A 71,680-nucleotide genomic window follows, 5' to 3' on the forward strand; every position below is an offset into this window, starting at 1 on the left:
GTGGTGTCCCCCGGGGCTCAGTTTTGGGGCCACTCCTGTTTAACATCTTTATTGATGATCTAGACGAGGGGATCGAGTGCACCCTCAGTAAGTTTGCAGACGACACCATGTTGGGTGGGAGTGTTGATCTGCTCGAGGGTAGGGAGGCTCTGCAGAGAGATCTGGACAGGCTGGAGCGATGGGCTGAGGCCAACTGGAGGAGTTTCAATAAGGCCAAATGCCGGGTGTTGCCCTTGGGCCACAACAACCCTCAACAGCGCTACAGGCTTGGGGAGGAATGGCTCTAGAGCTGCCAGTCAGAGAGGGACCTGGGGGGGTGATTGATAATGAGCCAGCAGTGTGCCCAGGTGGCCAAGAAGGCCAATGGCATCCTGGCTTGTATCAGAAATAGCGTGGCCAGCAGGGACAGGGAAGTGATCTTACCCCTGTACTCATCACTGGTGAGGCCGCACCTCGATGACTGTGTTCAGTTTTGGGCCCCTCACTACAAAAGGGACATTGAATTACTCAAGCGTGTCCAGAGAAGGGCAATGAAGCTGGTGAAGGGTCTGGAGCACATGTCGTACGAGGAGCACCTGAGGGAACTAGGGTTGTTTAGTGTGGAGAAGAGGAGGCTGAGGGGAGACCTCATCACCCTCTACAACTACCTGAAAGGAGGTTGCAGAGAGCTGGGGATGAGTCTCTTTAACGAAGTAACAAGTGATAGGACAAGAGGCAATGGCTTCAAGTTGCGCCAGGGAAGGTTTAGATTAGATATTAGGAAGCATTTCTTTCCAGAAGGGGTTGTTAGGTGTTGGAATGGGCTGCCCAGGGAGGTGGTGGAGTCCCCGTCCCTGGAGGTGTTTAAGGGTAGGGTCGACATAGCGCTTAGGGGTATGGTGTCGTTGGGAACTGTCACTTGTAGGTTAACAGTTGGACTAGATGATCTACAAGGTCCTTTCAACCTAGATGATTCAGTGATTCTGTGAATGGCCCCCAAGATAGGCCAGGGCTGGAACACTTTGCCTGTGAGGAGAGGCTGAGGGAGCTGGGCTTGTTCAGCCCGGAGAAGGGAGGGCTGAGGGGGACCTCACTGCAGCCTGGCAGCACCTACGAGGAGGCCATAAAGAATAGAGAACTAGGCTCTGTACCATAGGACATGTTCGGAGGATGGGAGATGAGTGTTGGGTGAAAGAGGGGATGTTCAACCTGGGGATAAGGAAAAGATTTTTCACCCATCTCAGGACTAGTCTTGAGCACGGTGGCCATGAGACCTGCCAGCTCTTCTGTCTGCCACAGTTGGTCAGGTCACAACAACAGAGGTGTGCCCAGAATCAGAACCCAGGTGGTCTTCTTCCACCTGCCTCACCCCCTCCCCTCCCTGACGATGTTGGAGTAATGTCATAATCATCCCCATTCCATCCAGCTCCCCTTGGCCTGCCTCTCCCCTTCCTCTCTCTCCCTCTCTTGTCTTGCTGTGATGAGCGGTTTGTGACAAACGCCTTGTCCCCAAATTGCTGGGGCCAGCTGCTGGCTAGTCAGGATGTTGTAACAGAAGCAGCCTCACAGTTAACATTACAATTTGTGGTTCCTTTGCCTGTCTATCCCCATCCACTCCCTTGACTCCTCATCGTTGCTTGACCCCATGTTCAATAGCCAAACCCAGCCCCATCACTGGCCTTTCCCTCTCCCCTGCCCCACGGGTTGACAGAGCCAGGGTGGGATGTCTCGTGTTCAGGCTTTGAAATGCTAATGCAGAATTATTTCGACAAAGTCGGTGCTGAGATCAGACTCAGTGCTGTGGAGCAGACCCCAGCAAGAAATAACAGCATTCAACAGTAGATCTGCAGTGGTGGCAACCATGTTGGTTTTGCAAGGGGGGCTTCTGTCCATTTACTCAAAGGATCTGCTACTACCAAGATGCACTTGGTGTTTCAAGCTGTTGCTGACAGAGGTCCCACGACATCAATCTGCTGTTGTGGCCGTGGGTTTCCACTCTGTTGGTGTTGGGCTGGAGCTTTTACTCCAGTGTAATCTACACTGGTCACGGCACAAGACAGACAGCTCCTACCCCAGAGATCTACATCCTTCTTTGTGTTAGGCCAGCACTCACTGTCCTTCACTCTGCTCAGAGTGTTTGCCTCAGCTCATGGATGAGCCTGATGAGATTCTCCTTGAATATTCTGAGGCACAATCCAATGCTTATTGCCTTCTGCATCTACAGAATAATAAACATTCCTTTCCCTTACTATGTGGATTGACCTGATGGGTCTCTTCACATGACTCCCTTGAATTTCCCTCATTGGAAGGTGACATTTTCCCAAATTGGGTCAATGCGATGGGCTCTGTCAGAACCACTTGACTTTGCTTTTCCTGCAGTTATTCAGCCTGAGCTTACCCCAGATGACCCAAGAGTGTTCATGGATGCTCCTGTGCCTGCTAATAACTGGGCCAAGTTTCTTGGATTCGCAATGGCCTCTTCAGCTGTGGGTCATCTCCAAGAATCTTCTGGTAAGGGTACCAGGATCCATGGTGCCAGCCCACAGGAACCTGGGCCTTCCCCGTAGACCCTATGGATCTTGACCAAGACTTACCCTGAATTCCCAGACTGCAGGGAATGCATGACATTTATTGTTACTTGTGTTAGTGACTATATGCTGCTATGTTAGAAACTGAGCTGTGCTTCCTGCTTTCTCATAGCCATTTTCTAAAACTGTTAGTTCCACTTCTAAATCTTGCACTTCTCTGGCATTGAACTCCAAATATTAAAACTTGTAAGCAGAGCCTATGTCTGTGGACCCTACTATCTTCCTCTGTTTTGATTAAGACAGGTCTCTTAATTTGGAAAATTCTTCAGCTTCCTATCCCATGGGATTCCTCAAAGCAGTTCCTCAGCAGGCCAGAACCTGATCTACTGAAGTCTTACTCTTGGCCTTCTTCCCTTCTCTCAGAAGCATCAAGTCTACTTTCCCACCCCTGACTGTTACATCCCTGACCAGCTCTTCCTTGTTTCTAAGTATGATTTCCTGCAGGACACCTCCCTCACAGGCTCCTCAGTCACCCTTGTCAGGATGATGGTTTCAATTAACTCCAAAACCTCCTGGATGGCTTTCACTTTGTGATGATTTCCCTCCACCAAATATTGGGATAGTTTAGGTTTCCCATGAGGACAGGGATTCCTCCAGATAAATGAAGAAGGTTCATCTAGTTTCTCTTCCTCACCAGGGGGTCTGTAGCAGACATCCACTCACCACCGGGTTGCCCATGACCCTTCAGCTCAGCTGACTCATCATCCATCCCCAGGCAGAGCTCCACACATTCCTGCTGCTCTCTCCCATAAAGGGCAACTTCCCCTCTGGGTTCAGCCCCATGGCCTTATCAGTACCAGACCCCCAGGACCCCACAGTTTCTCCAGGAGAGGGCATTTGTAGTGCTCTGCAACTCCTCATGCTGTTCTCTTCTGAGAGACACCACAATCAAGATGACTAGCTGCATGCAAACATTAGAGCTGTCAAAAGTCTGTGGGACCTTGTGAAATTCTGGGATAAGGAAATGGAAGTCATCTGAGGTTTACAAGTAAAATGGGCCAGTCCTAACATCAGTGGGGGGAGGGGAGCAAATAATCTCATACACCAGGAAAGGTTGGAACCTGACTGGCTGGTGTGGCCCCACACACATGGGTGTGTCCCAGGGTGTGGTTCCCCATCTTGGAGAAGTAGGGAGGACCTGGAGAGTGTTGAGTGAAGGTCTGTAGAGGTAGGGTTTGGGACCTAGTGCACAGGACCTGTGTGGTGTGGCTGAGGGACCTGGAGTACTTTGGCCCAGTGGTGTGGATGATCCAGCCATACAGGAGTATCCTGAGAGTGGCTGAGGGGTGATTTCAGAGATGATGGAGCTTATCTTCATAGTAAGATACAGCATGAGACAGAACTAATGCCACAATGTGCAGCTGGGGAGGCCCACACTGGACACAGAGAAATGCCACTTGAAGGGCAGTGCTGTGGTGTAACAAGTCACCCAGAGGGAGACTGGAGCAGCCCCAGGATTTGTGTTTCAAGGAGCAGACAGGGAGGATGGAGAGATATCAGTAAAGGAAGGGAGATGCTCAGGTGAGAGCAAGGTGCGGTAGCTGGGTGGACGTCTACAGCCTGCAGAGAAAGAAGTGCAGGTGTGGGACATGGTAGGACAGCCTGTGGTGGAGACAATAGAGGGATGAGGAAAGTCTGAAAATCCCTCAGTGGAGATGAGCTCTTTCTGCCCTTGGCTCTGGCTGTTGTCTCTGCCACTGATGCCAATGAAGAAGCACCTTCGCCTTACAGCACTGGGTCTCATGGGCTCCTCTTCCCCACTTGAGAGCCTGGAAGGTGTTGGACCCTAGTCCTGCCCTTGGCATTGCCCATCCCCACATCACACTGCCCCAGGAAGAGCCCTGAGCAATGTGTGAGGGACGGGATTCCCCCTCCCAGAGGCTGGGGGTCAGAGCTTGGCCCTTTTGCTTAATGTAACACCTCCAGTTTTACTCAGAATCTGTTCCACTTTGACATGGCTTTTGTTTACCTGTCATCTCTGCCTGGAATTTTCTGATCTAACAAGCCCCTGGGGAGGCTTTGTCACTAATGGTCCTCAGTGGGACCCATTCACACTCCAAGGAACTTTGTAGTTTGCATCTGACTTTGACTTCTTGACAGGCATCTTCACCTTCCTATCACTGTCTGAGATTCATGGACTCATCACCAAACTCACCTGAGGAGTCATTAAAATACCTTGGGCTGGTCCTCTGCTGTGGAGCTGGGCTGGGCTTCTCGGATGGAGGGAGCTCAGGGCAAGTGGGCAGCGCTGCAGAGAGACAGCTCTGCCCAGGAGCAGCTCCTCTGCAAAATGCAGCAGGACTGAGGACACTGCCTGCAGGCACTGAGGGCAGAGGAGCTGGACACAGAGAGGGGAAAGGCAGATGGGAGTGGGAGGATGCTGAGAGCTCACTGGAGGAGAAATCTTCCCAGCCCTTGACACAGTAAGTCTCTGGGTGCAGGGCAATGCAGCTGCAGGTGGTGGAGGGATCTGGTGAAGCCGGCACAGCTGCCAGGAATCTCCCTCCTTTCTGGAGGAGGAGGACATGCTCCAGAGCAGGGCTTCCCTGCTGCACTGTCAGAGGGACAGGCCATAGTGGCTGCCTTCTCCCTGGGATGGCTGCAGGGGTGTGCAGCCACGGGTGCAGCCAGGGGTGCCCAGGGCTGTCCTTCAGAGCAGGGTCCCTGCAGCGCAGGGGCTGTGTGCTGGGGCAGGGACTCTGCCACCTGCCAGGGTCAGCACTCAGCCTGCCCGGGGAGCTCCCCACGATGCTGTGGGGAGAAGCTGTGGTGGGAAGGAGAGACCCCCAGCAGGGCAGGGTCCTTCTGATGTGTTGCTGTGTGAGTCAGGGCTTTTCACAGCTCCAGATCATCCCCAGGACATTGGCAGAGGCAGCTTTTCAAGAGGATGACCAAGACAGGGGCTACCTTAAAGATTTTGACATTTCCAACGTGTGTGATCTCAGCTTGCTTCTAAGGGAAAGGGAAAGATGCTCAGAAGTTTGAATTAATCACTGAGACTCCTTACTCATTTCATTGAGGGATCAACACATCTGCCAGAAGCCTCATATATTGCCTTCACTCATTCCTCTACCTTCAGAAAGCACCAGCACCACCTCTGCTTGCAGCATCAGTGCTTATCTGACCTAGTCCTTAGGACCTGATAATAGGGAGATGCCCCTGATCAGGGCCCTGGTGACTGGAGGGGTCTGCAGGGCAGAGTTTAGCACACAGTGATTAGGATGGGGCTGTGAGCACTGACAGGGAGGAGAGTTTGAGAGAAACAGCTCCTGACAGGAACAACTGCAGGCATCAGAGAGCCAGGCCACCCTTCTGAATCACTCTCTGCTCAGCTGCATGGGGAAATCAAGAGGAGTTTAGAGAAATTGACTTTGAAACTGGACTCTTCCAAGCTCACAAAAGTATTCTTTCTTCAAGTATGTTGTTAGTGAGATCATCCTCCAGCAGAGAGAGGTGTAATAAGCATAGGGCACCTGTGTGGTGACCAGTAGGTCACTTGTGGGCAGACCAGCTCTCCTGACTCTGTACGAGGGCACAGGGAGCAATTTTGTTCCTCAGGGCTACCTATATTTAGGCTGAGAGCAGTGAGAGAGGTTTTGTCTTCTGCCCCTTCAAAGAAATTGCACCACACAGCAGAACAAACTGAACTCATAAAAATGAGTTGAATAAAATTCCCTCAAAGAAAAAGAAGTAATTTTGAGGATATTTTGGGGGAAATAGCATCACACTGACTCAAAGAAATCTGCCCGCACTTTTCAATGTCTTCATCTCTTTCAACAGTTCCTGACGACCAGAGTGAACATATGTCCAACAGCAGCTCCATCACTGAGTTCCACCTTTTGGCATTCGCAGACAGACGGGAGCTGCAGCTCTTGCACTTCTGGCTCTTCCTGGGCATCTACCTGGCTGCCCTCCTGGGCAACGGCCTCATCATCACCGCCATCGCCTGTGACCACCACCTGCACACCCCTATGTACTACTTCCTCCTCAGCCTCTCCCTCCTTGACCTGGGCTCCATCTCCACCACTCTCCCCAAAGCCATGGACAATTCCTTCTGGGACACCAGGGACATCTCCTACTATGGATGTGCTGCCCAGGTCTTTTTTTTCTATTTCTGTGCTTCAGCAGAATTTTATCTCCTCACCATCATGTCCTACGACCGCTATGTTGCCATCTGCAAACCCCTGCACTACAGGACCCTCCTGAGTAGCAGAGATTGTCTCCACATGGCATCAGCTGCCTGGGGCAGCGGGTTGCTCTTTGCTGTGCTGCACACGGCCAACACATTTTCCATATCTCTCTGCCAAGGCAATATTCTGGACCAGTTCTTCTGTGAAATCCCACAGATCTTCAAGCTCTCCTGCTCAGACACAGACTACCTCAGGGAAGTTGGACTTACCGTGGTTGGTGCCTGTTTATTCTTTCTGTGTTTTAGTTTAATTGTGCTTTCCTATGTGCAGATCTTCAGGGCCGTGCTGAGGATCCCCTCTGAGCAGGGACGGCACAAAGCCTTTTCCACATGCCTCCCTCACCTGGCCGTGGTCTCCCTGTTTCTATGTACTGGCACGTTTGCCCACCTGAAGCCTCCCTCTATCTCCTCCCCATCCCTGGACCTGGTGGTGTCATTTCTGTACTCAGTGGTGCCTCCAGCTGTGAACCCCCTCATCTACAGCATGAGGAACCAGGAACTGAAGGATGCTCTGAGGAAACTGCTAACTAAATGTTAGTTTAGAATCAATGAATTGCTCATCTTCTGCATAATAGTTATAATGTCACTCATTACAGGCCCAGCCTTTTGTCTGATTTTTCTGTTGTTTTTGGCAGTGTTTTACTTGTAATGATGTAGTCTTCTCCTTTCTAATTCACTGTGTACTTTTCTTTTCTGAGAGAGTGGCTGTGTAAATGAGGAGCTGTTCTCTCTGTGTGTTTAAACAAAAGAAAGGGCCTGCAGTAACTTTTTTTTCCTGAGTTCCTTCCTCTAAGACCTTTCTGGAGCTGCAGGGACAATTCCTGTGTGGGAAGGAAGAGAGTCCCAGCATGGCAGCCCTGCCAGGGAGCACTTGGTGTTCAAGAGATGTTTTCTTTTCACTTCCACACTCTCCTTCTCACCCCTTCAGTTTGGTGTAAGGCCTGAGTGCTCTGGCAGCTTGGTCACACCTGCTGCATAGCAGTTCTGTGACCGCAGGTGGGGACAGGCAATGGTGAAGTGCTAAGGCTTGGACAATAAGCCCAAGCCAGAGTTGACCTATAGATAAATCCTGTATGTTTTATAACTGACAAGCATTGTATCAATAGGTATTGTACTAAAATTATAACAAACCACCTGTCCGGATGTAAAAGGTGGGAATATTGAAACCTGAACAATAGGTCTTGAACCGAAATTGCTAACTCCGTATGTAGTCATTAGTGAGATATGTCTAGAAAATGTAACTTAAACATCATAAAACGTATCCTTCTTTGTGTGTGTAAACAAGATAACAAGGCCACAATAACAGGGCCACAGAGACAATTGTCTGGCCCTGTGACCTGGTGTGTGACCTTACTCATAAATCACCTGGATAAGCTGGGAAAACTCCCTTAGTTTTTTCCCTGAGCCCTGGCCAGGCTCTGGGAAAATCTAACGTGAGACTGACTTCAGATATTTCCGCTTAAAACAAAAGGTGCCAGCTATTCTGGCTTACTGATTTCAGGTATATAAGGCTGGGCCCGCTCACAGCGACTTTGGAAGCCTCACCTATGGGTGGACGCACCGTGTAGGATTTCCCACTTGCAGGGAAAGGTTCTCCAAATCCTCGCTGTAACTGGGGCTGCCCAGCGACTACGGATCTGGATGATGGTAAAGTATGCAAGTGGTGATGGATCTTTCCTAATCACTATTCTCTCTCTCAGGTAGTAATGATTTGATGCATTACCCTGTATTTTCCTATTTGTTTGAGTGCACTATTCTGTCTTTTCTTACTGTATGTTTTCTGTGTTATTCTGTTATATTATTTAGTTATTTCTAGTAGAATACGCCTGCTCTTTTCACTCTGGTGTCTGAGTTTAATTGATATCCCTGATCAGCAAAACAAATGGGCACTTCTGTGACAGAGCTGACCTCTGTAAGAACAGTTCCATCATGAAAGACGATCTCCTCAGGGCAGTGCCTGAAGGCTGAGGTCTTCTTCCAAACCTGATGTCAAGAAGATGCCCATGAAAGTGGCCTGCAGATGAAAACACCAGTGAACAGCTGAACAGTGTGATTTGCAGGGTGGGAGCATGCAGCAGTGTCCTTGCACAGCGAGGTCTCTTTGGAAAGACTTGAAGGACCAGGGTCTGGTCTGTGCCCGTGTTCACTGGACACAGTGGGAAAGCTACCTGTGCTGGTTTGACTGGGATAGAGTTAATTTTCTTCCTAGTAACTGGTATGGGGCTGTGGTTTGGATTTGTGCTGAAAACAGTGTTGATAACGAAGGGTTGTTTTCAATATTGCTGAGCAGGGCTTACACAGAGTCAAGGCCTGTTCTGCTCCTCACCCCACCCCACCAGTGAGCAGGCTGGGGGTGCACAAAGAGCTGGGAGGGGACACAGCCAGGACAGCTGACCCCAGCTGACCCAAGGGATTTTCCAGCCCATATGACGTCATGCTCATCAGTATAAAGCTGGGGGAAGAAGGATGAACGTGGGGATATTCAGAGTTATGATGTTTGTCTTCCCAAATCACCATTACACTTGATGGAGCCTTGATGTTCTGGAGATGGCTGAAGCCCTGCCTGCCGATGGGAAGTGGGAATGAATTCCTGTATTGTTTGGTTACGTGCGTGGCTTTTACTTTACCTATTAAACTGCTCTATGGAACCCTCCTGGGCAGCAGAGCTGTCCACATGTCCACATGGCAGCAGCTGCCTGTGGCAGTGAGTTTCTCTGGGCTGTGCTGCACTCGGCCAGCTCATTTTCACTATCATCCTGCTAAGAGAACACCCTGGATCAGTTCTTCTGTGAAATCCCCCGGATCCTCAAGCTCTCCTGCTCACACTCCTACCTCAGGGAAGTTGAGCTTCTTGTGGTTAGTGCCTGTTTGGTTTTTGGATGTTCTGCTTTCATTGTGGTGTCCTATGTGCAGATCTTCAGGGAAATTCTGAGGATCCCCTCTGATCAGGGATGGCACAAAGCTTTTTCCACGTGTCTCCCTCACCTGGCTGTGGTCTCCCTGTTTCTAAATAGTGGCATGTTTTCCTACATGAACCCCCGCTCCATCTCCTCCCCACTGCTCGTCCTGGTGCTGTCATTTCTGTACTTGGTGGTGCCTCCACCTCTGAATCCCTCATCTACAGCATGAGGAACAAGGAGATCAAAGATTTCCTGAGGAAACTATATGAATAAACATTATTCCAGCATTAATAAGGTGCCTGCCATTTTCATATACCTCCCAGGAATTCAGTAAAATCCCAGCTTGTCTTGGTACTTCTGTTCCTCTATTTTACATTTGTTTGTTACACTTGTGATAATATGAATTGTAATTATATATTATCCATACAACTTCTTCTTAGTCTTAGCACTTTTTTTTTTTTTTTTTTTTCTGTATGGTAAGCGTTATGTACAGGAGGAACCAGGCTCTTTGCACAGTTAAAGAAGCCAGAATGTAATAATTTGCCTCTACTCTCATCTCTTAGATCTCCTCTGAAGCTGGGGACCAGCCCCAGTAGGCAGAAAGGATTCAGGAGCCAAGGGCCCAGCTGCCCCATGGAGGAGCAGCCCCAGTGCCACTCAGGGCTGCCCCTCGCTGCCTTGGTGGGTATTGCCTCTCTGCTGAGTGTGAGCTGGGGCTGCTGCTTCCCTTCAGCCATGGCCAAGGACAGCAGCAGGATATGGCCTTTTCAGTGTTGGGCTCTCCTCCCTTCCACAGAGTCCTGCTGTGCCCTTGCATTTGTGTCACCCCCAAGCTCTTGTGTAGCTTTTGACAGTCCTGTTCTGTCCATAGTGGCACCCCTGTGGCTGCAGGCAGGAGCAGGCCATGTGAGCCACAGTGTCAGAGCTGGCCTCCATGTCAGCACCACCATAACAATAGGGGCTCAGCAAATGTCACAGTGAAGCCACTTCCATCATCTTTGAAAGGCCATGGAGCTAGGGGGCAGTCCCTGATGACTGGCAGCACCCAAACATTGCATGTACCTTTCAAAAAGTTCCAATGGATGAGCAGGGGAGTGCAGGACTGTGCTCCAGTGCATGTCCACTCATACCATAATTCTCTGATATCTGAAAAAGAAGGTGACTGGATTTACCCAGGAGAGATTGGGCCTGGTCATCTTCTTTGCTTTCCATGAGGAAAGGACAGGACTGCTAGGTAGAAGGAGAACAGGGGTTATATTTTATCTGCAGGTCAGTAAAATTTTCAGTATTGTCCCACAGAATATTCTTGGGCCCAAGATAGGATATTATGGTGTTTATGGATTAGTAAATAGGTAGGTAAAACCAGCTGGGCAGGCAGGCTCAGAAGGACATGGCCAGTGCATGTTACTCTGCCTGGAGACCTGTAGAGAGTAAGGTACTCCAGGGGTCTATCCTGTAACATGATGTGTTTAACATGATTTTAATGAGCCAGAAGAGATGAGAGAGTTCTTTTTCATGAGATTTGTAGATGACACCATATTTAGGAGAACAGACACCACTGGAGCTCAGGGCTTCCACACAAAGGACAGAGATAGACCAGAGGGTTGGGCAAAAAGGAACCTCATGATATACAATCATGACAAATCCAAAATCCTTCCCTTGAGGTGCACTAATCCCATGCAGTGACAGAGGGCAGGGGCTGTGTGGCTGCATAGTAACTCTGCAGGAAAGACTGATGGTCCTTGGACTTCGTTAGGAAAAACATGAGCCATCAGCAATGAAAGCCAAAAGCATTCTGGGCTGTATGAACAGGAGCACAGACAGTGGAAGCAATTATCCCCTTCTGCTCAGCACTTCTTACACCACATCCAGATTATTTCCTTGGTTTATGATCCCCCACAATTACAGAGCTAAATGCTAAACTGCAGAAAGTTCAGCGGAGGCCCATGAAGGTGGTCAGGGCTGGAGCACATGTGTTGCGAGAAGAAGCTTAGAGAGATGGGCTTGTTCATTCTGACGACTGAGTCAGGCTCATGTCTGTCATACAAGAAAAAGGACAAGAGGCAATGGGCTGAAACAAGAGAGGGTCAGACTGGATACAGGGAGAAACTTTTCCAACATGAGAATAGTCAAGTGCTGGAAGCTGTTTCCCAGGGAGTGTGCGTCGGATCTGTGCCAGAAAGTGATCAAGACATGTTTGGATAAAGCCCTGTGTAATCTGGTCTGGCTCTGATTTGAGCAGGAGGTAGGTCAAGACACCTCCCAAGGTCCCTTCCAGCCTGAATGATGCTTTCCTTTGGGTTTTCAAATTAGGGAGAGCTCTCAGGTTCTCCTTGACCACAGAAGTTATTCACATCAGGTGCCCCAAGGCTGCTTCACAGATGCCCCCAGACAGCCCTGACCACATCCTTTACTTCTCTTTTCATTCCTAGAAAACACAATTTCTTCTTTTTTCTTATCTTAATATCCTCCAAAAAAACAGCTTCCCCATTGGCCATTTCTTACACTCTTTTGGCATTTCTGGGACAGTTGCTGTAGTAATTTTCCACCTTGGATAGCAACTCCATTAAGCACATCTTTCTCTTCTGTTACTTGTGGTGTCCTGCAATTCCTCATAGTCTTATCTGGTTTGAGGAACTGTCCAACAAACCTGAAATGCTGATGCGGTGGAGTTTCAGTCCAGAGGGACCTTGACATACTTGGGGGTTTGACCAACAGAAACCTCCTGCAGTTGTACAGGCAAAGGGGGCAAGGTCTGCACTGGGGCAGAATAAACCTGGGGCACTGGGAGAGGCTGTGACCCGACCAGCTGAGGACCACCCTGAGGAGAAGGGCGTGGCAGTTCTGATGGATACCATATGAGCCAGGGGGTTTCCCATTTTGAAAGGAGGATGGGGAAACCAGAGAAAGTCCAGAGGAAGTCTGTCATGATGGGGTTAGGGGCCTAAAGCACATGAGCTATGTGGAGAGGCTGAGGCAACTTGGGCCGCTTTCTGCTGAAGGGGAGGCACGGGTCAGTCTGAAAGCAGGTGACACCTCCCTGGAGAGGTGATGGTGGTGGCCAATGCTCCTGCAGTGGCAGATGGTGCAGCAGAGGCAACAGCCACAAGCATCCTCCAGGGAGCTTCACACTGGGCATTAGGAAATACTGACTAGGTGGGTGCTGCCCTGCAGCAGGTCACCCAGACACTCCCTGTGATCTCCATCTTTGGAGGTTGTCAGGTCCCCAAAATGTCACCCAACCTGACCCTGGGATTGATGACACCCGAACTTTTGGTGGGAGGCTGGACCAGAGGATCCCCCACCAACCCCTTTCCCAACAACCCTTCCATGGGCCTGTGCCTTGCAGTGTGCCCCAGGAGAAGAGATTCAGCTAGAGGTGAGGGTTTCTACAGCAGAGGCTCATGGGACGACTGAGGGTGGCATTGTCCTGTGCTCAGTAGTTCTTTGATTCTTCTTTATTTTTCCTCACCAGTCTCCTTACCCATGTGGTGCTTGAGGTTGTGGAGAACCAAACCCAACTTTTGGACTAGGTTACTTCCATTTTACATGCTGAAATGCAGGGCAGAACGAGGGAGCTCCCAGCTTCCAGGCTCTCTGCTGCCCAGTTAGGACCTCAGAGACTGGAAATGTAGGGAACAGTGTTGTGTCAGTGCACTCCAGGGGTAAGGAGCAGTGGGTACTAGTCACACCACCACATGAAAAATTTACTTTCCTTTGTGCCTTTTTAGAATCCGGGATCCCTACCTAGGTCTCCTTTGGGTAAAAATGAAGCAACTACCGCATTCCACCCCTCCACTTCTTACTGAAACCAGGGAGAAAATACATGGAGCAGACAAGATTTTAGGGCAATTCTGACTAAGAGGTGTAATCTTTAAATGATAACAAAGAGAGAACAGTGAGAGAAAAAACACTGTTCTAAGAACTTCATGCCAGAGGCTAACTTCTGAAAACTGATACCTACTCTGCTGAGTGAGAATAGCTGTTGGAAAGGAAATGAAGGAGCTTTAGTTCATCATCATGAAGAATGAGGAATTCCCTTACAGCACTCTCCTTCTGTTATTAGTAACACTAATTCCAAAAAAACCTTGAGAATATTTTTCCCTCCTCTCCAAAGCTCAGCACGCTCAGACCTTGAAAGGACTACTTCAAATCTCTGCAACCTAATCTCTCCCACTGCTTCTCATCCTTTTTCCCCAAGACATTTCTCCCCATCACTTCAGCTCACTGCCAAGTCTCTTATTTATCTGGGTGAAGTCAGGGGACTCCCCTCCCTCGCACAGTCTTCCATATAAAGATCTTTACATGATGATCCCACTTGTCTCACCTCATGTTATGTGTGGCTCCATTCTCCTTCTGCAGAGCTCCATTGGATGGGCCTGTTTCTACTTTTTAATGCTTATTGACTTTCTGTACTTTTTTTGCATACCAAATATGGTCTGAAGCAACACATTTATCCCCTCACAGCTTCACCCATTTCCAACTTCAGGCACAGATGGTGTTCCTCTTGCAACAGACATTGTACAGATATTATGGAAACCCACCTCAGTGCTGCATGTTCTTTGGGGTTAAAACAAGCAAAAAACCCCAGAAAAACAAGCATACATGCTAGGCTAGTCCTTTGGAGAGAGATCTTCCAAGTGGCAAAGCAGATTGAATACATCAATATTGAGAGCCAAGTTCAGATTTCCAGCAAGGGAAAATGCTCCATTTCAGTAATTAAACTCTTTTGCCCGTTCTGCCTGGACATCCATAACAGTTGTGTCACACCATAGGCATTGTCAGAGGGAAGACAGAAGTGGTGTGAATTGAAATCTTTTTGGCTCAAATGGAAGCTCAAAACCTGAGCTGGCAGGATGACATTGGCTGCAGTCAAATATTGGTTACGTGAGATGACTGTGAGTTCAGACCTACTTGGCAGAGTTTCTCACACAGCTTCCTGAGGAGTGTAGGGTGTCAGGGAGAGGAGGGAAAGCTTCAGTCTCCCAGGTCCCAGGAAAGTGCCCAACTGATCCTCCCCTTGGCCTCTGGCATCCCGTTGCTTGAGATGCAAACTTGGTGGGGTTTTAGTCAAGAATCCTTAAAAAAGACTTCAGGTGTTTGTATGGTTTTCCTAAGATTACCAGTAGTGACAAAAAAGCATTAATGTCCCAAAATAAACATATCTGCAGGGTAGCCATCTGCATCTGTGGTAGCCTCTCTGGGCGATGTCAGCTCAATCAGTATTTGAAATACACGGTGTGCTACCCCATCATCAAGGACAAACCTGAAGAAGTTCAGATGAAGGGTGGCCTTGAAAAAGTCACCCTTTCTGTCCCTATGTGGCGTGGACACTGCTGATTTCCCTCCCCAGATGGTGGCAGAGGCTGGATCCCCTTCTCAGGACAGACTCCTTGCCAGGAAGCCACAGGCATGGGGTTGGCTCACCTGGTTCTTACTGGCACTTCACTCAGCATCCATTGTGATGTAGGTGGTGCTTTCCTGTGACTACTCTCTCCACACAGATGAGCGTAAGAAGTCAAATGTTTTGTAAGAGATGGTCATAAAAGCCCTGTTACGGCCAAGTAGTCTCACCATGAGCTCTGGAGGCAGCAATGAAGATCATAAAAAGCATCAGGAAGATCCAGGAAGATTGAAGCATCTTCTGTACACTTAGTTGCCCTGAGCAGCAGCGATTGGCCATATGTAGGTGTGGGAGAGTGGTTCAGGGGGATGTCAGTGAGAAACAATGAGATGTCTGATGGTTTTAGAAAATCCTTGCAACCATGTCAGATCCCAGGAATGGAAAGCAGTGAATGTCTGCAGGTGAAAGAGGAGGAGGATTGTCCTAGAAATATGGTAGGTAGGAAGGAAGGCCACTCCTGTGCAAATCTGGGATGGTGCAGACGTTTCCACCTTGTGTGCATGCCTCAGCCTGGCAGAGGGGGGATGCCCGCTGCTGGGGTGACTGTGTGTAAGAGTCGGTCAGAAGATCAGTATTGTCTCAACATTGTCATCGGGGACATGGACAGTTTGGTACCCAAAAACGGCCTGTTTGGAGCACAGTTGCCGACCCCTGGAGTGGAATGTGGTGCAAAGGCTCCTGAATGCAGAACTGTGTGGCACAGCCAGTGCAGTGCTGTTCTCCTGAGCACTCACCCGTGTGGTGCAGGCAGTGCAGTGCTGTTCTCCTGAGCACTGACCTGTGTGGTGCAGGCAGTGCAGTGCTGTTCTTTGGTGCCTGAGCCGTGCAGTACAAAGAGTGCTGTGCTATTGTTCGGTACCTGGGCCCAGCCGGAGCTGTTAGAGATAATCGCATAGCCACTGTCAAAAAAGATGGATCGCGACTGTTACCATAATATCGATGAAGAAATCATGAACCTTAGATGCACTTTGCTTCATTATAATACCAAAACACACCTCCTGGTTGAAGGTTACCCGCCTCCAAGACTGACCACACCTCGGACACTCCCCCCTGCGCACGCGCGATGGCCTCGCTTGAGAAGGGCGGAGAGATGATAATTGAATTCTGAGAAGGGCAGAGACCCCTGAGGCAGAGGTGGAGCAAGGTGTGTTACTAAGCATAAAAGATGACTTCTGGACAACGAAAATGGGAAGCTTCCCCACCAAGGACCACGACGATTGACGACGCAGCATCAGCTGGACCCGGGACCGTTAGGACATCGTGAGATCAGCGGTGGTAGCTATAACCTCTCTCCCTCCTCTCTTTAAACTTCACTTTACTTTTCTCCTTCCTTTCACCCATCTCTAACTATCGTGTGCCGCTCCACAGGCAACACAATAAAGTTCCACTGTTTGATTACTGCTATCCCCTTGGGTGTTGGTCACCTTAATTTTGCACTTTCGAGATCGTTGCAAAAAAACCATCACGAGTCCGCTGAGTGGACCGTGACACTGTGCTCAGTCATCTGCATGAGCTGACCTTGCTCTTCTCCTCTCCTTCACTCCCCACCCTTGGACTGACCTCAGGAAACCTCCATAAGCCTGGAGGATGCACAAGCCCATTAAAGTCCCATCACTGCAGGGGAAGAGGAAGGGTTTGTGAGAGACATGGGCATGCAGGAAGAGAGCAGCGTGTGCACAGCAGTGAGTGTGTTAAAGGCAGGGAAAGATCTGAAATAGCAGGGATGTCATGCTGAAATGACATAGGTTTAATTTTTATTCTGAAACAGCAGAAGAAGGAGGATGTGCACTTCAGTGCTGGGATGAAGAGCTGTAAATAGAGGATTGTAACATGTCTGGGGCTTGGAAATCTTGGGTGAGAAATAAGAATTAGCAAGGCTTTGAAAGTCACCAGATGGGTTGGGGGGAACTCATTGGCCTTAACAAATGTGCAGAAATCACCGCTTTGGGTTGGAAGTAAGGAAGTAGGCCCAGGCATAGGACAGGGTAGCTGTGGTGGGGATGGCCATGGGCGTTGGTGGGGCTTTGGTACCCCAACAGAACTGAGACTCTTGTCCTCTGGGCTCTGGCTTCTGTCTCTTCCACTGAGCCCCATGAGAGGACACCAGGTCCTTACAGCTCCAGCACCTCACTGCCTCCTTATCCACCCTCCATAGAGCCTGGGAGGTGTCCTACTGCTGACCTGCACATGACATCATGCACTCCCACATCACGTTGTCCCCAAGAAAAGCTTTGAGCAATCCAAGAAGGAAAGGAGCCCCATCTCATAGGGATGGGCATCAGGGCTTGGCCATCCTGCTTGGTGAAACAAATCAAGGGCTTTCACAGTGGCCTCCACATTTAAACGTCTTTCTGTACCAAGTGCTGCTGACTTCCTGCTTCACCAGCCCCCAGGGACAGGAACCTTGCGTGCTCATTCCCTCCATGGTCTCTTCAGTGACGGACTTCAGCAGGGCCTGAGAACACCCTCAGAAACCTGGACGTTTGCTTCTGACTTACACTTCTCTAACAACTTGTTTGTCTTTGAGGATCTGCAGTTCAGGAACTCTATGGAGCAAACCCTATGGAGCAAAGCCTGACCATAATTTTCTTTTAGTTTTCAATTCTTATGTGGTTTATGTGGTTTGTTAGAGGCTTTCAGGAGTTGAGTCAAAGTGAAAAGGTGTCAAAGCCAAAAGACCAGGTAAATAAAATGCTTGATTTTGAATAGCCAGTTCTGCATAAATCCCAAGGTATTTGGGTTGCAGGAATGTCTTCAAGTAGGGTCTTCACCATCTAGACACATGTGGATGGACCTGTAATACCACCCCTAGCAGGAGACATCCTCATTTCCTAGGCTGAGGCATGCAGTCAAGATGCAAATGTCTGCAGTGCCCACCTGTGACAGACCTCCAGGCAGAGTGTGACTCATTCTGCATGACCCTCTAAGACTGCATCCACTAACCTTCCCTGCAGCTTTCAAGACTATGGGAACTTCCATGTGGTCCCTACATCCATGGGCAAGATTTCTAAATTACCCCTTTGCAGTTTCCCCTGCTTCCATCTCCCACGTGCTGCTTTTCTGTCCTCATCAGTTCAGACAAGCAGCCTCACGAGTTGGTTGTTTCTTTTTCAGGGCATTTGGAGAGATCCTTCTTGTCCTCAGAGGAGTCTTTCCTGTCAGGTCTATCAGATTTCCTGAACTACTTCTCCCTTCAGAGCTGCTTCCCATAGCACCACTCAGATCATCTCCCAGGTACATCACAGACTCCTCTTCTGGAGTCCACTGGCCTGTGCTCTGCTGCTGGCCTTCCTCACTGCCTTTTGGTGCCTGGGACCTCACTATTTCATAGTCACAACAGTCGAGGCCACCCTCGATGTGTGCCACCACAGATTATCATAGTCCTGACTAGCTCTTCTCTGTTGGTCAGGACCAGGTCCAGGTGAGCATCGCGCTTGTTGGCCCACCTGGCAGCTCTGCTAAGAAGTCGTCCCAAGAGCTCCCAGGCTGTGGGCATTGTGTTGATTTGCCTGGCTAGTGAATGCCAGGGCACTTGCAGTCCCCCACAGGAACCTGCTCATTAACCTGGAGACTTCCTTGGGTTGCTGACAGAAGGCTTTTTCTGCCCACTGTCCATGATCAAGTAGTTTATACGTGCCAAGACAATGTCACCCTTACTGATTTCTCCTCTCATCCTCACTCACACAAGCTAACTCAACATCTTGTCCATCTCATAGAGGAGCTCCATATAGCTGAGCTGCTCCTTCACACACGGGACATGCCCAAATCCTCATCCTCCCTGCCACTCCCTCCAGCAGAGCCTGTATCCTTCCACTGCAGGAAGCAATGGAAACTCAGCAAGCTGTCCCACCACATCTCATTTAATACAAAAATGTCACAGTGCAGTGACAAGCCATGGGGCTCCTCCTGCCAGTGCACATTTGGGCTGCAGCATCTCAGTTGTGGCACTGTAGTCACAGACTTCTCCCAGGGAAACCTGTGCACTGATCCTGACCAGAAGACCATTGTCCATCAAGCAGTTAGTGCTGCAGTGTGCTGCATAAATCCCTTGGCCTCAGGACACCCTCAGCAGCGTATGGTCACACAAAAGTCTGCAGGCAGGTCGCACTCTGTACTGGCCAGTACACCTCCTGCATGGCCTTGCCTGTATCTCACAGTGCAGCAACAAGTTCTCATGAGATCATCAGTTCTGTTTGACTGTAGAGGTGATAAATAAAGTTGTTTCCTTGTATGAAAATCCTATAGTAGCTTGAATGGCCAAAACAGGGGAATCTTTACTATGCATGGGATAATTCTGTATTTGGGTTGAAGGACCGTTCCCACCATCTAAGGGGACATAAGATTGCCTCCATGCTACTCCCCTTATAGTGCTAGACCTAATGACAGCATTGTGAAAGATACGTCACAGAGTCTGAGTGCTTTTCTTACTGAGATCATAACAGACCAGCACCTCCTGGGGAAAAACACTCTCTCATCACCCTTGGATGCAGCCCCACTGCTTCCATGGACTGGTAAAGGTGCAGTTTGCTCAAGTAACCCTGCCTTGATCCCCATCCACTGCTGGTTGTTCTCCTCCAGAGTTCTGCCAAAAAACTCTGAGGCCTGGGACACCTTCTTAGTGATAACTGAGGCTGAGAGGACATAGAGTATCTCTGATCTAACTACACCTACTCTTACTAAATTCAGCAGTGGTCCTACATTATCTCTTTTTCCTCTTTAACTGTTCCTGAAGTACCAAAAGCTCATCTTGGTGCCCTTGAATTCCTTTTTGAGGTTCAATTTAGTTTTGATATGGACCATTGCTGGGCCTGGAGGATGCTGTCCTTGAAGACAAGATGTATCCAGGTACACTGTGAAAAGTACTGGTCTTTTCATTGCTTTTATCATCAAGTGAGTGAGTAAACACCATTGTGTGACGTGCTTCATGTCCATGCAATGTCTGCAGCTATTGCATAGGCCAGGGACAGACCTTGATGCTCTGGTGACAGGTGATGACTGATGCCTCAGACTGATGGCATCAGTCAGTGGCATATGAGCACTAAATCGCATTCCCCATGGTGCCGTCTGTGACATCTGACACACCCACCCTGAATTGGAACTGTTTTCCTATAGGTCCTGTGCTGTCCCTGCTAGCCCTGGCACCTCATGTAGTTACTTGGGCCTGGATTTGAACGTTAAGTTGAGAACCTGCCCTGAATTCTGTTGGACAATGTGAGGATGAACACAGTAAAAATGCCATTATTGTCTCGCTATGGTACATTACTGCAATCCTTCATATGAATACCTCTAAAATCTGCCATGATCATAAAGAGTAGGAAAAGGTTCTTTTGGCCTGTATTCGGGCATCAGCTGGCATTTCACTTGGCCAGAGAAATTTCACACCAGGCTCATACATGATCCCAAAGATCTTGCCCTGTCTCTATGAACTTTGGCATTAGAGCTTGCAGTTACCTGCGTGCACCTTGGATCGCCTCTGACAACTCAAATGTGGCCAGGATTTTGCACCTGAACACTTTACTCCTGCCTTCCACCTCCATTAATTTATGTGGGTGTTGAGAAAAGACACTCACATGAAGGTGCCTGTTTTGTGCACACTTGAAGAGATGCAAGAAGATTCCCACCTCCTGCAGGTGTGTGGAAGGCATGGGAGGGAGCTGACCCTCCTTCAAATATTAGGAGGAAGCAAGGGGGCTTGCTCAGAGAAAGGGGCCTGCACTGGAGGGGATGATATGGAGATTTCTGAAATCTCCCTCCCACATTTCTGTTTGAATTTCCTCTCGTACCGTGACTATATCCCTGCTGTCTGGAGTTTTTCCTCCTGGAAGGTGTTTCCCTGTGCCAGGTCTTTCCCTGTCAGCATAGACAGTCCCCATCCCAACTTCTGTGCATTCACCTTGGCCCTATAGAAACTTACCTGTTTGCAGGGCACTGGCTGGGTGCAACGCACAAGGATGATGTTCTATGTCGATTAGGCAAGTGGACCGACATGGAGAAAGGCATTCAAAACCTCAGGGAATTGCCTGTGTTTGACATGGTCTATGGTGATCTGAATGATGAGCGGTCACCAATGGATCTAGATCAGGCCCCTTGCACACAGTCGATGTGGCGGAAGTTCCTGCAAAATGGACCAGAGGCACATTCCAAAACATTAGCAGTAGTGTCCTGGTGGTGAGACACATCCTGGTGGATGAAGTGATTGGCCAGCTCTGGCAATATGAGGGAAATCTCCCTTCCTCCCAACATGGCTGGGTTTCAGCTGTAGAGGAACTGTCTCAGAGGCTCCAGAAAATGGAAGAGGACATGTCCTACATTCCACCTGCATGGGCCAATGTCCAGCAATTAGAAGCAGGCGCTTCCCCACCCAAGAGTCAGGCCACTGATGAACATCAACACAACCAGCAGGCAGACCAGGCTGCTAAGATCGAAGTGGCTCAGGTGGACTTGGACTGGCAATGCAAAGGTGAACTGTTCATAGGCCGGTGGGCCCATGAGACCTCGGGCCACCAAGGCAGAGATGCAACATACAGGTGGGCTCGAGATCGAGGGGTGGACCTCACCATTGACACCATCTCAGAGATCATCCACGGATGTGAGACGTGTGCTGCAATCAAACAAGCCCAGGAGGTGACGCCCCAGTGGAATGGAGAATGATGGATGAAATATAAATATGGAGAAGCCTGGCAGATCGACTACATCACACTGCCACAGAACCGCCAAGGCAAGCGCCACGTGCTCACAATAGTGGAAGCAACCACTGGATGGCTCGAAACTTATCCAGTGTCCCACGCCACCACCCAGAACACCATCCTGGGCCTTGAAGACTGAGTCATGTGATAACACGGCACCCCAGAGGGGATTGAGTCAGACAATGGGACTCACTTCCGAAATAACCTCAGAGATGCCTGGGCAGAAGAACACGGCATCGAGTGGGTCTACCACATCCCCTACCACGCACCAGCCTCTGGGAAGATCGAGCACTACAATGGACTGTTAAAAACTACATTGAGAGCAATGGGGGGTGGAACCTTCAAACACTGGGACACACATCTGACAAAGGCCACTTGGTTAGTCAACACAAGAGGGTTGCCAATCAAACCGGCCCGGCTCAGTCAAAACTTTGATGTGTCGTAGACGGGGATAAAGTCCCTGTGGTGCGCATGAGGGATCTGCTGGGAAAAATGGTCTGGGTTAGTCCTGTGCCAGGCAAAGGCAAACCCATCCATGGGATTGCTTTTGCTCAAGGACCTGGGTGCACCTGGTGGGTGATGCAGAAGGATGGAGAGGTCCGATGTGTACCACAAGGGGACTTGAGTTTGGGTGAAAACACACTGTGAATTATACTGTGCTTTCATTAATTTTTCTTTGTTATTGCTAATTACTAAATGGCAGCTGGATGTGATGCAGATGGTATAGAATAAAGGGGTGGATTATGTCCTGGTTTAGCTAGGATAAGGTTAAGTTTCCCCAGCAGTAGGGGGGAAACCTCTAGCCGGGTTAATCATATACCATGCTGATGTCACGTCCCGGCGCCCCAAGCGTGGGAGAATTGGTGCGTGTATTATGTGATCACTCTGCTCTCACTGCTGTATCGGTATATATCTTGCTCTGTTCACTGTTATTATTGTTATTGTTGTTTGTTTTGTTGCTGTTGCACTGCTGTATTAAACCTCTTCTTATCTCAGCCCCGGGGCTTTGTATTTCACTCCCTTTGTGGGGGAGGGGCAGCGGCTGCATGGTCTCAGACCCCAGCAGGGACTAAACCACCACAACTTGTTTCTCCACTTGTCTGTGTTGCTGTTGTTATTTCGTTCTTGCTGTCAGTCTCTCTGGGGATGGGAGTTTCAGCTGCAGAGTCACACACTGATCTTGTGGGCCCTTTCACGCAGCTGTGACCATGGCAACAAGTGTCCCAGCTTTCCTCTCACCTGTGGAGATCTGGTCAATACAATCTCTGGGGCTGGGCTATGAACTAACTCTTATTTACTGAGGCAGTACCATTAGGACACTTGGCTATCCCCTTGAGGTGTCCTTCCAAGCTGTGAGCTGCCCTCAAGGATGCAAACCTATCTCAGAGCACCTCCGGTTTATCTCAAAGCCCCATAGAGAAATGCAGAGATACTGCAACTGAGGAAATGCTCTTGGGTTGGTGAAATGAGCCGTGTGTGTGTCCTGGGCTAGAAGTGGGATGCTGAGACCTTGAGAAAGAGTGAGACATTGAGTGATCTGCAGTGGATCCCTCTGCTCTTAGCAGTGTCTGGTGTCTTTTCAGAGATACACGGGAGGTCAATTGTCCTCCACCTCAGGAAGGTGCAAGCACAAGGCAGCTGGGAACAGGCTCAACCAGCTCCCTTCACTCTTACAAAGCCACAGGGATCCTGTTGCTTCTCCAGTCTCACAGCCATTCTCTCTGAGTGCAGCAGGATTTCTCGGGATTTCTGGTTTCAGAGAGCACTCAAACGGCATGATGGGGGATGTCAGAAAACACAATTGCCTAAAATCCTTTCTGCCACCCATAGCCGTAGATCTAGGAGTGCAGATTCTGACAAACCCTTCTAAATGAGGAGTGATTTCATCTGACTAATTCTTAATATCAAACCTAGCCCCTCCTCCCCCTGCCACATTCCCACGTACCCACTGCAGTTGGGCAGGGCTGCCTTCTCAAGCTCCCATGGGCAGAGGGTGTGCCCATCAGAGCATGAAATCACAGCATTAGCTGCAGAAAATGAAGCTCAAGTCAGGAGTCTGAATGAAGGGTTCTCCCAGAGGCAAAAGAAAGACTTGTGTGTGGAGTAGGGGGAGGTTCTACAAAGAAATGACACAGGTTTTGCTCAGAGAACTCTATACCTGCTTGCCACTGTTTTTTCTTCCTGTAACAGTCCACCAGATCCAGAGGCAGCAAATATCCAAAGGCAGCTCCATCACCAAATTTCTCCTCCTGTCATTCGCAGACAGATGGGAGCTGCAGCTCTTGCACTTCTGGCTCTTTCTGGGCATCTACCTGGCTGCCCTCCTGGGCAACGGCCTCATCGTCACCTGCGATCATCACCTGCACACCCCCATGTCCTTCTTCCTCCTCAACCTCTCCCTCCCTGACCTGGGCTCCATCTCCACCACTCTCCCCAAAGCCATGGCCGATTCCCTCTGGGACAACAGGGACATCTCCCAGTTGGGTTGTGCTGCCCAAATATTTTTCTTTCTCTTCTTTTTTTGAGCAGGTTTTTCTCTCCTCACCATCATGTCCTATGACCGCTAGGTTACCATCTGCAAACCCCTGCACTATGGGACCCTCTTGGGCAGCAGAGCTTGTGTTCACATGGAAGCAGCTGCCTGGGGCACTGGGTTGCTCAATTCTCTGTTCCACACGGCCAACACATTTTCACTACACTCTGCCAAGGCAATGTTGTGGACCAGTTCTTCTGTGAAATCCCCCAGATCCTCAAGCTCTCCTGCTCACACTCCTACCTCAGGGAAGTTGGGCTCCTTGTGGTTAGTGTGTGTTCAGCTTTTGGATGTTTTGTTTTCATTGTGGTGTCCTATGTGCAGATCTTGAGGGCCGTGCTGAGGATCCCCTCTGAGCAGGGACAGCTCAAAGCCTTTTCCACGTGCCTCCCTCACCTGGCCGTGGTCTCCCTCTTTGTCAGCACTGTCATGGTTTTGTACCTGAAGCCCCCCTCTACCTCTTCCCCTTTCCTGGACCTAGTGGTATCATTTCTGTACTCAGTGGTGCCTCCAGCAGTGAACCCATTAATTTACAGCATGAGGAACCAGGAGCTGAAAGCAGGCCCTGAGGAAGCTGTTTTCATGGACATTTTGCAGCTGTTATAAGCACCCCATCCCTCTCCCCAAATGATTTTCAGTGTATCCCCCAGCAGGGCTGAGCTGGGTTTTTTTGCCATTACTATTATTACTACTGCTAATGTTTCAGTTATCATCATCAACATATTTGTCAGTGTCATTATGTTCCTACACAAACATTTTGATTCATCCCACTTCTGCTGAGGCATTAATATTTTCTGTCATCTGGAGCCCATGTAAAAATATTTCTAACTCTCTTACAAAACCTCTGAAATAAAATGGTATCTCAACAGTAGAACACTTGAAGGCTGGGCTCTTCTAATGTGGATGTCAAGAACAGACCCAATGAATTACACTCTGAAAAGTTGTTTTTTTATTACGATTCTTTATGTCTTCAGGAGCAGAGAGCTCCCAGTCACCATGTGACCTGCTGAGGCTGGCAGCTGGACTTCAGACTTTTCTGCCAGCACCTTGTGACAAAGAAGATGGTGAGTGGGTGCTGAGGAACATACTCAGGCCTGTCCCACATGGGAGGGTGGTCCATCGCCTTCAGAAGGGGAACCTGGAGCTGGCTGGAGAGCATGGGGAATCTCCAGGGACAGGGTGTGCCTGGGGTGGGCAGGGAATGGAGCCCCACAGAGTGTGAGATTCTCTGAGGTTGAGTCACCAAAAGTGAAACCTTCAGTCCCAGTTTCTGCAGGTGAATGAGGACTCAGCAACCCTGGGAGGGACAAAAGATCTTGGTAGGGGACACAACCAGGACATCTGACCCAAACTGACCAAAGGGATATTCCATACCATATGACGTCTGCTCAAGTATAAAGCTGGGAAAAAGGAGGAAGGAGGTGGGGTCACCCTTGGTCCTCCGAGGCAACTACTACGCATATTGGAGCCCTGCTTCCTGAGAAGGCCCAACATCATTTGTTAATGGGAAGTAGAGAATAAATCTGTTTTCTTTTTTTGCTTCCGCGTGCGGACCTTTGCTTCACTTTGCTTATATTAAAACTGCTTTTGTTTTACCCACAAGGGTTGTTTTTTTTTTTTCCTATCTTATTTTATTTCCCCTTTTTGCCCTGTTGAGAAAAAAAGGGGAAGGGGGGGGAAGTGATAGAGTGACTTGGTGAGTACTTGGTATTTAGCCAACGTCAAACCACCACAGTGACCCAACAGGCATAGGGAAGGGAGGCTGGAGAGTGATTCATGTCACCATTAGTAAAGTACAGCTGATAGAGATGGAGATCCACCTGGTGCCTTTGGAAATGCTCCCCAGTCCCTCCAAGCACCACTGCCAGGCCCTCAGGATTATACCCAGCCCACAGCCAGACAGGGCCCTTCCCCTCCTTGCTGTGAGAGCACCAGGATTCAAGAATCTCCAGGGGTGGCAGGGAGGGCAGTGAAGGTCCCAGCAGTCCCAGCAGTCCCTCTGGTGCCAGAGCAGCTCCCAGTGGTCGGGATGGGACTCACTGAAATGTCCAGTGAGCTTAAGGGAAAAAAAAAAAGATCTCCATGCTAGTGATCTCCAGCTCAGCTGGAGAAGCACTGACCAACCTCATCTAGCTGTGAAATTATCTGCTCAGGGCAGACTGTGGTACTAGATACCCTCAGAAATCCATTCTGACCCAAATAAAGGGCTGTAAGGTGGAAGTGGGGGTATGGGACACTGCTGTGATTTGAGGCACATCTGGCTTTTGTTGACCCTGCTCAACCCTGTCCTCAGGACTTCACCTCCCAAGAGTAGACACTGTCCTGTGGGTGGCAGGAGTCAAACAAGTGTGGGGAAATGACAATAAAGTCCTCAGAAATGCTGCCAGGCATTGCAGAATCACAGGATAGTTTGAGGTTGGACAGGATTGCTGAAGATTGTCTAGTCCAACCACCTGGCCAAGCAGGGTCAGCCAGAGCAGATTTCCCAGGACGACGTCCCTTTGGGTTTTGAGTATCTCTAGGGATGGTGGCTCTGCAACCTCTCTGGGCAACCTGGTCCAGTGGACAGCCACCTTGAAATGCAAAAAGTGTTTTCTTCTGTTCAGCTATAATTTGCCATCTTTCAATTTATGCCCATTGCCTCCTGTCCTGTCACTGAACACCACTGACCAAAGCCTGACTGCCTTTTCTTAAGAGCCTTCTCTCAGAGATTTAGAAACAGTGACAAGCTCCCCCTGAGCCTTCTCTTCTCCAGGTTGAACAGGCTCAGCACTCTGAGCCTTTTTCCACATGAAAGACACTTCTATCCCTTAACTGCCTTTGTGGCCCTTTGCTAGACTTGCTCCAGTATTGCTTTTGTAGGGAGGAGCCCAGCACTGGACAAAATACTCCAGGTGTGGCCTCACCAGCACTGAGTACAGAGGGATCATCTTCCTCGGCTTTATAATAACGCTCTTTCTAGTGCAATTCAGGAGGCCGCTGGCCTTCTTTAACACAATTGTACATTGCTGTCTCATGGTCAACACCAGGACGCCTGGGTCCTCCTCTGCAGAGGATCTTTCCAGCCAATTGGCCCCCAGCATGTACTGGTGCCTGGGGGCATTCCTCCCCAGTGGCAGGACTTCACATATCTCTCTGTCAAACTTCAGACCAGTTCTCCAGTCTCTCCAGGTCCCTCTATACAGCAGCACACCTGCCTTGTGTATTAGTCACTCCTCCCAGTTTGGTATCATCTGCAGTCTTGAAAATTCTGAACTTGTGTATTTGCCGTGAGTGTGTACTCTGTCATGTTGTCCAGGTCACTAATGAAGAGGTTAAACAGGACTGGACTCAGCAGTGGCCCCTGGGGTTCACCACTGGTGCCCTGCTCCCAAGGGGACTTTGTGCTCTTGGTCATGGCCTTCTGGATCCGGCCATTCACCCTGTTTCCAGTCCACCTCACTCTGCCTATCAGGGTTTGACGGGATGCAGCGTGAAAAGAATTGTTAATATGGAGGTGAAACACCTTGGCTGCTCTCCCCTCATCCACCAGCCGAGGCATCTCATTGCTGTGCTGGGTTAACCGTGGCTAATCACCAAACTGCCACCCAGCTGCTCACTCACTGCCTTTCCCACCCCAGCGGAATGGGGGAGAAAATAGGAAGAATGGGAATGAGAAAGCTCCTGGGTTGGGACAAGGACAGGGAGATTATTTCCCAGTTCCCATTGCGGGCAAGACATGACTTAGAGGAAAACAAGTCAATTTATTGTCAGTTAAAACAGAGATTTAATTATGAATTCATGTAATGGGGGAAAAAAGAAAAACATTAAAACAACACCTTTCCTCCTCCCTTCCCCAGGCTCAGCTTCACTCCTTCACCCCATCCTGAGGAATGCAGGGGCATTTGGGATTGGGGGTCACAACCAGTACATAACAGTTTTTCTCTACTACTTGTTCTTTCCCACAGTTTTTCTCTGCTCTGGCACTCCATGGTCCTCCATGGGTTGCAGGGAAGATCTTCTCCACCATGGACCGCCTCCTCCTCTTTCTCCAAACTTGGTGTTCCCTCCATGGTTTCTTAATGTGTTTGTTTCCTCTAGCTCAACTGGTCTGGTGTTTTCTGTCCTTTCTTGAATATGTTTTCACAGAGGCACGACCAGTTTTGCTGATGGGCTGATCTGTGTCCTGCGTTGAGACCGTTGTGGAGCTGGAAACAGATCTGTGTGGCACAGAGCAATCCCTGGCCTCATCCCATAAAGCCCCCTTGCAGCCCCTCCAGCTACCAACCCCTTGTCACATACACCCCATACAGTCACCCACTGTGGAAAGGGGAGGTGCAAAAGACTCTTTTGTTTGTTTGTTTGTTGAACTATGGTTTCCTTTATTATTCTCTGTTGACAATTAAGGAAAAGCTTTCTGTGAGTGTCTGTGCAGCCAGTTCTCCAAATGGAGCAGGTAGGAACTGGTGCAAATGAGCTGCAACCTTCAGCTACAGACAGAAAGACTGGATCTGAAAAAGCCCAGGGGGCTGAGAAGAGAGACCTCAGTGTTGGGACATAGTGACAAACGTTGGCCGTAGAGTGTGTAACCTCACCAAGCTTGCTTTTCCTACATGGATTTTCAGACTCCATCAGGGCACATGCAGAGTCAGTATAAACTGGAAAATGTAGATTTTACTTGATCTGGAAGGTGAAAACTGAAGAAAATTGAAAAAACAAAATTTAAAAAATAAATTCTTTAATATGTAAATCTTTCTTTTTTAGGACCTACTTCAGAAATTTCACTATTTTCAAGAATTGAAGAATTAATAAAATTATGCACAAAGTTTTGCTTCTTAGAGCACATAGGTGTCTCCACCACAAGCTGTCCTACAGTGTCTTGCATCTCTGTCTTTTCCAAACTTTGGAATTTTTTCCCCTGCTGCTGTTCCACACGAGCACCACTAATACCGCCCCAGGAGACGTGGAAAGTGTCAAGCATGATGACATGACCCTGGACACAATGTTCAAGGGCAGGTGGGCACAGGTGATCTTCTTCTCAGTCCTGCTGGTGAGGGTGAATGCTTTGACAAGGGAATAGACCCTGCAGGTAGACAATTGGTTTTGCCACTGGTGTTAGTAATGGGTTTCTATGACCTTGATAGCCTCCCTGAGGAAGAGATGGGATTCGCCTGATCAAGTGCGGCGAAACTACCTTTGCTAACAGGCCGGCCAACCTGGAAAGAAGACTTTAAACTGAAAGGGTGGATGAAAGGAGACAGTGGCCAACAGTCAGGTGAGGAAGTGGGGGACAGATTTTCAAGGAAAGGGTCTTGTATGATGAGATCGGAAGGGACATGGTAATAAACAAAGAGAGCTTAGGAGGAAACACCTTAAAATACGCACATAAAGAAGGAGGTGCTTCAGGACAGCAGAATGGAATGCTCTCCTGTCATTTCTGGGTGATCAGCATGACTGGACACCTCTTCTGAGTGCTGGCACAGTAATTCTCACAGCGTGGAGAGCAAACAAGAGGAATTAGATGTCTGTGTGCAGTGACAGATCTCTAGTCTCATTTGGATAACAAAGATGTGGGGCATTGCTGACACCACTGCAGTGCTGCGATGGATGGATGCTGGCATTGTAGAAGGACAGGCTGAAAAGGTGAGGGAAGGGAGGTGCCCTGCCCATGAGAGAGCAGTGGGAATGCATGGAGCTCTGCCTGGGAAGAGGTGATGAGTCAGCTGAGAAGCAATGGACTAGTGGGCAGAGCCACATGGGCTACACTGTAGTGAGTATCTGCTATAGGCAATCAGGATGATGTTAAGAGCCTGCAGAGAAAGAGCTGCAGGTGTGAGACACTGAGCACAGCCTTTGGTAGAGACAGTTGAAGGCTCTTGCATAGCTGAGAGCCCCCAACAGAGCCAAAATCTTTTCCCCCTTGCCAATGGTTGTTGCTTCTGCAGCTAACACCTACCAGGAGAAACCTTAGCCTCATGGCACCAAGAACTCGTGGCCTCCTTGCCCAAACCAGAACAGACCCATCAGTTCCATACCATAGTCCTGCCCTTGGCACTGCACATTGCCACATGACACTGCCCCAGGAAGAGCCCTGGGCAATGGGTGAGGGACAGGATCTCCCTTCCCAGGGGCTGCGGGTCAGGCTTTGGCCCTTTGGCTTCAACACATTAAGGTGGACTAAGCATCAGAACCACCTTTACACTGTGTTTGCTTACCTCTCATTCCTGCCTCCACCTTTCTGCTCTAACCAGCCCCTGGGGAGGCTTTGTTGGGGATGGCCCTCAGTGGGACCCATTAACACTCCTTGGAACTGTAGGCGTTGCTTCTGATCTTGACTTCTTCAGCTGTTGGTTCAGGCTCCTCTCAGTGTCTGAGGCTCATGGTCTCAGCACCAAAGACACCATGGGGCTCATTAAAATGCAAAAAGCCATGTCTCTTTCAATTATTTCCTTCAGTCTTCAAGTCTTGGGTAGCTAATTGAAGAGGTCTCTGGAGTGTACGTAAAGGGGAAGTTTTCACTGAGCATTTAATAGAGCAGTATTTTTTACTATTAAGTGTCTTGTCTTTTTCAGTTTACAGCAGAAGTGATGGCAGCATTCTCTTAATTGATGTTGAGGCAGGGGGTCTCCTACTGCTGTCAGGAGGGGTAGGACCAGCTCCTCCTGGAGGTCAGACACTGCATGGACAACCTGATTTCTTACCTCCCCAGCCTGGGCATTTCTCCCATCGGCCCCCTGGGACTTGCAGCACTTCTCCTGACATCAGACTTCTCCACCCCAGCTGCAGCTGGAGGTTACAGCTCCTCTGCACCAGCTCCCGCTGCCTTCCCTCACAGACCTGGCTGCACACAGGCACAGCAGAATTTCTCTTCATTGCAAACAAACAGAAGGAAAACATGGGAAAGTTTAACAAACAACAACCCCCACTGCTCAGCTGTGTGCTAAGGGGAAGCTGCCTCCACTGAGGTTCACCATCCCCAGGGGAGAACCTCACTAGCAATGTTTCAGACAGATGGATGGGAAATGAGAGATATGAACACAATGAAGGAGGTGGCTGAAGAGAGAATTAGACTGCTGAAAGACAAGGGCAGGCTTCTAACTCCCTGAAGCTCAGAGCTTCAGTTTCATTTAATACACTTCCGAGAAATTCCCATTTGGTCATGGTGGAAAAACATCATCACTGTATTCAAAGTTTTCAGTCATCTCAGCTGAGGAAAAGGTGCTCAGGTGTTTTTGAAAAGTGTCAGGCAGTTGTTCCCCTTTCCAGGCAGAGCTCAGCTGTCTGACCATGGACATCGATTGCCCCTTGCAGATGCCCTGGTGTCTCTGACGTATTTCCCTCGGGAGCTGCTGGTAGAGACTGGGCAGAGGGGCCCAGGACACCTGCACTGCCACCAGGCATCTTTTTCCCTGTGACTTAGGGCATCTGTGTCCCTGTAGCTATATCCCACCCTGGTTCTGGAAATATTTTTGTCTTTCAAAATTGTAATTAAATATATGTTCATGAAATGCCCCGAAGACAGATATATCAAAGTGTATTAAAGATGAAATAAACACCAAAAAATGTAAAAAAGCTGAAAGTTCTATTGAGAAACTATTCATTTTTCTTCTGTTTTCCTCTTTTTTTCTTTGTTCCATTTTTATTGACATTTTTAAACATTTTTATCATACTCAGGCTTGCAGCATAAAATACAGATATTTCTATGTCTTGCAGAGGTCCCAACGCACTAAAACCACTCCCCACCCAGGAGCATCCTTGCCACTCCTCACCCCTTGCACAAAGAGTCACCACTAAGGTGGCAGGCTCTCTCACCTGATACGGGGAAGCTGGGTGACCACCTGCAGTGAAACACCCTGAGTTTGGGTGGCCAGATTTGCACTTGTCTCTACACATCTGTGTTACAGTGTCTGCTCAATGGGGTCTCTGGATCATCCATGAACACTCCCTTTTTATTGCCTCCAGGGTACATGAAGTGTGACTCCTTTTTAGGTGAAGAAAGGGAGGACACTGCTCTCCCCCAACATCAGACACCTTGCTGCAGATGTCTATGTCAAATCAAGTTGTCTGGACTTCCCCTACTAGTCAATGAAGACAAAGGAGTTGTCTCCACTGAGGTGTCTGGAGATCCTTTTCCTGGTGATGAAGGAATGCTCCAGAAGGGTTCCCATAGGTCCTGGGTCACCCTTCTAAGCACCCTGTGGGTACATCACCTACCCCAGAGCATCTCAGAGAGAACAGCTGATGGGTGAAGACAAAGGAATTACAAAAATGAATTTTCTCCATCATCTTCCTGGGGACTGAGATATGACTAACCAGCCTGTAGTTCCATGGATGCTCCCTGTTTCCCTGGTTGAAAATGGGTGCAATGTCTGCCATTTCCCACCCTGTTTGCCCTGACATTTCAGAGGTGACCAGGAGCAGCCTTGCAATGATCCCACCCAGCTCTCCCAGCACCCTTGGTCATATCCCTCTGCTCCCCTGTACCTGTGTGTGCCCAAGTGGTGCATGTGCTCCCCAGACACACCTTCCTCTGCCATGGGTGCAGCCCTGCCTGCACAGATGTTGGTTGGAGACTCAAAGACCAGGGAGGTCTGGGGGCAGATCTTACCAGGAGAAGAGGATGGGAACATACTGAGAACCTCAGCATTTTCTGGGATGTTACCACTACACCTCCCGTCTCAATGCACCATGAGACTTTTATCATCCGACTCCTTGTTCTTCCAGTGAACATACAGAAGACCTTCTGGTTGCTCTCCCCATTCCTGGCTAGTTCCAACTCCAGCTGTGCTATTGCCTTTCCTGCCAGCATCCCTGTACCCAAGACCATGTCTGTATCTGCCTCCTGGACACCCTGTTTCCTCTTCCAACCCTTTTCAATGCCTCTTGGTGTGTGAACTATTCATCTAGAAGATCCCTGTCTATCCCCACCAGCTAGTATGTGTTTAACTCACAGAACATCACACTGAGGTGTTTCTGTACTTTGATGTTATCCTGAAGATCTAAGAGGGCTCCATGGATCTTGGATCTCCAGGATCCTGCCAAGCAGATGCTGAACCGTGTGAAATGTGCTGTGCTGCAGGCTAAGTCTGTCATTCTGCTGTTTGTCTTTTTCCTCTGCCATGGTCACTGCAGCCATGGCTGCCCTCAGCATTCACATCCTCATCCAGTTCTGCCTTGTTCATGACTATCAGAGTGCAGCCCTAGTCAGTCATCACCTGCCTGTGTCCAAACAGGAACGGTGAGGCAGGGCAAAGGTGCCTGTCTGGGTACTGGCTGTGAGGACACCTCTGTTCCAGCCCCCTGACCAGCTGCAGCAGGCAGGAGGGCAGGTCACACTCATGGACACCCTGCTCAGCCCTGTCTGCTCTGGAGCAGACCTGACACCAAGCAGCATCTCCCCTCAGAACCACAGCTGGGACTGCAAGTTGGAGGGGGCTCACCTGGAAAGAAGTGCCCAGGAGTGAGCCAATACCCAGGCTGTGTGAGGGCTGACCAGGTGCCTGGAGGCCCAAACAATGAGGGAACCAAGTGATTTCAATTTTTATGAAGATGAATCACAATGGAGGAAGTTGAAGACCCACCATCAATGGCATGAGGAGCCTGTACGAGCAAGATTGGACAGACACCCTGTTTTGCTGATTAGGGATATCAATTAAACTCAGACACCAGAGTGAAAAGAGCAGGCGTATTCTACTAGAAATAACTAAATAATATAACAGAATAACACAGAAAACATACAGTAAGAAAAGACAGAGTAGTGCACTCAAACAAATAGGAAAATACAGGGTAATGCATCAAATCATTACTGCCTGAGAGAGAGAATAGTGATTAGGAAAGATACATCACCACTTGCATATGTTACCATCATCCAGATCCGCAGTCGCTGGGGAGCCCCGGTTACAGTGAGGATTCGGAGAGCCTGTCCCAGCCAGTGGGAAATCATACGTAGTGCGTCCACCTGTAGGTGAGGCTTCCAAAGCCGCTGTGAGTGGGTCCAGCCTTATATACCTAAAAATCAGCAAGCCAGAATAACTGGCACCTTTGTTTTAAGCGGAAATATCTGGTTTCCATCTCACATTAGATCCCCCCAGAGCCTGGCCAGGGCTCAAGGGAGAAGCTAAGGGAGTTTCCCTGCTTATCTAGTTGATTTATGAGTAAGGTCACACACCAGGTCACAGGGCCAGATGACTGTCTCTGTGGCCCTGCTATCTTGCTCACACACACAAAGAAGGATACATTCAAGATAGACATGTTTTATGATGTTTAAGCTACATCTTCTATGCATATTTCACTAATGACTCCATACTGAGTTAGCAGTTTTGGCTCAGGGCCTGTTGCTCAGGTTTCAACACTTCCACCTTTTACATCAGAATAGGTGGTTTGTTATAACTTAGTATAATACCTGTTAACACAATGGTTATCAGTTATAAAATATACATGATTCATCTATAGGTCAACTCTGGCTTGGGCCTATTGTCCAAGTCTTAGCACTTCACACCCAAACAGCGGTTTTCTAAAACAAGGAGAGACCAATTTCAGGTGGAGTCCACATGGCATGGGAATGCACCAGAAGGAGAAACTCCTTGCTGTCCATGAAGAGCGGGAATCTATTTCAGTCACAGGTGGCATTCAGCTTCCCTGATTCCCAAAACCTACCAGTAGCAGCTTCTAAGTGCAGACCAATGGCCTTTGGGGGTGTTAAAGCTGGATGCAGTGAGGTGTAGGGGTAATGTAGAGCTGTCTGAGGCAGTGCCTCCCAGGGTCCTCTTGCAGTCAAAGCAGAGTCAGGCGTATGGTGATTCTTAGCTTTATAGGGCTTTGTCCATCTGGGTCTTGAAAACCTGCAAGCATGGAGGACTTCACAGTCTCTCAGGGGGACCAAGACTTGTTCCAATGCTTGGATAGCCTCATGGTGAAGAAGGTGAGGCCCCCCTGGCTGTGCGGTACCCCTCCAGGCTGAAGAAGCGTGTCAGTAGGAGCCCTTTCACTGAGCAGAGGCCTGGGAGACCTTTTCAGGAAAGACTAGAGCAAAGGTGACGTTGAGTCCCTCATCCCCATCTGTCTCTGATGCTGTGAAACCCCCTCCCCATTCAGCAGCAACTCGCATGGGCCTTCTTCAGCCTTTTACTGCAAACACAGTGACAAGGTCTTCATTTTGCTCTGGATGTTGCCTGCAGCCCCCCTCAGCTCCAGGAGAGCTTTGTCTTTCCTAAACACATGCCCTCAGCTCAGGTCATATTTCTAAATTCCTCCTTCATAGCCTGTCCTTGCTTCCACTTCCTGATCGCTGTGACATGGGCCCCCACCTGGGACCCATCCCTGCACCAGTGCAGCCCCACTGCCCAACACATGCCCCCATGGCCCCCTCATCAGACACTGCCCAGGACAGGGTGTGTTTGGGGTGAGGAAACATTCTGCACCAGAGACCCTCCCTATGCGAGACCTCAGCATCCATCGCCACCAGCTGTCCTGCTTTTACAGCCCCCCAGAGCCTGGGCCTAGACAAGCTGCAGATTTGTCCCAGAAGAGGGTTCCCAGACAGCCCTGGTCTGGGGTCTGCCAAGGTCTGGGCAAGAAGAGAGGCTGGGTCAGGGCTGGCTCCTCCCCCAACAGAGGCACCAACACCAGCAGGAGGAAGGAGATGGGCACAGAGGAAAACCACCCATAAACTGGGGTGAGTGCTGGAATATGGCCGATGGGAGGGGCTTGGAGGTGATGAAGGCCATGGGGACCTTGTCAGTCTGTCCATGCCACAAAGGGCACAGACCGGCCTCCTCTTTCCTGCGCCTGTATATGTCGGCTCCCTTCCATGATATCTGGGTCTACACCACACACCCACTGCAGCGTGTCCTCTCCTTGCATCGTCACACAGCTCAGCTAACATTGGCTGTGTCCTCTCTCGTGCACTTTCCTGCCCAGGCCAGCCCCTCTCCAGCTCTTCCCTTCTCCCCTCCCTGCTCCCCAGTTTAACCCCACAGAGAAGCCCAGTCTGGGCTGCAGGGTACTGCAGAGCTCTGGGCACTCATCCCACAGCCCCAGCCCCTCGGAAGGGCACAGCAGAAGCTGGAAGGCAGAGGGGTCTCTGCATCAGCTCCAGGGTGAACATTCACCATGGCATGAGGAAATGGAGGTCAGTGAAACTGCAGGACTCCTGGTCTCAGGTCCAGAAGATCCTGAAACAAGGCACCACAGACTGACTGTGACCCTTCAGTGTCATCCTCTGCCCCAGGCCGGCAGAAGAGTCATGGCCAGGTGACAGAGCAGCTTGCCCTGCCCACCTATCTGCAGAAAGAGGTTTCTCTTTTTCATGGATTCCTCCCTGAAGGCACAAAAATGCTCCCTTGCTCTTCTCCAGTGACATCCCTGCTCCCCAGAGAGCCTTTCCCCACATAAGTGTATCCGTGCTGGCCTGCCCAGCCATTCCTGGCTCTGTCCCTGTGCTGCCTGCGGGTCCCAAGCTGGCAGTGCTGCTCTGCAGAGCAGGGGGACTATGGTGCCCTGGGGACACGGGGTGACCCTCCACTACCTGTCCTAGCTGGGGTGGGGACCAGACCCAGGCAGATGGGGTTAACTGCTGTTGAGGCCTTTTCATCTTCCCTGGATGGCTCAAGGGCCAAGAATGGGGCTGGGCAGGAAAATGGGGTGTCTCTAAAAGCACAAAAGGCAAGGGAGGGCTTCAATAGATCCAAACCATGGGCTCTCAAAGATGTCCTGAACCATTCTCCAGTCTTGTGCCCCTTTGCCTTCTGGCTCCTCACAGCCCCTTCTGGCATTTCAGGGCCCTCATTAGACCATGGTATCCTCAGGTTCACCTTTTCCTCCAGGAGACTCCACCTTGGATGGTCACTCAGTTTATGAGGCACCACACACTGCCCCCCCCAGGCTCACACACTGTCCCTGGAGATCCCCTCAGCTCTCCTGGCAACACCCAATTCCTTTCCAGGATGGCATCTGCCATCAGCCCCACTGCAGGTGGGACAGTGCCAGGCAGGTAAATCAAAGACAAGTTGCTGTCTGCATGGACATGTGCAACCAAGAAGGGACGTCTTTGTCCAGCCCTTGGTCCCCCTGGGACTCTGGGCTTGTCCCCCTGAACCCATCATATACCCAAGAAGAGTAAAATTCCTTTGGAGGGAACAAAAAATTGGGTGTATTCGAGCATTGGAAGGAGCATCCAGCCTTCTGACCCTGCCCTGAGGAGTCCCTTTGGTTATGGTGGTGCTGACATGGAGGCCAGCTCTGACACCATGGTTCACATGGCCTGCTCCTGCCTGCAGCCACAGGGATGTCACTGTGGACACAATGGGAGTGTGAAAAGCTACACCAGAGCTTGGGGGTGACACAAATGCAAGGGCACAGCAGGACAGTGTGGAAGTAAGGAGAGCCCAGCACAGAAAAGGCCACGTCCTGCTGCTGCCCTTGGCCGTGACTGCAGGGAAGCAGCAGTCCCAGCTCACAGGCAGCAGAGAGGCAGTGCCTGCCGAGGCAGCGAGGGGCAGCCCCGAGGGGCACTGGGGCTGCTCCTCCATGGGGCAGCTGGGCCCTTGGCTCCTGAATCCCTTCTGCCTGCTGGGGCTGTACCCCAGATCCAGAGAGACCTAAGAGATATGGAGAGGGAAAGGATGATATTCAGGCTTCTTTAGCAATGCGAAGAGCCTTGTTCCTTATGAACATTATGCTTAGAAGACAGGAAAAAAAAAAAAAGTTTTCAAGCTGAAAAAGATAGATAAATACTCTATAATTGCAATTAATATTATCACATGTACGAAATAAATACAATGTAGATAAACACAAGGACAAAAGACAGGCTGGGATTTTACTGAATTCCTGGGAGTAACATGAGGATGGTGGGCACCTTATTAATGCTGGAATGATATGTATTTGTATAGTCTCCTCAGGGAATACTTGACCTCTTGGTTTCTCATGCTGTAGATGAGCGGGTTCAATGCTGGAGGCACCACCGAGTACAGAAATGACACCACCAGGTCCACCGTTGGGGAGGAGATGGAGGGGGGCTTCAGGTGGGCAAACATGCCAGTGCTGACAACCAGGGAAACCACAGCCAGGTGAGGGAGGCACGTGGAAAAGGCTTTGTGCCGTCCCTGCTCAGATGGGATCCTCAGCACCACCCAGAAGATCTGCACATAGGACACCACAATGAAAACAAAACATGACAAATAAAAAGAGACACTAACCACGATAAGCCCAACTTCCCTGAGGAAGGAGTGTGAGAAGGAGAGCTTGAGAATCTGGGGGATTTCACAGAAGAATTGGTCCACAGCATTGCCTTGGCAGAGTGGTAGTGAAAATGTGTTGGCCGTGTGCAGAACAGCCCAGAGAAAACCAGTGCCCCAGGCAGCTGCTGCCATGTGCACACAAGCTCTGCTGCTCAGGAGGGTCCCATAGTGCAGGGGTTTGCAGATGGCAACATAGCGGTCATAGGACATGATGGTGAGAAGGGAAAACTCTGCTTGGATTGAAAAAAGAAAGAAAAAGACCTGTGCAACACATCCATAGTAGGAGATGTTCCTGGTGTCCCAGAGGGAATTGTCCATGGCTTTGGGGAGAGTGGTGGAGATGGACCCCAGGTCAAGGACGGAGAGGTTGAGGAGGAAGAAGTACATGGGGGTGTGCAGGTGGTGGTCACAGGCGATGGCGGTGATGATGAGGCCGTTGCCCAGGAGCGCAGCCAGGTAGATGCCCAGGAAGAGCCAGAAGTGCAAGAGCTGCAGCTCCCGTGTGTCTGCGAATGCCAGGAGGAGAAATTCAGTTACGAAGCTTCTGTTGGACATTTGCTTCCTCTGGGCATGGGGCCTGTGCAAGGAGAAAAATGCAGTTCAGATTTAAGACTGACGTTATTGTCTAAAACTTGACAGAATCACCACCCCTCACAGTCCCTGTCCTTCCAGAAAGACCTTCATGCAGCTCCCGGGCTGCAGCTCTGGTGTTTGCTGGCTGAGGGGGCAGTGGGGAGCAAGGGATTCTGCTGTGGGCTCTGCAGGAGTCAGTCCTGCTGTGCCCCAACAGGCAGAGGGGAACCCGCAGTGATCACTGCTTAACTCCACTCCTGAAATCCAAGAGATTTCAGCCTTGTCCCTCCCAGTGCCCCCGGCTGCAGAGCAGAGCTGTGGGGCTTTGCTCTTCTTGCTTTTGCTCCTGTTGCCCTGTCCTACCTGAGGAGTGCGTTCTGAAGGCAGACAGCCTGGACATTTCTGCTGCGCTACAAGTGCTCCATGGAGAGTCCGGGGGTGCAAATGGGCAGAGCCTTAGTGCAGAGTCACACCCAGCTGTTCCCTTGACATGAAATTGGATGCTGCTGAGAGCAGAGGAATCCAGTTGAAAACTCCCCTCCCCAGTAAAGATCTCTGAGCTTTTTGATTCCTTGAAGACAGGGTGTCTGGAGAAAGAGCCAGCTTTATCCCCAGCCCATGGGCAGCATTACCCAGAGACCCCCAGGATAGAAGGGGGCTTGGGCACCTTGCCGCCATGGACACATCTGCATGGCAGGACCTGCAGGGCCAGTTGCTGAGCTGCAGCTGAAAGCCCCATCCCCAGAGAGCCTGAAAACAGGAGCAGCAGCAGCAGGGGCAGGTGGAGAACCAAGGAGCAATGCCCCAGTTCTTCTGCCAAGGGAGGCAAGGCCAGGGAGGGACTGATGGGCACTCAGAAGAGTCTCCTCTGCTGCAGCTCTGGCTGCAGAGGACACAGCTCCTCCTCTGGAAACGGGGTCTGCAGGGCAGAGGGTCTGCTGTTAGGGGGAGGAGACCAGGGGGGCTTGTTAGATAAACAGCTCTTCCAGTGAACGGCTAACAGGGAGGTGCCTGAATACCACCCCCACCCAGCCATTGCTGTCAGCCTGTTTCATTCCCTGCCAATGCCTCTGGTGCCTAGAGCTGTACCTACCAGGAGCTGTTCCCCTTTCCCCTTATCTCCTCGCTGTTAGTGCTCACTGCCCCCATCTGACCCGCTGTGTGCTCAGCTCTGCCCTGCAGACCCCTCCTGGCAGCAGGACTCTGCACAGGGTCATATCTGTATGTGCAAGTCTAAGGAGCAGGTCAGGAAAACACTGACGAGATAACTGAACTTTCTGTAGGCAAATAAATGCTTAAAGGAACTTTATCATGTTCCTAAAATACCTATTGCTCCGTAAAGGGTAATGCTGTAGGAGTGTTCCTCTGTTGTCCAAACCTGCAGCTGCATTACGATACCCCACAACCACAGCTGGAAAAAAAAAGCACAGACTTCAGAAAGCACCTTTTCTTCCAGGTAGCCCCTGCCTTCATGTGCTTCTTGAACTGCTGCCTCTGCGAATGTCCTAGGAGTGATCTGGAGCTGTGAGCAGCCCTGACTCACGCAGTACCCTCTCCACAGCAGAAGGACCCTGCCCTGCTGGGGGTCTCTCCTTCCCACCACAGCTTCTTCCCACAGCGCTGTGGGCAGCTCCCCGGCAGGCTGAGTGCTGACCCTGGCCGGCAGCAGAGTCCCTGCCCCAGCACACAGCCCCTGGGCTGCAGGGACCCTGCTCTGAAGGACAGCCCTGGGCACCCCTGGCTGCACCCACGGCTGCACACCCCTGCAGCCATCCCCAGGAGAAGGCAGCCGCCATGGCCTGTCTCTCTGACAATGCAGCAGGGAAGCCCTGCTCTGGAGCATGTCCTCCTCCTCTAGACAGGAGGGAGATTCCTGGTGACTGTGCCAGCTTCACCAGATCCCTCCACGACCTGAAGCTGCATTGCCCTGCACCCAGAGACTTACTGTGTCAAAGGCTGTAAAGATTTCTCCTCCACGGAGCTCTCAGCATCCTCCCACTCCCATCTGCCTTTCCCCTCTCTGTGCTCGGATCCTCTGCCCTCGGTGCCTGTAGGCAGTGCCCTCAGCCCTGCTGCGCTTTGCAGAGGAGCTGCTCCTGGGCAGAGCTGTCTCTCTGCAGCGCTGCCCACTTGTCCCAGGAGCCCGGCCCAGCTCTGCAGCAGAGGACCATCCCAAGGCATCTTAATGACCCCTCAGGTGGGTTTGGTGTCGAGTCCATGAACCTCAGACAGTGAGAAGCTGCTGAAGAAACCTCTGAGGAAGTCAAATTTAGATTCAAACTCCAAATTTTCTTGTGGCTTTAATGGGTCCCACTGAGGGACACTGTTGACAAAGCCTCCCCAGGCTCCAGTTAGAGCAGAAATGTGGAGTCAGTGATGGCAGGTAGGGAAAAGCAAAGGAAAGGTGGCTCTGATGCTGGGGAAACCTGCATGTGTTTCATGAAACCAAAGCACGGACCCCTGACCCCATTACCCAAAGGGCCAAGCCGTGACCGCCAGCCCCTGGGAAGGGAGATCCTGTCCCTCACACATTGCTCAGGGCTCTTCCTGGGGCAGTGGGCGATGAAGATGTGCACCTGCCAGGCTCCTGAGTAGGGACAAGTGGGCAATGAGGCCCCAGTGCTGCAGGGGACTGTGCCTCCTCATAGGCATCAGTGGCAGAAACACCAGCCATGGCCAAAGTCAGGAAGTGGGTGACTTTTTTTGGGGTTTTCAGCTTTTCCACAATCCTCTGTCACCTCGACCACAGGCTTTCCTATGGTGTTGCATCACCTGCACCTCTTTCCCTGCAGGCTGTACTCACCCACCCAGCTGTCTCACCTTGCTCTCACCTGAGCATCTTCCTTCCTTTACTGATATCTCACCATCCTCCCTGGATCTTTCTTGAAATGTTGGGTTTTCGTTTTTGAAATCTTCCAAAAGCCTTGTACTGATCCAGACTCCTTTTGGGTGATGTGTTACACTGCAGCACTGCTCTTGGAGTGAACACTTTTTCTCCCTGTGTATAGCCTGGACTTTCCCAGCTGCACTTTCTGGCAGTATTTCATTCTCATGCTGTTTTAAGCTATGAAGAAAAACTCCACTATCTCTGAAACCTCTCTTTAAGCACTCTTGGGCTACTCTTATTCTGTCCGGAGTCTCCACACCAGTAAGCCCAGGGCATTCAGCCTCTCTATACTGGTCATGTGCTTGAGGCCTCCAAGCGCCATCTTGGGAGAAGTCTGGGAACCCTCCAAGGTGTTTGCAGAGGAAAATGTAGTGGTGATGTGCCAAGAAAGAGGGATTGAGAATTTTATCAGTGCCTGTAGTGGCAGGACAAGTGGCTACAGTTTTAAACTGAAATGGGGTAGATTTAGGTTTGATATAAGGAAAAAGTATTTTACTGTGATGGAGTTGAGACACTGGAACATTTTGCCTAGAGAACTTCTGGGGAGGAGGCATCCACAACTTCTCTGGGCAACATGTTCCAGTGTCTCACCACACTCGCAGTGAAGAATTTCTTCCTTGTATTGAATCTAAGTCTACATCTACTTTCTTTCAATTTAAAAAATGTTACCCTCATCTTATCTCTACACTCCCTGATAAAGAGTCCTCCTCATCATTTCTGTAGGCCCCCTTGAAGTACTGGAAGGCTGCTATAATGCCTCCCTGGAGCCTTCTCTTCTCCAGGCCGATCAACCCCAACTCTCTCCGCCTGTCCTCATAAAGGAGTTGCAATGCCAAGTAAAGGACAACAAGGGCACAATAACTTCCAGGTTCCCCATGGGGCTGTGAGGAGGCAACGAGGTTCCGCTGCCATGAGGACATGTCTTCTCATAGGCAACTGCCATAGTCAAAGTGTGGTGGTACAGACCCCCCGGGCCACTAGCCAACATTGTGTTCTTGTCTTGGTTCCAAGTGCGGTGGGCTGGGATGATCTGGCACATGTTTATCTTGGCTACAAATGCAGCCAGTTGGGATAATCTGGTACTTTCTTGTCCTGGTTATAACTACAGTGCGGTAGGACTATTAGGCACTTCCTAACTGTACCTGAAACTCCTGCTGCCTGGATTGTAGCCCACTCTGGGAGGTACCAGAATTACCTGACAAGAATTGTGGCCAAAATGAAAAAAATACTGACCAAAGACAATCATCTCATGATCCTCTAAATAGTGACCCTAAGTGTGACCCTTTGGGCTCTCCAGGATCGCAACAGGCTGTGCCCCAGTATCATTCTCTGAGCTGGGATGTCTCTTAGGGCACATTTTGTGAGGATTTCAAAGAACAGATTTCATCAAGATTTCCAAGATCATCTGCTGATAGATGCTGACAAAGAGAAAGGGTCTGTGCTGAGAAATGATGACAGGGACTAGTGAGAAATTAACTACAATTAGATTTCGCTAAGTTTCAGTGATCATTTGGTACCAATAATTGACTATCACATGTTAAACTCTGTACCTCTCTGTGCATGTATGCTTGTGTGTGTGTTTATTTGATTTAGGAAACTTTATAATGTTGATTATAATGAATTTTATTAAATCACCCTTATAATCAGCCAGTGATTAAGTATTGCCAAAAATCATTCAACCTAATCTTGTGGTTTACCTTCTTAGTGTTAATACATCTTAAATTTCTGCTACCTCAAAATTTTGTGGGATATATAATCACTGCTTCCCCAACAAATTAGCATAACAAGTCAACAAGATATTTTCCTCACTCTTAATATTAATTCCATCAGACATAAACCCTTGACCAGGTCTAGGACTAAGATTGGATCTAGCTGCACCTAGACTCCTCTCTGAGGAAGAGTTTAGAAAGTAAGGGTGCCCCATCTGAACCTCATGACACAATGGAAGGGTCTCCCTTATCTTTTTGCATCTTCGGTCTCTGTGTAAATCATTCTAACTCGATTCTACCTCAATTTTCCTTCCTGTGTTTCTTCCATGTAGTAAGTACTAGACTGAAACTTGCCATCAAATTTCATTAAGTCACACTGTTGCAAATTCACATTAAAATCACTTTTTGCTAATACCTTCCCCCATGATACTTTAAGTGATCTAAAACACTCATCCATGACATGAGGGAAAAAAGACCTGGGTTCTGTGGGCACCTTCCAGCCTTGCCAGCGCCCTTGGCCATCCCCAACACAGGCTGTTCTACCCTGTCCCACTCCTGCCCCTCTCTCCCTGCAGGCTGTAGCACCCATCTCCCTTCCCCACCTTGCTCCCACCCCACCATTTCCTGACCTTCACTGATGTTTCCCACTACCAAGGAAAACTCTACTACCTCAGAAACCTCCCTCCCAGCAGGGAACCCAACCCAAAGGCCTTCCTGTCATCTTTCACCTGACCAGAGAGCAGGAACTCCACCAGGATCTTCTAAACCACATGACCCCTCTGGCCTTTCAGCTTCTCAGATGGATGTGACCAAGCCATGTGCCTGCTGCTGTCCCATATGTGCTCAGGTGGAATGGACATGACAACCCATGCACTTTCCCAGCCATGTGCCTGCTGCTGGCCTGTCACCTCCAGAGACAGAACTGACCCCACGGTCCCCTCCACAGCCACACGCTTCCTCCTGAATTGTGAGTTTCTGAGACACAACAGATCTCATAATACCATATGCATCCATCTCCCTCCTCATGGCCCAGGACCTGACCAGATCAAAGTCTGCTTGTTTATTAACATCTATCAGATATATTTCCTGGTAATGATTTGAGTTGAGAAATATTCTTCACAGTTATGTATGTAGTTATGTTGACACATTTTATATCTGCCTCTTTTTTTATTTCCTTCTTCCTCAGCCTATTCTGTCATGAAAACCTCGTCAAGGGAAAGACTCTTTGAATCATAGAGTAACTCATATGTGAAGAGAGCCCTGAACAACCTCTTGTCTGACTTTTAAGTGCATGTAGAAGGGATGTTTCCTTTGAACATCCAATATAGTACAGGCAATCGCGGTGCCAAGAGGAGCTGTGCTTCTGTACCAACAACTTCGGAAGCGGCTCGAATCCCCTCATATGCTGCCAGTATCTCCTTTTCAGTTGGAGTGCAGTGGGCTTCTGATCCTCGATATCCCCAGCTCCAAAATCCTAATGGTCGACCTCAAGTTTCACCTGGTATCTTCTGCCAGAGGCTCCATGTGAGGCCATGCTCCCCAGTTGATGTGTAAAGTACATTTTGCTCATCTGGTCCTGTCCGAACAGGCCCAAGAGCTACTGCCTGAGCTATCTCCTGTTTGATGTGCTCAAAGGCTTGTTGTTGCTCAAGACCCCACTCAAAATTGTTCTTCTTTCGGGTTACTTGATAGAGAGGGCTCACCAGCTGACTGTAACCTGGAATGTGCATCCTCCAAAATCCCACAAGTCCTAAGAAAGCTTGTGTTTCCTTCTTGTTGGTCGGTGGAGACATAGCTGCTATCTTGTTGACAACATCCATAGGCACATGACGGCGTCCATCTTGCCATTTTATTCCCAAGAACTGAATCTCCTCTGCTCGTCCCTTGACCTTGCTTTTCTTTATGGCAAACCCAGCTCTCAGAAGAATCTCAATTACTTTTTGTCCTTTCTTGAACACTTCTTCTGCCTTGTTGCCCCACACAATGATGTCATCAATGTACTGTAGATCTTCAGGGGCATCACCCTTTTCCAGTGCAGTTTGAATTAGTCCATGACAAATAGCGGGGCTGTGCTTCCACCCCTGGGGTAGTCGATTCCAGGTATATTGGACACTCCTCCACGTGAAAGCAAACTGTGGCCTGCACTCTTCTGCCAAAGGAATTGAAAAGAATGCATTGGTGATGTCGATTGTGGCGTACCACTTGGCTGCTGTCCTGGTTTAATCAGGATAGGGTTAAGTTTCCCCAGCAGTGGGGGGGGGAGCTCTAGCCAGGTTATTCAGATACCATGCGGATGTCAACTGATATTATTTAACCCTCCAGGGCAGCCCTATGCTCTGCTGTTTCAGTGGGATGAAACACTTAGTGACCCTCTTGTTATTATTGAATGGATTTTTTCATCACACCAAATGCACAAGATGGTCACTACTCGTCCAGAAATGTTTGCCAAACTGATCATGAAAGGTAGGTAGCACCTACTATTACTTGCTGGTCAGGAACCTGTGTGTATCATTGTTCCGGTTACTATGCACATGTCACAGTGGTTAATACAAATGTCTTTAGAATTCCAGACAGCAATCTGTGACTACCCCAGACAGCTTTTAGTACACAGCCCGTCACATAAATTATTACAGCACAATTTTTTATTATATGCCATGTCAAAGTGCAGTGATGCACCATTGCAAGCCTTAACTGTGTTTACTGATGGATCTGGAAAAACGGGAAAGTCAGTCATAGTATAGCAAGACCCGCATACTCATATTTGGCAATCAGACATTACTCAGTCCCTGGGATTGCCACAGATCGTTGAGCTAGCTGCAGTAGTCGGTGTATTTCAATGCTGGGACACCCAAATTAATTTTGTTACTGATTCTGTTTATGTTGCCAATCTTGTACGGCGTATGGAGAATTTGTGTTTGAAGGACGTTAATAATCCACTGTTATATTCATTAATGCACACCCTTTTACGAATATTAAATAATCGCAAGACTTCTTAGTTTATTGTACATATTTGAGCACATATTGCACTACCTGGACCTTTGACAAGCAGGTATGTTGACTCTGGCGTCTCAGGTGGTACCTAAGGTCTTTGAGCAAGTACGGCTTTCACATGCATTTTTCCACCAAATCACCAAGGCAATACAAAACGGGTTTTCATTATCAAGGCATCAGCCTAAAGACATCATTGCCACTTGCCCTGAATGCCAGGAGGACTCCCTCTCTTCAGCAGCTAGTGGTGTCAACTCTCGGGGACTCACCTCCTCAGAATTATGGCAATCTGACGTCACTCACTTTGCTGCATTTGGAACGTTAAAATATGTACCTGTGTCTGTTGATACCTTTTCTGGAGCAGTGTCTGCGTCCTGCCATACAGTGAGGAGTCAAGCATCTGACCGGCATTCCCCACTCACCAACCAGACAGGCCATTGTGGAGCGTACGCATGGCACGCTAAAGCGTCTATTGCAACAACAAGAGGGGGGGAGATGGAGGATATGTATCTACATCTAACGGAAGGCTAAATAAGGCACTACATGCTATGACCTTTTTAAACATTTCCCCTGTCTCACAGGTGCCATCAATATTGCATCAGTTCTCATCACAGATACCAGATCAACAAGAAGTCCAGGGCAAGGCTCAAGTGTGAGCAAAAAACCTGGAAAGTGGTAACTGGGAAGGACCATATCCTTTAATAACCTGGGGAAGAGGTTATGCTTGTGTCTCCACAGGTCACGGTCCCCGGTGGTTACCGGCGAGGTGGGTGCGACCACACCTGAGGCATGAGAGGCAGCTTCTGGTGGACACTCAGGAGCCAGCTGTGGGTGCTGTGGATGCCCCTGTGCTAACAGTTTGCCATCTCTTCAATTGATCATTTAAGCAGAATGTATGGGTAATGCTTGCAACTGCTATAGGACAAAATACACGATCTCTGTCCTTAATCACACTACACTTGCCAACTCTTTTAAGAGAAAATGCTAACAGTAATTGCAACTCCTTAATGAAATATATAGGCTTACTAGTCACTAGTGAAAGTTGTAGCTTAGACAAAATGTAGTTATTAATAAGGATGAAATGCTATAAGAATGTGTGTATTCAACTTTCTTTGTTTAACAATATTAAGAATGAAGAATTCCCTTGGTTTTCCTCCTTGAGTGGTGGCCAGGCTCTGGGTGGAACCCAACAGGAGGATGAAATCAGATGTTTCCGCTCAAAGAAAATTGCCAGTTATTTTGGCCTGTTGATTTAGAGGCTGGATCTGCTTACAGCGACTTTGGATGCCTCACCTACGGATGGACGCATCTCGTGGGATTTCCGGTTTGCGAGGAAGGGCACTCTAAATTCTCGCTGCATCCAGGGTTCCCCAGCAATTGCGGATCTGAATGTTAGTACCCCATTAAGTAAGTGTGCTATTCTGTATTTTCCTTACTGTTTATTTTTGTAGTATTTAGTCATATCCCTCAAAGTAGTGAAATTAGCCTACTCTTTTCAACTAGTAACTGTAACTGCTGTATTGTTTTTAGCCTTCTGTGGAACTATTTTAAGTATGCTGTGTTTTTTGAAGTTTGTCTAAACCTTAATTGATAAAGCCTTGAAACAAGTCTTGCAGGTGCAGCTGCAAAACAAAGAAATGGGGTTGGGAGGCATTGGCCAGTCAGCCTTACACAGCCTCTGAGAAATAGCTAGGGTTTGATGAAGAACAGGCCTTGGGAGAAAAATAAGAAACTGCTGATTTGTGCTAAGGCGGCAGGGAAAAACAGTGGACAGCTGGAACACTGAACTGTGGAAAAGTACTAAACTGTGAGAAGTTACCGCCGCTGTATGGCAGAATGGGCCAGGGAATATGGGGAATTAGTTCAGTTGACCCGTGGAAGAATTTCTGGGTAACCTGAGAAAATCAATCAGGACAGGAGGCATTTTGCCTAGGTTTAGCAACTGCTACTGACCCATTTAAGACCTGTTTGATTGGTATGTCATATTTTAGCGCTCAGGAATTTAAAGGGTTTGTTAAAAATATGGCAAGAATAAATAAGGGAACAAAGGATGTTAATGGGACATGTTGGGCATTGTATAACAATAGAGTTGCCCACAAGCAGGCTTGCCTATGCTACAGGGACATATTGTGAATTATCTCAATCAGACAGCCCCTCTTCCGTTACAAGAGTTAGAACTGAGAGGCTCTCTTTCCCCAGTAAGTGGAAATAACATGCAGAATCAGCCCTGGGGATGTATATGATTTGGGGGGAGGGATACACTGTGGGCTCGCTGGGGTTGAGAATATCGATTGAAATGAGAAGGCTGGCAGAATGTGACTCCTGTCATGATACCCATAAATGAAACTTGGTTTTGTGGTGGTCAGCACGCTTCTAAAATGGGCCTACATCTTGAAGAAGGAGGAATATGGAATAATGGTTCGTCTAAAAGGTTACCACCTGGGTATTTTTTAATATGTGGGGATCGAGCGTGGGGAGGGATTCCTTCCAAAGCAGTTGGAGGTCTGTGCTACCCGGGAAGGCTGACTTTATTTGCCCCTAGTATAAGAAATCTTAAAAAAAAAAAAAAAAACCAACCCCAAAAAAACCCCAAAACCAAAAAAAAAATCCATCAAAGATCAAAATGGGCCATAACACATCATGAACTCACCCCAGATTGTCAAGACCAAGTGGAATTATGGGGACCTGGAGAGATTATTGCTCCTTCTCTCTTGGCCCCAGGAGTAGGGGTTGCAAAAGCCCTATCCACCTTGAATAAAATGGCTTGTTGGAGTATAAAACAATTTAAGTTAACATCTAATATAATAAGTAATTTGTTGATGGATGTAGATAGTGTAAGGCATGCTGTTTTGCAGAATACAGCGGCTACAGATTTTTGTTACTGGCACAAGGACATGGATGTGAAGAATTTGAGGGCATGTGTTGTATGAACCTTTCTGATCACTCTCAGTCGATATCTAATCAGTTTCAGCAACTGCAAGATAATATGCATAAGATTCAACAAGTTCCTTCTCCTTTGGATGAGTTTTTAGGAAGTCTGGGGTGGCCAAAGTGGATTATAGAGCTTTTGAGAATGTTAGCAGGACCAATAATAATAGCGGGATTATTGATATGTTGTCTTCCTATTTTAATGAGATTTTGTCTGTCTTGTGTGGAAAACAGCATGGAGGCTTTAATAAAAAGAAAGGGGGTAGATGTGGCTGCACATGCTGGCTTACTGAACTTTCCGCCCACACTGACAATGGAAAAGTACAACCAGCACTCGGGTCAGAAGATTAACGACGTCTGAAAACAAGAAATAGTTACAAGAAGGCCAGAAGAAAAGAATGTGCTCGTTAAAGAAGAAACTGATAAAGAAGGGACCTTCTGGAATTGCAAAAGCAGGAACTTATCTACTGTCTGTGTACGGGTAGCAATGTTTGTGGAAAGTACCAAGGGGAGCTATTTTTAGAAATAAGCATGCACAACAGTATATAAGGGCTTGCTGCTATTCTTAGAAGGCGCAAGAGTATATAAGGGCTTGCTTGTTAATAAAGCTTTGAGCTTGACTTCCAAACATATTGATTGTCTGTGGTCTTGTCTCCTGTGGCCTGCACGGGAATTCGTCCCCACAGATAAGAGCCTGTAGTTGGCTCTGGTGTCTGTGGGAGCCTCCTGTGTATGTTGCTATTGCAATCCATTTTATTCTGCAACCCAGGGTTCTGCTCAGCACAAGACAGCCTGAAGGCCAAGCTGTGCATGGAGCACAGCCCAGCACAGCCCTGGGTCTACTCAGGTGCCTGTTATGTGGATCTCTAACTCCTCAATGTACACTGGTCTTCTGGTCAGGATCACTGAAATGTATGATGAAGGTTAGGAAAAGGATGAGATCTGCTTTAGATAGCTAGAGGAAGCACCACAATTTTAGGCCCTGGTAATCCCTGGGGACTTTGAAGACCATGGGCCTCTGCTAGAAGGCCTTGGTTGAAGGGAAGGTAGAAGGTAATCCCTGACCCAACATGGTGGGAATGCTCTCTTGGATAAGTTTTGCACAAGAAGACAAGGCTGAACTGGTGGAAGATGTGGAGGGCAGCTTTGGCAGCAGTGCGAGTGTGGTGCTAGGGTAGAAAACCCTGGGGGAAGTGAGCAAGACAAATTGTAGCAGTGCTGAGCAGAGAGGAAGGATCATCTCCACCAACCTGCTGGCAGTGCTGAGTCAAGGGGGATGAGAACTCCCTTGTCTGGTTGCCTACACTCCTCCTAATGCAGCCCAGGATGCCGTTGTCCACCTTTGCTTCAAAGGTGTGAAGGCAGGAGAGGACAAGGCTTTGGGGAGACATAACATCAGCCTTCCCATACCTTCTTGGATATCAGCAAGAAATCTTCCCTGGCCCTCGTTTGGCTTCCTTTGTACCTGCATTTGGTTTTTCTGAGGTTTTCTCCATGGGGATTCCCACCTTGGTCAGCAGTTCCATTAAACCAGTACCTCCTTCTGTTATCTGCAGTGTACTCTAATTCCTGATACTATTATCTTGTCAGAGGCACCACAGATCTGGTGAAACATCTGTACACACACATTAACCGCTGGCAAAAGAGAGCTTCACTCCGGGGGACCTTGGGAAACTCTGGGATTTGGCAATAAAAGCCTCATGAAGTGTAACAAGGAGAATATGCCAGCCCTTTCCTGGGGACAGAATAACCCCATCTATGAGGGCAGGCTGGGACCTCATGAGAGGAAGGGCCAGGGCATTAAGAGGGATTCCATATGAGTCAGTGGTGCATGGTAACCATGAACAAGGACAACTGCCTACAGGGCTGCATTAGGAGGAGTATGGCAAACCAAACCAGGGTGTTATCATCCCCCTTGACTCAGCACTGGTGAGGCCACCTCTAGACTGGTGTGACTGGGGGAGAGGCTCCGTGTTGTGGAGGAATGGAGAGGAAAGGGAGAAGCTCCAAAGGAGATCTGTCAGGGTGGGCTTTGGAGCCTTTGTGGAGAGGCTGAAGGACCTGGGCTTCTTTAGCCTGGTGAAGTGGAGGCTTGGGGCACTACAGCAGTCACCTGCACCTGCTTGAAGGAGAGTTTTCAAGGTAAGGGAGCTTTTCTTGGTAGTGGGAAGAGAAGGAAACCTCAACAAAGTGCAGCTTAGAAGGTTCAGATTGGAGTTGAGGAAAAAGAAATCTCAATCAAAGGGTGGTATTGTGGGGTAAGAGGTCACCCGGAGGGAGTCTGGATCAGCCTGTGGCTTTGTGTTTCAAGGAACAGCCAGTGAGTGTGGAGAGACATCAGTGAAGCTGTGGAAATGCCAGGATGAGAGCTAGGTAGGAAAGAAAGATGGATGTCAACAGCCTGAAGGGGAAAAGGTGCATGAAGGGGACAGTAGAAGTAAACCTGCAGCAGAGACGGCTGAGGGCTCTGGAAAGGCTGAAAGGCCACACAAAACAAAGCTCTTTGTCCCCTTGGTCATGGCAGTTGCCTCTGCCATGGAGGCCTACCAGGATAAACCTTATTTTGATGCTCTGGACTATGTTTTCCTCCTCACCCCTTCTTGGACAGGCCAGGATGTGTTGTGCAGTTTTCCTACACTTGGCATTCCTCACCCTCACACCCCCCTGTCTCCAGCAAGAGCCCTGAGCCACGCATGAGGGACAGGATCTGCTTTCCCAGGGCCTGAGGGTCAGGGCTTGGATCTTCTGCTTCATAAAACAAACCAAGGGTTTTTGCAGCATTAGAGCCACCTACACGGTGTCTTTGCCTACCTGTAATCACAGCTTCCAATTATCTGCTCTAACGAGTCCCTGGAGAGGCTTTGTCAGTAGTGGCCCTCAGTGGGGCCAATCAGTGCTTCAAGGTACTTTGGGATTGCTTCTGACTTTGACTTCTTGAGTAGTTTGCTCAGTCTCCTCTCAGCATCTGAGGATCATGGACATGGGGCCAAACACACCATGGGGCTCATTAAAATACAGAAAGCCCTAATGAGTCATTTCTCTTGCTGTAATTTTCTTCAAGTCTTCAAGACTTGTACAGCTACTGGAATTAATTTCATAGTGTAGCTGAGAACGAAGATTTGAAAGTGCACCTAGTAATAATTATTCTTTATTTTAAAAAGCACATTATTTTACTTTACAATTTAGAGAAGAGGTGATAGCAGCATTCTCTGATTGATATTGATGCAGAGCATCTCCTCAGGAGGTCTCCTAGACAGTCCCTCGGGGTCCAACACAGTATGGACAACCTTTGTCCTCACCTCCCTGGTCTCAGCATTTCTCGCATTAGCCCAGCCCAGCTCCCTCCAAGCTCTCCCACCTCTCCTCCCTCTCTCCTCCTCTATCCTTAGCAAGGCCCAGTCTGGGTAAGTCCCAAGGCAGTGCCTGCTGCATGGTGCTCTGGGCACTCACCCCACTGCCTCAGACCTTCCAAAGGCAACAGAAGGCCCTCGGGGGCAGAGAGGGGTCAGCCCCAGATATGGGAGTCACCCATGGCAGAAGGAGAGGGAGGTCAGGGGCACCCTGCATACCCCGCTCTCCTCTTCAGCAGATCCTGAGGGGTCTGCAGCCCCTCTGTGCCATCCCTTCTCCCCAGACCAGCACAAGAGCCCTGAGCTGATGCTTCCAGAAAGGTGTTTTCATTCCCCATTTATTCCTGCCCTGGTAAGGATGGATGTAAGACAAAGAAGTCATGGGTTCTTTTATTTTTCTTAAGTACACAGAGTGCCTGTCTCCTGCTTTAGACAACAATGCTGGGAAACACAAGATGGGTGGATACTGATCTAGAAGGGGAAGAATAATGGAATTTCTTTGTAGGCCAAATCATCGCAAATGGAAAAAGGGATAAATAATATATAAAGAAGGAAAGACATGCTTGGGCTGTCATGACATACACCGGGAGTCTTTTGCAGATAAAGTTTGACAGTCTATGGCTGCTGAAACACGTCCAATCAGCTTCCTCAGGGCATCCTTGAGTTCGTGGTTCCTCAAGCTGTAGATGAGGGGGTTCACTGCTGGAGGCAGCACTGAGTGTACAACTGCAACCACCAGGTTCAGATATGGGGAGGAGATGGAGGGTGGCTTCAGGTAGGCAAACATGACAGTGTTGATAAAAAGGGAGACCATGGCCAGGTGAGGGAGGCATGTGGAAAAGGCTTTGTACCGTCCCTGCTCAGAGGGGATTCTCAGCACGGCCCTGAAGATCTGCACATAGGACACCACAATGAAAACAAAACACCCAAGATCAAAACAGGCACTAACAATGATAAGCCCAACTTCCCTGAGATAGTCTGAGTCTAAGTAGGAGAGCTTGAGAATCTGGGGAACTTCACAGAAGGTCTGGTGTGGCAATTAAGGCATGGACTCTCCATGAAGTGCAGGAGGAAAGACCCTTTATTATTACAATAGTACATATGCTCTCACCAAAGCTCTTACTTCATAATTAGCAAATCAGCAATTAGTCAGCTATCAACCTTTTCTCGTATCAGCATAAGACCACTCTAACATGCGCTGTACAGACCAATCAACTTGTTCACGCGCTATTCACATGGCGGTAACTGAGTTTAGTTACTGAGCCTTAGCACAAATCAGCATTTTCTTATCTTTCTCCCAAGGCCTGTTTCTCATCAAAGCCTAGCTGCTTCTCAGGGGCTGCGTAGAGCTGACAGGCTGAAGCCGAATTGCTCTCTCCCACATCTCTCCCTTCTTTGTTTTGCAGCTGCACCTGCAAGACTTGTTTCAGAGCTTTATCAATTAAGGTTTAGACAAACTTCAAAAAACACAGCATACTTAAAATAGTTCCACAGAAGGCTAAAAACAATACAGCAGTTACAGTTACTAGTTGAAAAGAGTAGGCTAATTTCACTACCAATACTTAAAGGATATGACTAAATACTACAAAATAAACAGTAAGGAAAATACAGAATAGCACACTTACTTAATGGGTTACTAATATTCAGATCCGCAATTGCTGGGGAACCCTGGATGCAGCGAGAATTTAGAGTGCCCTTCCTCGCAAACCGGAAATCCTATGCGATGCGTCCATCCGTAGGTGAGGCATCCAAAGTCGCTGTAAGCAGATCCAGCCTCTGAATCAACAGGCCAAAATAACTGGCAATTTTCTTTGAGCGGAAACATCTGATTTCATCCTCCTGTTGGGTTCCACCCAGAGCCTGGCCACCACTCAAGGGGGAAAACCAAGGGAGTTTCTAATAAGGTTAAACACTTGAGTTCTTGTCCTGGTTTAGCCAGTATAGGGTTAAGTTTCCCCAGCAGTGGGGGGGAAGCTCTAGCTGGGTTATTCATATATCATGCTGATGTCACATCCTGGCGCGAGCGCAGGAATAATCGGTGATCACGTGGGTTGGTGCAGCCGGTTCTCCAACTGCTGTATTGGTATATACTTTGCTCTGTTCATTGTTATCACTGTTATTGTTATTGTTTGTTGTGTTGCTGTTGCTCTGTTGTATTAAACCTCTCCTTATCTCAGTCCCGGGGCTTTGTATTTCACTCGCTTTGTGGGGGAGAGGCAGCGCCGCATGGTCTCAGACCCCGGCAGGGATTAAACCACCACAGTTCTTTATTCTTAATATTGCTAAACAAAGAAAGTTGAATACACACATTCTTATAGCATTTCATCCTTATTAATAACTACATTTTGTCTAAGCTACATCTTTCACTAGTGACTAGTAAGCCTATATATTTCATTAAGGAGTTGCAATTACTGTTAGCATTTTCTCTTAAAAGAGTGGCAACGGTAGTGTAATCAAGGACAGAGATCGTGTATTTTGTCCTATAGCAGTTGCAAGCATTACCCATACATTCTGCTTAAATGATCAGTCGAAGAGACGGCAAACTGTCAGCACAGGGGCATCCACAGCACCCACAGCTGGCTCCTGAGTGTCCACCAGAAGCTGCCTCTCATGCCTCAGGTGTGGTCGCACCCACCTCGCCGGTAACCACCGGGGACCGTGACCTGTGGAGACACAAGCATAACCTCTTCCCCAGGTTATTAAAGGATATGGTCCTTCCCAGTTACACTTTCCAGGTTTTTTGCTCACACTTGAGCCTTGCCCTGGACTTCTTGTTGATCTGGTATCTGTGATGAGAACTGATGCAATATTGGTGGCACTTGTGAGGCAAGGGAAATGTTTAAAAAGTTCGTGACATATAATGCCTTATTTAGCCTTTCGTGAGGTGTAGATTGATACCCTCCATCTCCCCCTTGTTGTTGTAATAAACGCTTTAACTTCCCATGCGTACGCTCCACAATGGCCTGTCTGGTCAGTGAGTGGGGAATGCCGGTCAGATGCTTGACTCCCCACTGTATGGCAGGACACAAACACTGCTCCAGAAAAGGTATCAACAGGCACAGGTACATATTTTAACGTTCCAAATGCAGCAAAGTGAGTGACGTCAGATTGCCATAATTCTGAGGAGGTGAGTCCCCGAGAGTTGACACCACTAGCTGCTGAAGAGAGGGAGTCCTCCTGGCATTCAGGGCAAGTGGCAATGATGTCTTTAGCCTGATGCCTTGATAATGAAAACCCGTTTTGTATTGCACTGGTGTTTTGGTGGAAAAATGCATGTGAAAGCCGTACTTGCTCAAAGACATTAGGTACCACCTGAGATGCCAGAGTCAACATACCTGCTCATCAATTGCCTTCAGCCAAAGGTCCAGGTAGTGCGATATGTGCTCAAATATGTACAATAAACTAAGAAGTCTTGCGATTATTTAATATTCGTAAAAGGGTGTGCATTAATGAATATAAGTGGATTATTAACGTCCTTCAAACACAATTCTCCATACGCTGTACAAGATTGGCAACATAAACAGAATCAGTAACAATGTTAATTTGGGTGTCCCAGCATTGAAATACACCGACTACTGCAGCTAGCTCAACAATCTGTGGCGATCCCAGGGATTGAGTAATGTCTGATTGCCAAATATGAGTATGCGGGTCTTGCTATACTATGACTGACTTTCCCGTTTTTCCAGATCCATCAGTAAACACAGTTAAGGCTTGCAACGGTGCATCACTGCACTTTGGCATGGCATATAATAAAAAATTTTGCTGTAATAATTTATGTGACGGGCTGTGTACTAAAAGCTGTCCTGGGTAGTCACAGATTGCTGTCTGGAATTCTAAAGACATTTGTATTAACCACTGTAACATGTGCATAGTAACCGGAACAATGATACACACAGGTTCCTGACCAGCAAGTAATAGTAGGTGTTGCCTACCTTTCATGATCAGTTTGGCAAACATTTCTGGACGAGTAGTGACCATCTTGTGCATTTGGTGTGATGAAAAAATCCATTCAATAATAACAAGAGGGTCACTAAGTGTTTCATCCCACTGAAACAGCAGAGCATAGGGCTGCCCTGGAGGGTTAAATAATATCAGTTGATACGGATGGCCGGGCACACATCGTAGTGCTTGTCTTTCTGAGATGGCTTTAGCTACACGGTGGAGATCTTGTTTCGCTTTCTCTGTAATTACTTTGGGTGATGTCAGTGAAGGATCTCCTCGCAAAATATCAAACAAGCTATGCAGATCATCATTAGTTAGGTCCAACAATGGCCGTATCCAATTTATGGCTCCTAAGAGTTTCTGTAAATCATTTAAAGTCTTAACATCAGTTTTAAGTTTAACCTGTTGTGGGACAATGGTCTGTTCACAAATTCTCCACCCCAGGTACTGCCACGGTGATGATCTCTGTACCTTTTCAGGCGCTATTTGCAACCCCACTTGAGATACTGAGTCTTTGGTTAAAGCAAGAACCTCTTCCATGATCTCCTGTGTTTCTGCTGCTATGAGGATGTCATCCATATAATGATATATAACAGCCTGGGGGACCTGCAGTCTAACAGGGCTCAAAGCCTTTGCAACAAACCACTGACACATCGTGGGACTTTTTTATGCCTTAATGGTAAAACAACCCAGTGGTACCGTCTTGCAGGTTCACTAACATTAATACTGGGAACAGAAAAGGCAAATTTAGGTGCATCATCTTGATGTGAGTGAATGGTAAAAACCCAATCCTTTAGATCAATTATTGCAAGATGCCAGTTTCGGGGAATCATTGTTGGGGAAGGCATTCCTGGCTGTAACGTACCCATATCCTCCATGGCATCATTAATGAGTCGGAGATCATGTAAAAGTTGCCATTTAACACTTTTCTTTAAAATAACAAACACTGCAGAGTTCCAAGGACTGGTGGTAGGTACAATATGTCCTGCACTTAGTTGTTCCTGAACTAAGTCATTAAGGTGGCTCAACTTTTCCATTGGCAAGGACCACTGATCCACCCACAGAGGTGGATTCTGTGGTGGATTCTGTTTTCCGGGTTAGTTTCAGGGTGGGTTTAGGGGTGGGCTGTGCTGCAGTGGCGATTAAGACAAATTTGATCCAATTTGAGTTCCCCATGGAGCCATACAGTCACGACCACATAATGTAATAGGGGTTTCCAATATAAATGGATGAATATTTGTTATCCGGTTTTCTGGGCCCCTTACATGAATGAGGTCTTTGTTTTGAAATGTTACAGCATGACAACCAACTCTGAAAAGAGCTTGAGTTACCTGAACTAACGGCCAGTGCTGTGGCCATCTGCTTGCTGATATTACGGTCGCATCTGCGCCAGTATCTAAAATGCCTGTCAGTTCAACAGATTCTTCTGCTTTAGTGAGGGCACATTTTACCAGAGGTCGACCTTGTGTCACTGTCTGAGCCCAAAATATTTGAGGAGTACCTGTTGATCCAAATCCTGAGTCACCCCGGCTTCTCGGCATAGTATTAGGGGGAGCAGCAGTAAGATAAACAAGCTGAGCAAGTTTTGACCCTTTTAGTACTGAACACAAGGGTCCAGGGGTCCACGCCATAATTCTGATTTCTCCTTCATAATCAGCATCTATGACCCCTGGTAAAATGAACAATCCCTGGAAAGTTGTAGATGAACTTCCCAGTAATAATGCAGTTTTTCCATTTCCCAACGGCCCATATACTCCTGTTGGTATTAAAGAAACTGTGGTATCTAATAATATTACTGACTTGGAGGCTGCCAGGTCCACGCGAGCACTCCCTCGGGTGAATGCACATAATTCCGATGCATTTGGGTATTTACTGGACTGATTTGTGACTTGGTGCGATTCTGGCCCGCGCTCTTTAATTGGTTTCCTGAAATCGGCCTCCCCTCTTTATCAAATTTGGACTGACACTCCTTTGCAAAATGTTTACCCTTCTTACACTGCGGGCAGACATTAGGAGCTTTAACCTGCTTTTGCTGTTTTGGACATTGTTTTTTGAGATGGCCTGTTTGTCCACACCCAAAACAGGTCTGTTGTCTCATATTAAGAGTAGCAAAAGCAGCAGCCATTACCTCATATTTGTGATCAACAGTACCAATTCTATTACATGTTTCTATCATTTGAGTAAGACTCAGATTGTGCAATGGCAGCAACACTTTCTGACAGTCAGCATTAGCATTAGTAACTGCCAGTTTCAATAACAACATTTGACGAGCATCCTCATTAGGGATCTGTTTGTCCAAACTTTCTCTCAATCGATCAATAAACTGCATATATGGCTCCTTTGCACCTTGCTTAATGTCGGTAAATGATTTCATTGGTTTGCTGACTTCAGGTACCTGTAAAAATGCTCAATATGCCAGATCTCTGATATCATCCAACGCACGCTGCGGTATCTCCCTTGTTTGTCGGGCAGGATCACGCCACTGCCCTTCACCCACCAAGACATCAAAGGGAAGAACTGCTGCAAGATCACCAGGTGGCAAGTTTAGATATTGCAGCTGTTTTTCTTCTACAAGCCTATGCCACGCTGACTGCCACAAATCATATTGGGTTCCCGTCAATATTAATTGCATTAAGGTTTTGCAGTCTCGAGGAGTCAGGGTGTAACTAGCCATTACTGAGCCCAGCAAGTTAGTAGTATAAGGAGATGTAATCCCAAAATTAATTGCTCCTTTTCTAAGTTCTTTGATAACAGAAAATTGCAGTCCTTCCCAACGTGGTTGACGTCCTGGCTCATAAATTACAGGAGCAACAATCTTTCTCACCATGTACATATCCCTTTGCGCCAAGGCTTCTTGCCTCACTTTCACCCACGGATCATCCCCAGCTAAGGAGGGACACAGGCCAGAGTCTCTTTTAGGATTTACAGTGTCAGGGTCTAAAAGATTATCACAGTCTAGAGACCCAGCATATAAATCTTGCTCCCGAGGTTCAAAATATGCGTCCTTGCCCTCTGTGTCCTCATCCTCTGTGTTAACAGACTGGCCACGTTCCTTATCTTGTTTTTTTATTATCTCAAAAAGAGTTCTCCATGCATGTAAAAGTTCTGCCACAACCTGATTCCCTCGTGTTGCACAGTCCCATAATCTTACTCCTGCTTCATCCCATATCAGAACAGTGAATATAGTAACCACGTTAACTCCTGGTATTTCTGCTTCTACCCACTGTTAAAAGTCTCTTCAAAACATGAGGGTTAATATGGACCTTATTTTTAACTAACAGTCTTTCCATCAGTGAAAGCACTGAATTTTCTTCCGAGGATATTAAACTACCCATCGCTTCCCCACAGCTCACCTTGCTCACCCTGCAATGGTGATTGATGCTGGCTCCTGCTTCCTTTCAGCAGCTCTTAAGTTCTGAGGGGTTTGCCACCGGAGTGATCCAAGCTGGTCACACTTATCACCACCTCACATGGGGCACCATTTGTGGCAACTGAGACATGAACTCTCTGTGAAGTGCAGAAGGAAAGAGAGAATTTATTGTTACAATGGTACATACTTATGCTCTCCGATGCTGTTGGTAAAGCTCTTACTTCATAATTAACAAATCAGCAATTAGACAGTTATCAACTTTTTCTCCTATCAGCATGAGACCACTCTAACACGCGCTGTGCAGACCAATCAACTTCTTGTTCACGCGCTATTCATGCGGCGGTAACTTCTCACAGTTCAGTACTTTCCCACAGCTCAGTGTTGCAGCTGTCCGTTGTTTTTCCCTGCCACCTTGGCACAACTCAGCAGTTTCTTATCTTTCTTGCAAGGCCTGTTTTTCATCAAAGCCTAGCTATTTCTCAGAGGCTGTGTAAGGCTGACTGGCCAATGTCTCCTACAGCTTGTGACTTCAGGGTGTGACTCTCTGTGAGTGAATATGGACAGAGTCTGGGACAGGGGGTGCTTTGGGGGTTCTTGGGATCTTTGCTTGAAAAAAACATGCGTTTTCCTTTGGTCTAAAGCCATCTCCACTGAGGAAAGTGGCCTTCAGAGGAGGTAAGATGGACTTAATATACAGCAGAGGAGTGTATTTTATTTTTGGTTGAGCCATGCCTTCCACTGATTTAGCTTTTTGGCAATTAAACATCCTCCGTGTCCACCTGGAGGTCATTTTCCAAGTACAGCAGGTGGGAGTTGGTGTCAATGGGCTGAAAGATGCAGTTACAGCCTGTCCTGGACAAAGCACAGATTTGAAAAAAGGTGCTGGAAGTCCCAGGGGACTGATGAGAGAAATGTGGAGTTGGAGGTAGGGACAAAGATTGTCCACAGAGTGTCTGACATAGAGGGTCTGGGCTTCCCTGCATATTCAGCCTCTATCAGGAGATGCTCAGGATCAACATCAATTGGAGTTTGCTGATGTCACTTAATGTGTGAGCAGAAAAGTAAGGAATAGTGGAAAAAGAATAAGGTGTTTCTTATTGACATGTAGGACTGAAAGCTTTTCACTTTGACTGCACGCCTGAAACCTCTCAAATTAACCACTTCAGAAGTGAGGAATTAAGTTCTTCCCAGAGACTTGGCTTGTCAGGGGATTTGTGTGTTAATGAGCCCTCTGGTGCCGAGTTCCTGAACTGCAGGTCCAGAAAAGGGATTGAAGTGGCTTCTGGAGAAGGGAAAGTCAGCAGCAAACCTCGAAGTTTCTGAGGGTGTTAGTGATCCCCAGTGAGGGCTATCACTGAAGAGACCAGGGAGGGAATGAGGAGACAAGGTTCCTGTCCTTGGGGGCTGGGGAAGCAGGAAGTCAGAGGCACTGCTTACGGGTTGAAAATCAAATGTTCAGGTGACTGTGAAAGTCCTTGATGTGTTTCATCTACAGGATGGTCAAGCCCTGACGTCCATACCCTGGGAACGGGGATCCTTTCCCTCCTGGGATGCTCAGGGCTCTTCCTGGGGTCAGTGAGATGCAGGGGGGTGTGATGCCAATGCAGGACAGCGGTAGGACTGTCCCCAGGCTCTGTGGGGGGTGGGGGAGGAGGAAACAAAGCACTGTCGCTGTAGGAACTGGTGTCTTCTCAGGGACCTCAGTGGAAGCAACAACAGCCATAGTCAAAAGGACAACTGCAGTTCTGTTGAGGTGTCCCAGCCTCAACCAAGGGGCCATCCCCACCACAGGCTTTCCCATGTGGCAACTGAGGCACGGACTCTCCATTGAAGTGCAGAAGGAAAATCCTTTATTATTAAAATGGTACATACTTATGCTCTCACTACGCTCTTGCTACCTTAGCTCTTACTTCATGATAAGCAAATCAGCAGCTAGACGGTCATCAACCCTCTCTTCTACAAAAAGTTCTATCCACCTTAGCACTGCCTTACAGTCTCTTATCTCTCTTCGAAGGCCTGTTTCTCCTCCAAGCCTTGCTGCTTCTCCGGGCCGGTGCAGAGCAGAGCTGGCGCTTCTCCAAGCCAGTGCGGGACAGAGTTCCTGGCTGGCTCGCCAAGCAGACTTCTTCTGAGCAGAGCTCTCCACCTTTGCTGAGCTCCCCAAACTGAGCTCTCTGACTGAGCTGATCAACTGATGTTGATTTGGCTCTTAAGTATTGAATCTCCCACAGCTGCACAGGGCTGGCAGGCCAATGCCTACTTGCCTCTTAATCATTTACCAGTAACACATGATTTGGCTCTTAACATATTGAATCTCCCACAGCTGCACAGAGCTGACACTCCCACATCTCCCCCTTTGTTTTACAACTGCATCTGCAAAGGCTTTATCAATTAAGGTTTAGACAAACTTCAGAAAATATAATATACATAGAATAATTACAAAATAAGGAAGATAACTCCTTGAGGGGCTCGTTACTCCAGTCATACCAACAGTCTCTCTACTGATTACACTTTATCCAGTCACACAAGCCTTAAGCTTAACAAATACTCCAATCTACACTATTTTTAACTTAACAAATACTACAATCTGCATTACCTTATTATTTTCCTTAAGCTTAACAAATACTACAATCTACATTATTTTTAACTTAAAGACTACAATCTACATTTACACAAAGCCATTGCTTGTTGACCATGTGGTGTATCCAGAGAATTCCCCCTTCTTTGTTTTTAAATCAAGACTCAGAGATTCTTAAGCTTTTTAATCTCTTGGGGGAAGGATGCTTATGTATACATGACTGTGGTGGATTCCAGTGTACCCAATCGTAATTCAGTTTGTCTTCATCACGAACTACATATCTTGCCCAAGGTGAAATACGATAGAGGAGTTCACAATTTTGAGCACGAATCACCACTTTGCATATCAAAGAGCCTGCTGTCTCAGAGCTGATGATTTCCTCTATGACCAGAATGGAAGAAACAAGAATCTGTACCATCAAATTTGTTGAGACCATCTTCAGAGTTTTTTGATACATGGCTGTGCCCAACATCCAGCAGAACAGTGATGCCCATTGAGTGAGCAACATCAGTCATTTCTTTCAGGTCATCTGGAGTTCCATAATGGCTTGATGCTGCGAAGAAGCTTGTGACCTGATAACCAAAACTGGCATAGTATGCATGTTCCATAATAGTTTAGTATACAAATTAGTCCTTTTAGAATAGGCAAGGGACACCACATCACAGTATCAACACCTTCTGTAAAAAACTGTTGCTTTTGCTGTTCAAGGGAAGCCGGGATGGACGATCGCATTGCCAGATTTGGCCACAGGCAGTCGCTCTGCGGCGGGTGGGGGGTCGGGGGGGGCACAGCTTGAGGAGGCCCTGGGCCGCTGCCACCGCCAACTCTGTGCTTGCAGGTGGAGGGATGTGAATGCTGAATACAGCCATGAGCGATTGCCTCCAGTATACCTGTTGTGAGTTTAAGTCTGTCCTCATTAACGGTCTTCTGTAGTTCTTTAATAACAGAAAAATGCAGTCCTTCCCAACGTGGCTGGTGTCCCGGCTCATAAATTACAGGAGCAACAATCTTTCTCACCATGTCCATATCCCTTTGCGCCAAGGCTTCTTGCCTCACTTTTACCCACGGATCATCCCCAGCTAAGGGAGGACACAAGCCAGATTCTCTTTTAGGATTTACAGTGTCAAGGTCTAAAAGATTATGACAGTCAAAAGATCCAGCATATAAATCTTGCTGCAGGGGTTCAGAACATGTGTCCTCACCCTCTGTGTCCTCATCCTCTGTCTTAACAGACTGGCTGCGTTCCTTATCTTGTCTTTTTATTATCTCAAAAAGAGTTCTCCATGTCACTAAGAGCTCTGCCGCAACCTGATTCCCTCGTGTTATACAGTCCCATAATCTTCTTCCTGCTTTATCCCCTATCGGAACAGTGAATATAGTAACCGCAACTGCTGCCCACTTTAAAATTCTCTTCAAAGCATGCGAGTTAATATGCACCTTACATTTTTCTTCCGAGGGTATTAACCTACCCATCGCTTCCCCACAGCTCACCTTGCTCACCCTGCAATGGTGATTGATGCCGGCTCATGCTTCCTTTCAGCAGCTTTTAAGTTCTGTGGGGTATGCCACCAGAGTGGTCTAAACTGATCACACTTATCACCACTTCACACAGGTGTAGGGAGTGGCGTTCGGAAGATCTCACGATGTACGGAGGGAATAGCTGTGGCCCCCCCTTTTTACGAGGTAAGGTGATGGATAGGCTTGTAACGCTAAGGGCACACCCACGAAGGAGGTGCTTGGCGAACGTATATATGTAAAATACACAGTTTAATAAACGGACATTTTGTATCCACCACATTGGTGTTTGTGCTGATGTCCCCGAGAAGGTTTTAACCTCCCGCGGTATTAGTCCCTGCGACCTGAGCACCACTGACTTGTGGGTTGGCAGGTTTAAAGAAGCAGAGCTAATTACAACAAATTGTGACCCCGACGTGACCCGGCGAGAGATGAGCTGTGACATTCAGCGGTGCACAGCAGGAGGTGAAGGAGCTCCACGCAGGACAGGAGACTCTGTGGCGCGCCATGGATGCCACAGTTAAGGCACTGAAAAGATGGGGTAAACAACATAAGACTTCTATGAAGTCGAGGACATTGAAAGCGATGCTGCAAAGATTGATAAGGCTCGGCGTTTTAGCAGAGCCGATAGACTGTATGAAGCCAGAGCTCTGGCCACAAATAGAGGTGGAATTAGCAGAACAAGCGAAATTAGGAAAGCCAGAGCATTTAATGGCTTGGGGGAGGACACAACGGGAAATCCAGAGGCGTGGCCTGTAGAAGACAAACGGCCAGGGGGAGATGCAGGGGGTGGAAACTGAGGTGCGTAGGGGAGAATTAGCAGAAAAATAGAAGGCGGACATGCAGTGTTGGGGGGCGGAGATGAAGGCGGTCCGGCAACAACAAGAGCAGGAGCAAGTTGCTCAGGACCAGGACCCGCTCCTTGATTGGCTGCCGGGCATCCCCCAATCTCCCATGGGTGCTGCGCCATGGAGTGTAGCGGCGGCCTGGCGCTCCGCGACTCGGCCTGGCCCAGCCCCTCAGCCCACCCTGCCGGGGCCGCGTTAAACTATAAACATGAAGAAATTAAAGCTTAAAGAACTGGAAAGCTGTCTTCAACAAGTTGATACTTTTGAAAGTCCAAAACTGCTCCTTGAACAGTATCCAACAAGACCTCATATCGCAGCATGTATGCTTTATACAATTCACAATACTTTTGATGATATTGAAAACAAAACAATTGCAGATTTAGGATGTGGTTGTGGCATGCTCAGCATTGGAAGTGCAATGTTAGGAGCAGGATTGTGTGTGGGGTTTGCCATAGATGCAGATGCACTGGAAATTTTCAATAGCAATATTGAAGACTTTGAGCTCACGAACATCAACATGGTTCAGTGTGATGTCTGTTCTTTATCTGACAGCATGTCAAAGACTTTTGACACAGTTATTATGAACCCTCCGTTTGGTACCAAGCATAATAAAGGAATGGATATGATTTTTCTGAAAACTGCTTTACAAATGGCAAAAACTGCTGTATATTCCCTTCACAAAACTTCAACACGGCAGCACATTCAAAAGAAAGCAGATGAATGGAAGTCATAGCAGAACTTAGATATGACCTACCAGCATCATACAAGTTCCATAAGAAGAAATCAGGTCACTGGGCACGAGACTGCTGGCATAAGCGCTCGCAGCAGGGAAACAAGAGCAGTGGAGCCAGGAACGGGGGCAGGGCTCCTCCTATGCACTACAAACAGCCCCCACAGAGCAGAGACAACTCCTCTTATACTCCCGAGTGACAGTAAGATATGCCCAGGGATACCCTCAAGAGAGCAACTCAGACAAAACCCCACCGGTGATGGAGGCGCTGGAGCAAGAACCGTGGCTCTAGTCTTAGATTGTAGCGACAAGCCCATGGTCACCATCTGGATAAGTCAACCTTGCCCGGGAAGAATAGAAAAAATAGTAGTACAGGCCATGATTGATTCAGGAGCCAGCTGTGGGTGCTATGGATACCCCTGTGCCAACAGTTCGCCATCTCTTCAACTGATCATTTAAGCAGAATGTATGGGTAATGCTTGCTACTGCAATAGGACAAAATACACTACCGTTGCCAATTCTTTTCAGAGAAAATGCTAACAGTAATTGCAACTCCTTAATGAAATACATAAGCTTATTAGTCACCAGTGAAAGATGTAGCTTAGACAAAATGTAGTTATTAATAAGGAAGAAATGCTATAAGAATGTGTATATTCAGCTTTCTTTGTTTAGCAATATTAAGAATTAAGGCCTTAAGTGTTTAACTTTATTAGAAACTCCCTTGGTTTTCCTCCTTGAGTGGTGGCCAGGCTCTGGGTGGAACCCAACAAGAGGATGAAATCAGATGTTTCCGCTCAAAGAAAATTGCCAGTTATTTTGGCCTGTTGATTTAGAGGCTGGATCTGCTTACAGCGACTTTGGATGCCTCACCTACGGATGGACGCATCGCATAGGATTTCCGGTTTGCGAGGAAGGGCACTCTAAATTCTCGCTGCATTCAGGGTTCCCCAGCAATTGCGGATCTGAATGTTAGAACCCCATTAAGTAAGTGTGCTATTCCGTATTTTCCTTACTGTTTATTTTTGTAGTATTTAGTCATATTCCCTAATTATGAGTACTGCAATTAGCTTACTCTAGTAACTGTAACTGCTGTATTGTTTTTAGCCTTCTGTGGAACTATTTTAAGTATGCTGTGTTTTGAAGCTTGCCTAACCCTTAATTGATGAAGTCTCAAAATAAGTCTTGCAGGTGCAGCTTTACACAGCCTCTGAGCAATAGCTAGGAAGAACAGGCCTTGGAAGATAGATAATAAACTACTGAGTTGTGCCAAGGTAGCAGGCAAAAACAGCGGGCTGCTTTATTTCTGAACATGGCACAGTAGGCATCCTGTTTCAAGGCATGGACGGCAAGCCAGTGCCCTTAGCCTGGGCTTACCAAAGTACCAACAAGGTTGCCTTTGTTACCATTGTCGCTGTTTTAGCAGACCTCATAGGATGCCTACGCAGCATGGCTCTTCAACACTTTGGAAGGGAACCTGACACTATACTCATCCCCTGGAAGCAGCAGGTGTGGGAGGACATGGTTATGTGTTCGGAAGACTTATAATGTGCCATCTTTGACTTTCCGGGCTCCATAACGACAGGAAAGGGTCTACAATTGATTGCACACCTGAAGACACTTCAACTACAACTCACCCTACCTCTATCCACGTGCCTTCTTCACGGCACAACATATTTTACAGATGCCTCATCACAATCACAAACAGCTACAGTTGTATGGAAAACTGAGGGATGCTGGGAAAAGAGGATGTGGACTCAGACTAACAAATCTGTACAATGGTTAGAGGCCAAAGCAGTCCAGATGGCACTCCAGCAAGAGACAGAGAATCCTGTTAATATTGTTACAGACTCTTTATATGTTTATAACCTTGTACACAAAATGACAACAGTAGGATTTGTGCAGACGGAAGTGTCGACTTTACTTTATGAAGCTCTACAACAGCGCATAGGGCAGGCCTTTATTACACATGTGAACAGTCACCAATCCCTACCAGGTCCGATTGTAGAAGGCAATCATAAGGCTGACCAAGCTGCACGGGGTGTGTGGTCATTGGATGCCACAAAGAGTTTACATGCCTTTCTACAACTTGGAGCAAAAGCCTTAGTGAAAACATGTCATATTTCTCTGTCGCAAGCAAAAAACACAGTGGCACTTTGTCCCTACTGTCAAAAAGGCCCACTGTGGGAGACAGGTGTCAATCCACGGGGTCTCTCTTCCAATCAGATATGGCAAACTGATGTAACAGCGTGTGAATTGTTAAAACCAAATAAGTATCTCATAGTAACCATTGACACCTTTAGCTCTACAATATTAGCCACAATGGCTCGTAAGCAAACAGCCAGACACATTATTGTTCATTGGGAGGGCGTTATCGCCTTGTTAGGGAAGCCACAAGAGATCAAAACAGATAACGGCCCTTGTTTTGTTGCTAGACGCACAAAAGAATGGTGTGCATTGTGGGACATCAAATTAGTACACAGCCTTCCTGTCCTGGTTTAACCAGGATAGGGTTAAGTTTCCCCAGCAGTGGGGGGGGAGCTCTAGCCGGGTTATTCAGATACCATGCGGACGTCACATCCTGGCAGGTCACATTTTTTTTCCTGGCGCGGGAGCGCGGTGCACTCGTGGTTTTGTACATCGTGCTTCAAACTGCTGTATTTGGTAGCTATTTTGCTCTGTTCATTGCTATCACTATCACTATTACTGTTATTGTTGTTGTTTGTTGTGTTGCTATTGCATTGTTGTATTAAACCTTTCCTTATTTCAGTCTTGGGGCTTTGTATTTCACTCCCTTTGTGGGGGAGGGGTAGCGGCCGCGTGGTCTCAGACCCCGGCGGGGGCTAAACCACCACAACTTTGGCGCCCAATGTGGGGCTGGAGAAGACTGAAATAAGGACGAAAGGAGAAGTGTTAGAGCAATCTGTTAAGTGTAATTTTTTCTGGTTTTACTTGTATTGTTTGATAAGCGTTTACAATGCTGGCCAATTTGCTTGCGTGGTGGGGCTGGATTAATCTTTATATCCCCTGTGTGTTCCCAGTGCTGGTGTTTGTTCTCGGTGGAAAATGTATCAAGGGACTTGTTTTGCTCTACTGGTTACTGTCTGCTTATAATGGGCTTGTTTCGCTGCTTGTGGGGGTGAACCGATACCTGTTTGCTGCCTGGTCTTTTGTTTGGGGTCTCAGCCCCTCTATGGGTGAGCCAGGGGAGGAGATTCTCTTGGTTTTTGAGAGTTTCAGCTATCCCTGGAGCATCCAGGCCACTGTGTTCGCGGCACAATGCTTTCTAAATGCCTGCCAGATCTTGTTTTGGACCATGCGGTACTTCTCCGACAATAGCACCACCCGGAAACCTGCCCCGGGGGCAGATAGTCATAAATGGCTAGGTATGTGGGAGAACATGGGCAAGTACCTGAGTGAGTGGTCACCCCCAACGTTCTGGGATTTTACTCCCCAACAAGTGCAGAGTCCTGATAAACTGGTGGAGTGTTTGAAAAAGGTGTGCTGCCAATCTGACAAACCCCGGGAGATGCAGCTCGCTGCGATGTGCTGGGGGCTTGCCCATGCTTACCGCATCGCCCTTAACACTGATCACTGCCCTCAAGGGGGCGAAAGAGCTGCAGGGTCTGAAAGTGAGCCTGCTGGTACAGCAGCTGGGCCAGGGGGACAGGCAGCGCCAGTACCGGTCGCCTCCACCAGCACAGCAGCTGAGCCGAACGGACAAGCAGTACCAGTATCAGTTGCCCCGATACGGAAAACCAAATATACCAAAAAATCCCCTCGCAGTGCACAGGGTGATAATGAACCAGGCCCATCACGAGAGCAGGAGGAAGAGCCGGAGGTAACCATCCGATCTCTATCCCTCAGTGAGTTGCGAGATTACAGCCGCAGGAAGGATTACAGCCGCAGTCCAGGCGAGCAAATTTGCACCTGGTTGCTCCGGTGCTGGGATACTGGAGCTGCTGGTTTGGAATTGGAGGGGAGAGAGGCCAAGCAGGTTGGACATTTAGCCAAGCAGGTTGGTATTGACAAGGCGATAGGGAAACAGGCTCAAACCCTCAGCCTTTGGAGGCGACTCCTGCTCGCTGTGAGGGAGAGGTACCCCTACAAGGATGATTCTCTATGTCGGTTAGGCAAGTGGACCGACATGGAGAAAGGCATCCAAAACCTCAGGGAAATGGCTGTGTTTGATATGATCTATGGTGATCTGAATGATGAGCAGTCACCATTGGATCCAGATCTGGTCCCTTGCACACAGCTGATGTGGCGGAAGTTCCTGCAAAGTGGACCAGAGGGACATTCCAAAGCATTAGCAGCAGCATCCTGGTGGCGAGACAATCAGACAGTGGATGAAGTGACTATGCAGCTCCGGCACTATGAGGGAAGTCTCCCTTCCTCCCAACATGCCTGGGTTTCAGCCGTAGAGGAACTGTCTCAGAGGCTCCAAAAAATGGAACAGGACATGTCCTATGTTTCACCTGCACAGGCCGATGTCTCAGCCATTAGAGGCAGGCGTTTCCCCACCCAAGAGAAGGGCGGTAGAAGGTACACACCACGGGGCACCCTGTGGTTCTTCCTCCGCGACAATGGGGAGAACATGAGAAGGTGGCATGGGCAGCCCACTTCAGCCCTAGCTGCACGAGTACAGCAACTGAAAGGGAAGACCACCATGAAAGGGGAGTCTTCCAAGAGAGATGCAGCTCCAGTGTCTAGTCAGAAATCCCCCAGACAGAATAGAATGGCCAGCAGTATGCTTGACCCTCTTGAGGGGACCAGGAAATCATTCCTGAAGGAGTCACTCTTAGATCAAGTGAGTGATGGTGAGCAGGATTAGAGGGGCCCTGCCTCCAGCCAGGTGGAGGAAAGGGATAATCGGATTTACTGGAAGGTGTGGATCCGATGGCCTGGCACATCAGAAGCACAAGAATACAAGGCCTTGGTAGACACTGGCGCACAGTGCACTCTGATGCCATCAAGCCACAGTGGGGTTGAATCCATCTGCATCTCTGGAGTGACAGGGGGGTCCCAACAGCTGACCCTATTAGAAGCTGAAGTAAGCTTAACTGGGAAGGACTGGCATAAGCACCCCATTGTGACTGGCCCAGATGCCCTGTGCATCCTAGGTATAGATTACCTCAGGAGAGGGTACTTTAAAGACCCAAAAGGGTACCGGTGGGCCTTTGGTATAGCTTCCCTGGAGGAGGTTGAGCAATTGTCCACTTTACCCGGCCTCTCAGAGGACCCCTCGGTGGTGGGGTCTCTTAAGGTCGAAGAGCAGCGAGTGCCAATTGCTACCAAGACGGTGCACTGGCGGCAGTACCGTACTAACCGAGATTCTCTAGTCCCCATCCATCAGCTGATCCGTCGACTAGAAAGCCAGGAGGTGATCAGCAAGACTCACTCACCTTTCAACAGCCCTATATGGCCAGTGAGAAAACCTAATGGCGAATGGAGACTGACCGTGGACTACCGTGGCCTGAATGAAGTTACGCCAGCAATGAGTGCTGCAGTGCCGGACATGCTAGAGCTCCAGTATGAGCTGGAGTCGAAGGCAGCCAAGTGGTACGCCATGATTGACATCGCTAACGCGTTTTTCTCCATTCCAATAGCACCAGAGTGCAGGCCACATTTTGCGTTCACTTGGAGGGGTATCCAGTACACCTGGAATCGATTGCCCCAGGGGTGGAAACACAGCTCCACCATTTGCCATAGACTGGTCCATACTGCGCTGGAGAAAGGTGGGGCTCCAGAACACCTGCAGTTCATTGAT

General features: G+C 48.4%; 2 protein-coding genes and 1 pseudogene across 2 annotated transcripts; 2 read left to right on the forward strand and 1 right to left on the reverse strand.

Moving 5' to 3' along the window:
- Positions 1 to 6,370: 6,370 nt before the first annotated feature.
- LOC141917258 (olfactory receptor 14A16-like) lies at positions 6,371 to 7,405 on the forward strand. The gene is made up of 2 exons (XM_074810362.1): positions 6,371 to 7,289; positions 7,392 to 7,405. Exons 1-2 carry the CDS (start codon positions 6,371 to 6,373, stop codon positions 7,403 to 7,405), a joined length of 933 nt encoding a protein of 310 aa, XP_074666463.1.
- A 30,712-nt stretch (positions 7,406 to 38,117) lies between these two features.
- Positions 38,118 to 39,050, reverse strand: LOC141917259 (olfactory receptor 14A16-like). The gene has a single exon (XM_074810363.1). The coding sequence runs from the start codon at positions 39,048 to 39,050 to the stop codon at positions 38,118 to 38,120; it is 933 nt and encodes a 310-aa protein (XP_074666464.1).
- A 26,282-nt stretch (positions 39,051 to 65,332) lies between these two features.
- LOC141917263 (rRNA N(6)-adenosine-methyltransferase METTL5 pseudogene) lies at positions 65,333 to 65,969 on the forward strand (annotated as a pseudogene).
- Positions 65,970 to 71,680: the final 5,711 nt, after the last annotated feature.

This window comes from Strix aluco, chromosome 36 (genome assembly GCF_031877795.1).
Source record: "Strix aluco isolate bStrAlu1 chromosome 36, bStrAlu1.hap1, whole genome shotgun sequence".
NCBI classification, from domain to species: Eukaryota; Metazoa; Chordata; class Aves; order Strigiformes; family Strigidae; genus Strix; species Strix aluco.

Excerpts from the sequence above, each read along its gene's own strand:
- LOC141917258 (XM_074810362.1), top strand. The coding sequence starts at position 6,371 with ATGTCCAACAGCAGCTCCATCACTGAGTTCCACCTTTTGGCATTCGCA.
- LOC141917259 (XM_074810363.1), bottom strand. The coding sequence starts at position 39,050 with ATGTCCAACAGAAGCTTCGTAACTGAATTTCTCCTCCTGGCATTCGCA.